Below are 72,089 nucleotides of genomic sequence, written 5' to 3' on the forward strand. Positions count from 1 at the left end.
TTCCCCGTACATGTACTTTTTATTATATTTTACTACACCCCTAGAAGATAATCCCCCAACTTATAGGGGGCGTCTCGAACCATTCCTTGTATCTAGCTCCCATATACAATATAACTCATTTATTTAATATTTTATCAGTTTTCGAAATTTTAAAAAAACATAGAATATATATCCTTTCTCTCTCAACATTGGGACGACGGGATGGAAATGGTTGAAGCTCTTGATCCGCCAAAGCACGCTTGATGTGAGGTGGGGGCGTCGTACATGGCACCGTTGGAAACAACTTACTGGATAGCGATATTCTAAAATTTGACTAGTCGAAAGGTTCGCGCGGAAGATGCATAAACTGAACCATGGAAATTTGACTAATGGACGATGACCGGAGTTGACTGACTCAGTTGGGCGACGACGAGCCGAGGACCAGTGAACACACAGGCAGATGATATAGATAGCAGCGAAGCTATTATATATTTTATCATGTGTGGATAGCAGCGACGAGCCGACGACGAGCCGAGGACCAGTGATCCGTCAGCTCATCGCACCTCCATCTCCATCTCGCGGATATATAGAGCCACAGCCACACAGGACCAATGTGGATCTCTGAACTCGGAGGAGTAAAGCGAGAGTGCGAGACAAGTGGCTTGGTGAATATGTCAGACAATGTTTTTTTACGGGCACCAATTTCAGAGGTATTTGATAAGTGCGAGGCAATGATATGAATCATAAATGGGGTGTTTAGTTTGAGTAATCACTCCATCCAAAATTAGGTGATGTATTGTGGGTACATTTTCTCAAATTTGGTGGGATGATTTTATTTTTCATATTAGTACTAATTAACTATGAGAAATGAGAAGGTGATGGATCAACTCTCCATTCCACAAACCAAACAAAAAAAAGTGAGGAGTGAGAAGATGACGGAATAGCCCATTCCTCAAACCAAATACCCTAAAAGTGTTTTATTTTGTCGGCCATGAGGTGTTGTATAAAAGATTTAAATAGTCGTATTTAAGATAGATATCCATATTATTATGAGGAAAAATGTGTTTGCATGTCTATTATCTAGTGCCACTTGTGAGGTCCTAATTATGTTGACTTTAAGGATAAGTGGTGATCCAAAATGAGTCAAAAAACTTCGCAAAAAAATATTAGAAAATGATCTAACCTATGCTCAAGGTAATGATTGTCTTGGTGATATAACACCTAGGGTTAGCGAAATTCACAAAGGTTTAAAATAGTCCTGAATGAATGATTTTGGATGTGTTTAGGTCGGTGAACATGCCCTAGTGGTTCAATCAGGCAGAACAGGGATGTGTCCACATGTATTGTAGTGGAGTAAACAATGTACATGCATGTCCGCTCTAATTCTATTAGGCCCTAGGTTCATGCTTGGTGATGGAACGACTATGTCAAGTCGACCGTTGGGCAGTAGCTGTCGGGCTGCTCCTGCACTGCGATGTGGGACCTAGTGGTGGAACCCTCAGGCACACAGAGAGCCCAACTAGTCCTCCAAACGGCTAGTTGGTTGTTCTGCTATATAAATTGATTAGTGTCCGATAGAGAGGATTATCTAGACACATTAGGAAGTTGTTCTACATCAAGAGACAATCACCTCAACTCTCCTTCTCATATACTTCATTTGAGACAAGTTCAATGAGTTGGAGAGTCATCCTAGTGCGAGGGGGCTATTGAGATCGTACCCACAAGAGGAAGGCGAAGAGAGTGTCTCTAGTAGAATCAAGGCTACCTTGAGGGTGTATAGTTGATTTGTCGTACTCAAGTTTAGTGCTTATGTTGGAGCTTACCTTGAGGGTGTAGTCTGAAGGTTGTGGGCTTTGAAGCTAACAAGAGGAACATCAATCCTAGAACTCACCTCAACATGAACTAATTGGTCGGCAAACCAGCGAACCAGGGGAAAAACATTGTGGGTCATCCTCTTCGCTATAGTTTGCACATCTCAACACAAATTTACTTTATTGTTATATTTTTATGCTTGGGTTGTTGAGGTTGTTCTTGGTATAGTTGCTCACTAATGTTGCTCTGATTTAGTTGTTACCATCTTTTGCACTAGTATATAGTAGTATATATAGGAGCTCCCTTGTGCTTGCTAGTGCTCTAGTGGTTTAGATTGTGTTTGATCCTTTCTGCTACAATTGTTTAGGCAAGCTCTAACTAGCTCGGTGCCCGCAAAATTAAGCCGACTTGTGGGTAAGATGATTATATTTATATCTATACTACTATATTAAGAACCTAATGTGGACATCTGGTGGTGCTACCACGGCTTCACCCTACGCTCTGACACTCTGGCCCGCCGCACGCCCAACGTCCGCGTGTAAAAAATAGTGTAGAGCGAGTATTCAAACCCACATAGCCTCCTTTAGAAATTTGGGGCTAACCATAAGACCAAACGTACCTTAGTATTTAGAAATAAGTAATAATTATATTTACAGTCTAGGCGCTGCTCCCCCGCGCCTAGGTATGTGCCCGTGACTGGATTAGGTCAATTTATATTTTACACCCAATCTAATTTACACCCGTGGCAACACACGAACACATACCTAGTATATGTTGCAAGGAAGTTTGATTCTTCTACTGTCTGTACGGCCTGTCCGCGGTGGCCCAGCGAAGTAGATTTCCAGGCCAGCACGTGGATCTGGCCATCCGACACAGGCACTTCTGTATGCATTGGTGGACATGAAAATTAAAATGCGGGAACACGGAATTCGCCGTTACATACGAATTAGTGTTCTTCAATACTTGAATGGAATTGATGGGCCAAAAGGGTGAGCTTTCTCAAAGATTACATGCGGATGAGACTTCACAGATAAAAGAAATCCAGTGGTTGCTAATTAAGAAGTTGTATTTTCATATGCCGCGGGCCCAGCCGAACAGGACCGGCGCGGCGTGGACTGATGACCCAAGCAGAGTCGGTCGCGAGTCGGCTAGCAGCGTGCTGGCCAATCCGTCGCAGGAGACTGCCGCCGGCACCGTCGTCGTCGTCGTATAGCAGCAATGTCGCCGTCGAGACAATGACGCTCGAGAGTGTCCCCGTATATAGGTCCCACCGGTACCGTTGCTGTCACTTGAATATCTAGATACCCATGTATGTCATGCTCCCGTTGGAAATTCGAACACAATGCAGGACGCAGGCGCGACGAAACAAATACTGCTCCATCCTATCTTAGTTGCGTGCTCTGAACCAGCACCCCTCGCCGTCGCCGTCGACGACGCAGCAGTAGAAACTTCAATTTCTATCTGCTGAACACTAAAAGTGATGGACGGTCTGGCTCTTGGACAGTCCGCGACTCTGTGATTAGATTAATTTAGGTGATTATCTTTATCTCATGCGTGCTTATCTATCTAATCACGTGAAAGTTGTTGGCTATCGCATAGGAACAGGTTCAGACCTCATCCACTAAATATAAAGGTGTACGACCGATTGAGAACCCCCGAACACATTCCAATTGAACTAATTACTTTATTTACTTTTCCTGCCCTATAGGTAGATGTAGCGTAGCTTTAATTGTAGCCTTTCGCATATTCACATATACCCCTATTCGACTCTACGTCGTCTAGATCTGTCTTAAGGTGACCTACCAACCCTAGGACGACCCCAGGATCTTACTCCTCCTGAGGGGCAAGATCTACTTCGTCTACTTCGCTCAAGATCTCTTCCTCGAATTATTCTCTTAATTTTTAGGCGACTCTACGTCGTCTGGAGACGTCCGTGTGACCTGCTGACCCGGAGTACCCTAAGGTCTCTCCCCCGAGGGGCAAGATCTAGGTACTACGAGGAGAAAAAGACGACCATGCGCCATTGCGGACTGTCCAGCCCAGAGCGTGGACCGTCCGGACAACACGCAGGGAAGGCGGCGCTCTTGTCGCCAGGTCACGGACCGTCCGGCCCAGAGCTGTGGACCATCCGCGCCGTCATAGCGAGCACCGACAGGCGACCCGATGACCCGTCGCGGACGATCGCCGCCATTCACCTCGTGGAGCCGAACCCAAGGTATTTTTCATCATGAGAAGTCCCTAGGGTTTGTTGTTGTTTGGTCTTAAATAGTTGGTGACCATCATAGAGGTGTTGCCCCACCTTCAGGATAACTATTTTAGATACATCAAGTAATCATCCCCTTAGCTCTAAGGTTTCCTTTCATGACCATATTCAAGATAGTATTATTTGTCTTGCATCTTATTTACTATCTCGCTTCCCATGGTCTTGAACCTCTATAGGCGAAACCTAGGGATCATCCTCAAGGTCTGAACTCACTACGAGGACGACCTAGGGATCATTAGTGCTTGGTCCAAAAAGGCGCCAACACACTTTTTGGCGACTCCGCTGGGGACGAAAATCGGATCTATCAAATCCGATCCATTAGATTAGATCTATTAAATTAGACCTATCAGATCAGTTGCAATGGCTAATCCCAAAGATCACAACAACATTGTCGTAGATATCAATACAAGGCTGACAACTCGCCGACCGCTGAGGATGAGAAATTAGAAGACCACATAAAAAGGTTGGACGAGTAATTCCAACGACAACAAGCTTAGATAAACAAGGTGGCGAAAAAGTGGTACCTCTCGGACTTCATGGTAGATCGCCACTAGAAGGTCGTCAATGAGAGGGAAGTAAAGTATGATTCACTCTCAGCCTGCTGCATGAGCTCCCCATTGTAAGTAACACCACGCCATTAGTCGATATTGAATTTGTTAAAATTTCTTTTGATATCAGATTAAAATTATAATGGAGGATATAGATAATATGACACATGTATTAGAAAATACTCATACACCTAATTTTTTATCACATAAATTGGGCACTAAAATAACTGCGTCAAAATCATCGGCAACAAATGGGGATTCTTAGTCCCAGCCATATTATGGTGTGTCGATGAACTCATATCCGGGGAAGATGGCGTCACCATCACCACTGCATGATAGATCGGCTCTGGGCACGACGGGACAGTCTGCACACGATCACGGACCGTCCGGCCCTCTAACGGACCATCCAGCACCTTACGCTAGATAGTCCGAAGTCTCATCGAGCCTGCCACAAGTCTCGCAGGCAAAGCCCTACACGACCGGACGATCCGGATATAATACTAGACCATCCGGTCCCTCTATGGGTCGTCCAATCACCAAGATCGGACTGCCCGGGTGTGCATACGCAGACCAGGGCAATACGCATCAGACACAATCTTCATGCTTCACCCCACCTACAGTGCACCATAGTCGTAGCATGCCATCACCCTCGCATGAGGCCAAATGCCTTTCGGACCCTGCAAAGCCGAAAGAAATACAAGTTGATGAGCTTGTTTGGCCTGCTAAGGCCAAATCTGCTACTCGCTCTCCCCTGCATTCTGCATAGAATGGGAAAGTTAAGGTCACATTTAATGTTGCTAATTGTGATAAAATATTTGATGACCTACTTAAGAATGGCAACATTAAATTGTCGCACACAATTCCTCCGATAGAGTAATTGAAAATGTGTGTATATTGTAAATGGCATGGTTACTTTCTTCATAACACCAATGATTGTAATATCTTCCGATGACAAATACAATCGGTTGTAGATGAAGGTCGATTGAGATTTCAAGAAATGAAGATTGACAAGCAACATATCCCTGTCGACACATTAGGACTGGTAGACAAGAAAGTCTTGGTTCAACCATGTTCGGCCGATAAATTCAAATGAAAAATATTATCATTGGTGACCCTCGTGTGCCAAATCTATCACGTGGGGTGGTTACTCAAAAGGCTCCGGACAGAAGGAAGGCTAATAAGACTGGAGGCATTAGGGGGCATGGTGCACCAGGTATGCCCGAATGTAAATGTTTTGGAGGTGAAGGTCGTTATAAACAAAAGGGTAAAAAGCCAAAGGTTACTTTTGAGCAACTTCTGCCTAAATATCACAAGAAAATCAAGGCAAAGGATGTTGATCAAACCGGCAATGCTAAGTCATCTAAAGCATATTTGAAGCCATTCAAATCACCTCTGAAGCGTAAATCTAGAGACCAGGATTGTCGAGGAGTAGAGTTTCATGCATCAACAACATATCCTCCTTTTGGGCCGCCAATACCAATGCAATACAGTTCAGCTCCTTTGTACTTTCATCCTTATCCATCTTGGGGCTGGTATGATTCAAATGCTTATTCTTTGTCATATTTTAGACCACGTAACATAGAATACTCATCTCATTTCAATTTTGATTTTGAGAAACGATCATATGACAAAGACCATTTTATTTATAAGAATCGGTCTAGAGCTCAAAATAAGAATCGAATGGTCAAGCAAATTTATGTATTGAAGAAGGATAATAGAAAAGCCAAAAGATCAGATCTGAATTCATGCATTACAGATCTAGAGGAAGTGTTAGATACTTCGGCTAGCAGTACCCAAACAATAGAGAAATTAACTAGCGATAGTCCAGGTACTAAATCTGAACTTAATAAACCTAATGTGCCCAAACAACCGAGAAGCCCACTCGGATTATCTATCTGGAACAAGAGGCTAGAAAAACTCAGTGCACAAGAGCTGAAGACGAGAGGCATGACATAAGCCCCTAATGGGAGTTCTCAAGATCCAGGTAAGGATGATGCTTTTGAAAGAAGTGGAGTAAAGGCAAACAAAAGGAAGAAAACAAGTACAAGTTGTTTGGGTGAAAGGTTTGCCCCACCTAAACAAAAAGCTATTGGTCATTGCATCATCCATACTTTTTAGCTACGCCATATACGTCGTCCTAAGGTATGTTCGGTTATGTTTTATGGCATCATTTTGCTCCATATGCGTCTTTATATTATGGAGGTGTGCAACCAAATTATTATGCATATGGATAGTTGCGATATGCTGCTGCTTACATAAAGCCGAAGTATTTCAGTTGTTGGTAGTAATGATTCTTGCTACAATTTGCTTCGGTCATGTTTATTCATGGGATGAACATGCTTATAATATTTTCTTATCACTATTCGGTTATTGTTTAATTGCAAACTACATAATCAATATTGTTGAATAGTTTCAAGTAAATGGTTCATTTATTAGTACAACCAAAACTCAAACTTATGCATCATTGAGTTCACTATTAATGTGTTCTTCCATGGGAGCAAGCTCTATAGTTAAATAGACATCTTCGCTCTTAGTGTCTGGTATGGCCAATGAATCCTTTCTAATCATCGTGCTAAGTTTGTGTCCCTATCCAAAGGGTAGGATGGATGCTTGGGGGCAAGCATGATCAGATACCCGATCATGGTCACCTATCCTGCGTACGAAAAGCATGGTCCGAGGCAGGCACGGATAGTCGGCTAGGAAGGCCGAACGGTCCGCGAACAACCATAAGTAGCAGCGGTCATAGACCGTCAGACCACATTGTCCTAAGATAAGTACTAGAGAGCAAAACACTTCCAGAACGTGAGAGCACCTAGAGGGGGGTGAATAGGTGATCCTGTAAAAACTTAAAACTTATAGCCACAAAACTTGGTTAAGTGTTAGTATAATGAAATCAAGTGGTTAGAGACCGAGCTCTTGTGAAACACAATAGTCACAGTGAGAACAAACACAAGAGACATGATGATTTATCCCGTGGTTCAGCCAAGTACAACACTTGCCTACTCCACGTTGTGGCGTCCCAATGGACGAGGGTTGCACTCAACCCCTTTCAAGTGATCCAAGGATCCACTTGAATACCACGATGTTTCTTTCTTTCACTATATCCTGTTTGCGAGGAATCTCCACAACTTGGAGCCTCTCGCCCTTACAAATGATGATCACAAAGAAGCACAGATGTAAGGGAGGGAAAAGCAACACACACAAGTCTCAAAAGCAACAGCTCAAACACGCACACTAGTCACAACTTGAGCTCTAAGTTCACATACGGAGTTCTCAACACAAGAGGAGCTCAAATTGCTATCACAAAGAATCAAATGCGCTAGAATGAAGACTTGGTGCTTAGAGATGATCAAAGAATGCTTGATGTACTCCTCCATGTGCCTAGGGGTCCCTTTTATAGCCCCAAGGCAGCTAGGAGCCGTTGGAGGCATTCTTGGCAGGCAATACTTGCCTTCTGTCGGGTGGTGCACTAGACAGTCAGGTGCACCACCGGACACTGTCCGGTGCTGATTGCTTTCCTATTCTAGCGCAGCCGACCGTTTAAGATTTGGAGCCGGTGGCGCACCGGACAGTCCGGTGCCCCCATCAGACCGTTGGCTCGGCCACGCGTCACGAGCGGATTGCGCGGCCGACCGTTGGCTCACCTGACAGTCCGGTGCACCACCGGACAGTCCGGTGATTTTTAGCCGTACGCCGCAGACGAAATCCCGAGAGCAGCCTTTCACCAGAGCCAGCCTGACGCACCGGACACTGTCCGGTGCACCACCGGACAGTCCAGTGCACCCAGACTGAGTAGCAGTTGGCTGTACACAGCCAACACTTTTTCCTTTTGTCTTTTCTCTGATTCTAGCACTTAGACAAATATGTTAGTACACAAAAACCAATGTACTAAGTCTAGAATCATACCTTTGTGTTGATTTGCACTTCTTCCACCATTTGGCATAGTTTCACACTTAAACCATTTGTGTTGGCACTTGATCACCAAAATACTTAGAAATGGCCCAAGGGCACATTTCCCTTTCAATCTCCCCCTTTTTGGTGATTTATGCCAACACAACAAAAAGCAACTAAAAGAAGTGCAACATCAATGCGAATGAGTACATAAATTTGTTTTGATTCAAATTTGGCATATTTGGATCATTCTTTGCCACCACTTGGTTTGTTTTTGTAAATCAAACTCAAATTCCTATCTCTAAGTCAAACACACTTGTTGAGACATAAAGAGAGGTATTCCAAGAGAAATTGATCAAAGATTCAAAAACTCCCCCTTTTTCCCATAATCAAACAATCTTCCCACAAGAGACCAACTTTTGAGAAAAAGAGACACTCAGAGTATTTTGACAAATCAAAACTTCGAACTCTGCTATTTTCAAAATTCTCAAGTGGTAGCTGATCCATTTGCTTGCTTTGGCCTTAATTTCTCCCCCTTTGGCATCAAGCACCAAAACGGGATCATTTTTGGCCCCTAAACCCCATTGCCTCACCAAAATCTTCAAATAAGAGTAAAAAGGCAAAAAGAGCATGGAGATGAACTTGGAGTAAATTACCCTCTCATCGGAGTGCGGTGGAAGTCTTTCATGGTCCAAGTCCACCTTTCCCTTTCAATCCACTTTTGAGACTAAAACAAGTAAACTCGAACACAAGATTATTCTCAAAGTGTCAAGTTGTAGCATGCCTCCCCCTAAATAAGTGCATCACTTGCAAAGGTCCGGGGATCATGTGTACAACTTGAGCACCACAAATAAACAATATGCATAGAGAACATGATCAAAGGCATAAACACATGTATGCTATAGATCAATCCAAGTTCCGCGAATCTAAGACATTTAGCTCACTACGCAGCCTGCAAAAGGTCTTCTCATCTAGAGGTTTGGTAAAGATATCGGCTAGCTGGTTCTCGGTGCTAACATAAAACACTTTGATATCTCCCTTTTGCTGGTGATCTCTCAGAAAGTGATGCCGGATGTCTATGTGCTTAGTGCGGCTGTGTTCAACAGGATTATCCGCCATGCGGATAGCACTCTCATTATCACATAGGAGTGGGACTTTGCTCAGATTGTAGCTAAAGTCCCTGAGGGTTTGCCTCATCCAAAGTAGTTGCGCGCAACACTATCCTGCGGCAACATACTCGGCCTCAGCGGTGGATAGGGCAACGGAAGTTTGTTTCTTAGAACTCCAAGACACCAGGGACCTTCCTAAGAATTGGCACGTCCCTGATGTACTCTTCCTATCAACCTTGCATCCAGCATAATCGGAGTCTGAGTATCCAATCAAGTCAAAGGTAGACCCCTTTGGATACCAGATCCCGAAGCAAGGCGTAGCAACTAAATATCTAAGGATTCGCTTAACGGCCACAAGGTGACACTCCCTTGGGTTGGATTGAAATCTAGCACACATGCATAAGCTTAGCATAATATCCGGTCTACTAGCACATAAATAAAGTAAAGACCCTATCATAGACCGGTATGCCTTTTGATCAACGGACTTACCTCCTTTGTTGAGGTCGACATGTCCGTCGGTTCCCATTGGAGTCTTTGCGAGCTTGGCGTCCTTCATCCCAAACCGCTTGATCAAATCTTGCGTGTACTTCGTTTGGGAGATGAAAGTGTCGTCCTTGAGTTGCTTCACTTGGAACCCAAGGAAGTAGTTCAACTCGCCCATCATTGACATCTCAAATTTTTGAGTCATCACCTTGCTAAACTCTTCACAAGACTTTTGGTTAGTAGAGCCAAATATTATGTCATCGACATAAATTTGGCACACAAATAAGTCACCATCACAAGTCTTAGTGAATAAAGTTGGATCGGCTTTAACAACCTTGAAGGCATTAGCAATTATAAAGTCTCTAAGGCATTCATACCATGCTCTTGGGGCTTGCTTAAGTCCATAGAGCGCCTTAGAGAGCTTACACACGTGGTCGGGGTACCGTTCATCCTCAAAGCCAGGGGGTTGCTCTACGTACACCTCCTCCTTGATTGGCCCATTGAGGAAAGAGCTCTTCACATCCATTTGGAACAACCTGAAAGAATGGTGAGCGGCATAGGCTAACAAAATGCGAATAGACTCTAGCCTAGCCACAGGAGCAAAAGTCTCCTCAAAGTCCAAAACTGCGACTTGGGCATAACCTTTTGCCACAAGTCTAGCCTTGTTCCTTGTCACCACTCCTTGTTCGTCTTGTTTGTTGCGGAACACCCACTTGGTTCCCACAACGTTTTGCTTTGGACGTGGCACCAGGGTCCAAACTTCATTTCGCTTGAAGTTATTGAGCTCTTCCTGCATGGCCAACACCCAGTCCGGATCTAGCAAGGCCTCTTCTACCCTGAGGGGTTCAATAGAAGAGACAAAAGAGTAGTGTTCACAAAAATTAACTAATCTAGAGCGAGTAGTTACTCCCTTGCTTATATCACCCAAAATCCGGTCGACGGGATGATTCCTTTGAATCGTCGCTCGGACTTGAGTTGGAGGGGCTTGAGGTGCTTCTTCCTCCACAACATGATCATCTTGTGCTCCCCCTTGATCACATGCCTATTCTTGATGAACCTGTTCATCGTCTTGAGTTGGGGGGTGCACCATTGTTAAGGAAGAAGGTTGATCTTGCTCTTGGTGTTCCTGTGGTCGCACATCTCCAATCGCCATGGTGCGAATTGCGTCCGTTGGAACATCATATTCATCTACATCATTAAGATCAACTTGCTCTCTTGGAGAGCCATTAGTCTCATCAAATACAACGTCGCTAGAGACTTCAACCAAACCCGATGATTTGTTGAAGACTCTATACGCCTTTGTATTTGAGTCATAACCTAACAAAAACCCTTCTACAGCTTTGGGAGCAAATTTGGAATTCCTACCGTTCTTCACTAGAATATAGCATTTACTCCCAAATACACGAAAATATGAACGTTGGGTTTGTTACCGGTTAGGAGTTTGTACGACGTTTTCTTGAGGAGGCGATGAAGGTAGACCCGGTTTATGGCGTGGCAAGCCGTGTTCACGGCTTCCAACCAAAACCACTCGGGCGTCTTGAACTCTCCAAGCATCGTCCTCGCCATGTCTATGAGCGTCCTGTTCTTCCTCTCTACCATACCATTTTGCTGAGGTGTGTAGGGAGCGGAGAACTCATGCTTGATTCCTTCCTCCTCAAGGTACTCCTCCACTTGAAGGTTCTTGAATTTGGACCTGTTGTCGCTCCTTATCTTCTTCACCTTGAGCTCAAATTCATTTTGAGCTCTCCTTAGGAAGCGCTTGAGGGTCCCTTGGGTTTCAGATTCATCCTGCAAAAAGAATACCCAAGTGAAGCGGGAAAAATCATCAACTATAACAAGACCATACTTACTTCCCCCGATGCTGAGGTAGGCGACGGGTCCGAAGAGGTCCATATGCAGCAGCTCCAGGGGTCTTGATGTGGTCATCACGTTCTTGCTGTGATGAGCATTTCCCACTTGTTTACCTGTTTGACAAGCTGCACAGGGTCTATCTTTTTCGAAAGTCACATTTGTTAGACCTAACACATGTTCTCCCTTTAGAAGTTTGTGAAGGTTCTTCATCCCCACATGTGCTAAACGACGATGCCACAGCCATCCCATGCTAGTCTTAGCAATTAAGCATGCATCTAGACCGGCCTCTTCCTTTGCAAAATCAACTAAATAGAGTTTGCCGTCTAGTACACCCTTAAAAGCTAATGAACCATCACTCCTTCTAAAGACAGACACATCTACATTAGTAAATAAGCAATTATAACCCATATTACAAAGTTGACTAACGGACAACAAGTTATACCCGAGCGATTCAACTAAAAACACATTAGAGATGGAATGCTCGGATGAAATAGCTATTTTTCCTAGTCCTTTAACCTTGCCTTGATTCCCATCACCGAATATGATTGAATCTTGGGAATCTTTGTTCTTGACGTAGGAGGTGAACATCTTCTTCTCCCCCGTCATGTGGTTTGTGCATCCGTTGTCGATAATCTAGCTTGAGCCCCCGGATGCATAAACCTACAAGGTAATTTAGGCTTGGGTTTTAGGTACCCAACTCTTGTTGGGTCCTACAAGGTTAGTAACAATAGCCTTAGGGACCCAAATGCAAGTTTTATCTCCTTTGCATTTTGCCCCTAATTTCTTAGCAATTACTTTCTTATTCTTCCTACAAATTGTAAAAGAAGCATTGCAAGCATGGTAAATTGTAGAAGGTTCATTACTTGCTTTCCTAGGTACATGAACAACATTTCTCCTAGGCATATCTCTACCATGCACAAAGGAAGAACTTGAAGCAAACATGGCATTTGAATCATAAGCATTACAACTCCTATCATGATGAACATTTCTAGAAAATTTCCTATCATAAATAAATGCATGATTCTTTTGAGCACTATTAACCATAGGGGCCTTCCCTTTCTCCTTTGTGAAAATGGGAGCCCTTTGGCTTGTTAAGTTCTTGGCTTCCCTCTTAAAGCCAAGCCCATCCTTAATTGAGGGGTGTCTACCAATAGTGTAGGCATCTGTGGGGGACAGATATCCCCCGGGTCCACTGGAAGGATAAAAGACCTCACGAAAGTCCCAAGGGCCCAATAAATCGTAAGGTCATCCCTTCGTGGGCCTGGGGAGGAACGACCAGTGAAGCAGATTGACATAAGGCCGGATCGGTGCAAGCCCAAATGGCCCAATGACGTCGAGCAAGTAATCATAACAGTGACCCGATCTTCCCGCGCTGGAACCCCATGCAACAGAGCCAAGCGAGGATGGGTCGGCGGAACTATAGGAAGATAGACTCAATTGGTTCACTATCATTTAGGCGCATACTGCTATCATATCTGCATGTAATGCCCCACGGTCGAATATATAAGGCCTAGGGGGCACCCCTTCAGAACGATCGATCTCACTACCCAGCCATCTACCCCAACTCTCTACGTCCCTGACACTAGAGAATTCCCTTGTAATCCGCCACATAAAACATTCCCGCCAGGACGTAGGGTGTTACGCATCTCTAAGTGGCCCGAACCTATACATCATTGTTCACAGTTTCTCGTGCGTCCTGCACGAACCATCGAGCTACAATCGGTAACACCGCCCTACTCCTAAAAAACACCTTGAGGGGCAACCCCAGGTGTGCGGTCGGACCCAAAACACCGATAGCTGGCGCGCCAGTAGGGGGTGTGTCGCCGATCTAAGCTAGCTCAATGGTCGTCACCTTCCATCACAAGATCATCCTCCGCCCCGGATCCGTGTTCTGCTTCGGAACTATCTCATCTGTAGCGGATGAGGAAGGAACTCTACATCGCATCGCAGATCCGCCAAGGAGGAAATCTCCTCAAACAACCTCCGAGAATATCAGGGTGAGGCAGGGAAAAGCGCAACCTCCAGCGCTCCGAAAAAAGATCGCCTTCAGCAAGCCAGGGGTCGAGGGCCCGCTAACCCGGAGAACTCCACTGTCTACCTCTCCGATGAAAGAATGGACACAAATCGCGAGGAAGAAGGAAACAAATAGGAAGCAAGTTGTTCTTTCTGTACCTCTGCCCTCAAAGGAGAACAGAAAGAAGATCGCCACGACAGCTGCGCCATTCTACCCCGATGTCCTCTTCATCGGGAGAGTGGAGTCGCCCCCCGTCTCCGACGACGAACCGACTGCACCTGGAGAGGAACATCCTCAGCGGGAATCCCGTCGACGAAGAAACCGACGCCGAAATGTCCGGAGACATCACGAGGACGGAGAGCGGGACCCGGAGCAGCCTGTCTCGCGAGACGAGGTCTCAGAGATAGGAGAAACTCCGGAGGAACGTGTCTTCAGGGAACGAAGGAATTCCCGACGGCGTGATCGCCGACGGGCTTAGGAACAAGCCGAGCAGGAGGCAAGGCAACGTCGGGAAAATCCACTCTTCGGGCGCAACCTGAACCCCGACTTCGCCCGAGCCATGAACACACCGAGTGAAGTCGGAGGGGTGCTGGCTCGGATAGCTGATGGGCTCCCTCGGACTCCCGACGCCGAGGGCTATCGGCGGCTGTTCACTCAAGCAGCCAATCACCTTCTACCTCTCGCACACCCGCCGAACGATCTACGACACGTCATCAACATTCGCCGGGACGCGCGAAGCTCCATCAACGCCTCGCGTGAACGACGACACGAGAATGAGATCCGCCGCCGGGAAGAGTACGACAGGGACCACGACATCCCAGCCCAGAGTCAGGCCACCAGGACTGAGTCGATAATGGCTTCGACTGGCGGTACCACCCGGGGACGGTCGAGGCTCCACGACAACCACTCCCCTCCCCGGGACAGACATCATCCCCGACGACAAGAAGACACGTGTGGAGTGTCAGCACTTACTTCACGCCTCAGGGCCATTCAATGGCCTCCTAACTTCAAGGTATCCAATGTCGACAAATATGAACCTAAGCAGGATCCAGGAGGCCGGCTAGCCGTCTACACCACCGCTGCTCGAGCTGCCGGGGCGACCGAGGACGTAATGACTGCATACTTACCCATTGTCCTCGGGCAAGACGCGCTGCAATGGCTAAGACATCTACCCCGACACTGCACCGACGACTGGGGCGACTTCAGTCGACGCTTCACCGCCAACTTTTAGTCCCTCTCTGACAAACCGGCGCAACCATGGGACCTCAAATCCATCAAGCGCCGGGGGACGAAACTCTCCGGTCGTACCTCAAAAGGTTCCAGACCATGAGAAATCGTATCCCCGAGGTCGCGGAGGCAGCAGTGATCGAGGATTTCTACAGAGGATCCAACGACTCAGCCTTCGTCCGCACCATACTACAGAAGGCGCCGACTACCTCCGAGCAACTGTTCCGGGAAGCCGACCTCTACATCACCGTCGACGAGCGAGCTCAGGACCTCATCGGAGGGGCGAAGCCTGCACCAGCAGCACCACGATGCGATACGAACCAGCAACCTGACAAACGCTGGGAGAAGAGGCCTCGCGAAGAAGTTCACGCCACCGGACCACCTGCCTCTCGCGCCCGGGGAGGACCTCGTGGAGGCGAACGCACGCTGGACGACATCCTCGGCGCCCAGTGCCCATACCACAAGGACATGCGCCACACCCTTCGGAACTGCAGAGACTTCAAGCACTCCGTCGGGCACGACCGACCCTTCCAACCTCTACCTCCTCCTCCGCCGCGGGGAGGACTAGGAGAACCGCGACAACCCCAGCAACAGGAGGAGGGAGGAGGTGGAGCCTTCCCGCGCGTCGACAGAGAGGTCAACATCATCTTCGGCGGACACGGATCGCAGGAGAACAGAAGACAACAAAAGCTCAACGATCGCCAAATACTGGTGGCGACCACCGGTCCTCCCGCTCCGTACCGATGGTCGGAGCACCAAATACCCGCTCCTCGTCGATCCGGTGATCCGAGAGAGCAGGGTGAAGAAGGTATTAGTGGACGGGGGGAGCAGCATCAATGTCACCTTCCCCCGGACACTCCAAGGCTTGGGAGTTCACCTCAAAGAGCTCCACGAGTAAGATACTCCCTTCTTCGGCATCGTGCCAACTGAAGAAGAATACCCGCTGGGCCACATCTACATGCCGGTCACCTTCGGAACCCCGGAGAACTACAGAACCAAATTCCTAAGGTTCGAAGTGGCAAACTTCGACTGCGGGTACAACGCCATCATCGGGAGGCCTGGATTGGCGAAGTTCATGGCCATTCCACATTACACATACATGATATTGAAGATGCCAGGACCGCAAGGGATCATAACTGTGCGCGCTGACTTCCAAGGCGCCGCAGAATGTTTCCGAGTGGCCATCCAGGCGGCCCTCACCACCAAACCATCGGTGACTTCTTCTGTGCAGGCAAACTCTAAGCCTGAGGAAGACCTCGCAGTGCCTGCGAATGAAGCTCAAGCTGTGAATTCTATGCGGCCGACTGAAGAAACTAAAAGGATCAACCTCGGGTTCGCTGATGAACGCAAGACCGCCATCATCAGCTCCAGCCTGGACGACAAATAGGAAAGCGCGCTCGTCCAGTTTCTGCAAGATAACCGAGACGTATTCGCATGGCAACCTGCGGATATGCCGGGAGTCCCGAGAGAACTGGCCGAGCACAAACTAAAGGTCTACCCCTAGGCGAGGCCTATTCGACAAAAGTTACGTCGTTTTACGCCCGATAAAAGAGAGGCCATTCGCGCTGAGCTGGCTCGCTTGGTCGCGGCTAGATTTATTAGAGAGGTGTTACATCCCGAGTGGTTGGCCAACCCTGTTCTTGTAGTCAAAAAGAATAAAGTGGATTGGCGCATGTGCGTCGACTATACGGATCTCAACAAACACTATCCAAAGGATCCCTTCGGGCTCCCTAGGATAGATCAGGTGGTAGATTCCACCGCTGGATGTTCTGTGATGTCCTTCTTGGATTGCTACTCTGGGTATCACCAGATTAGCTTGGCGAAAGAAGATGAGGAAAAACAGCGTTCATCACTCCATTCGGTGCTTTCTGCTATACCTCCATGCCGTTCGGCCTAAAAAAATGCTGGAGCGACTTATCAGAGAGCTATTCAAACATGCTTAGCCAATCACTGGGGCAAGCATGTGGAAGCTTATGTGGATGATGTGGTAATCAAAATAGAAAATTCAGAAAATTTCATTGAAGATTTACAGCTGGTTTTCAACAGTCTACGGCGATATCGATGGAAGCTTAATCCCGAAAAATGTGTCTTCAGGGTACCAGCAGGAAAGTTACTCGGGTTTATTGTCAGCCACCGGGGAATTGAAGCTAATCCAGAAAAGATCGAAGCTATCATGAAGATGGAGGCACCACGATCACAAAAGAAAGTTCAAAGACTTAACGGATGTATGGCAGCCCTGAGCAGATTCATATCCAGGCTGGGAGAAAAAGGCTTACCATTTTATAAGTTACTCAAGAAGGTGGACAAGTTTTAGTGGACTTCAGAAGCACAGGAAGCCCTAGACGCATTGAAAAAGTTCTTGACAACGCCACCAGTGCTGAAACTGCCACGACGGGCCACATCGACTCAACCAGCTGAAGATTTGTTGCTATATATCTCTTGCACGACTCACGTGGTGAGCACCGCGTTGGTAGTCGAGCGAGCAGAGGAAGAACATGCCTACCCAGTGCAACGTCCCGTTTATTTCATGAGTGAAGTTCTGGCCCCCTCGAAGAAAAAATATCCTCAAGTTCAGAAGCTATTATATACAGTACTTCTAACTGCACGCAAACTACGTCACTACTTCGACGACCACAAAGTCATAGTAGTCACTGGTTTTCCGATAGGGGATATTCTTCACAACAAAGAAGCCATTGGCAGAATAGCCAAGTGGGCTTGCGAGCTGGGATCTCATGACATTGAATTTTGACCTCGCACTGCCATCAAAACTCAAGCACTGGTTGATTTCGTATCAGAATGGACTGAACAACAAGTACCAGATAACCCAGAAACTGCAGAAGTATGGCGAATGTATTTTGATGGCTCGTTAAAGCTGCAGGGAGCAGGCGCGGGGATCCTCTTTACCGCACCTGGGGGCGAGCACCTCAGATATACCCTTCAGTTGTTATTCCCAGCCTCTAACAATGCAGCCAAATATGAAGCTCTGATTCATGGACTGAATATTGCTATATCACTGGGCATCAAGAGACTGATGGTATACGGATATTCTCTGGTAGTCATAAGCCAGATAAACAAAGAATGGGATTGTTTGAGCGATTCAATGGGAAAATACTGCGCTGCCGTCCGAAAACTAGAAGATAAATTTGAAGGTCTGGAATTTCACCATATAGAGAGAGATCGAAACACGGCAGCTGATGTATTGTCCAAGCTAGGATCCAGTCGAATTCAGGTCCCACCTAGAGTCTTCGTACAAGAAATACCACACCCAAGCATCTCACTGGATCAGGCAGAAGAATGTAATACCTTGAGCCAGCTACAGTCAGATTCCGATGACTGGAGGAAGCCGATCATCAGATATATAAAGAATGAAGAGGAACCAGACGACAAAAATGCAGCCGAGTGCATCGCTAGACAGTCAGCTCACTACACACTCATTGGGGAAACACTATACAGAAGGGGCGCATCGGGCGTCCTCATGAAATGCATTCTCTCATCTACTGGGAAGCAACTTCTGGATGAGGTCCATGCTGGGCAATGTGGAATACACGCAGCATCCAAGACACTAGTCGGGAAAGTCTTCAGGTCGGGATTCTATTGGCCAACAGCAAAAAGTGATGCAGCCGAGTTAGTTCAGAGGTGCGAAGTCTGCCAGTACTTGTCAAAGCAACAACATCTACCAGCGCAGCAACTGCAGACCATACCAGTAACTTGGTCGTTCGCATGCTGGGGACTGGATATGATTGGACCTTTCAAGAAAGCTCAAGGAGGATACACTCAAATACTGGTAGCAATCGACAAATTCACTAAATGGATAGAGTTCAAACCCATTGCTTCTTTAACTTCAGCTAAGGCCGTGGAATTCATACAAGACATAATATTCAGATTCGGAATACCAAATAGTATCATAACTGACCTAGGATCCAACTTCACAAGTTCAGAGTTCTTTGATTTCTGCGAGCAAAAGAGCATTCAGATCAAATATGCTTCGGTGGCACACCCAAGAGCCAACGGGCAGGTTGAACGAGCTAACGGGATGATATTAGAGGCACTCAGGAAAAAAGTCTTCGATAAAAATGAAAAATTCGCAGGAAAGTGGATAAGGGAGTTGCCCTACGTCGTTTGGAGCCTAAGAACTCAACCTAGTCGAGCTCTGCATGGAAATACTCCTTTCTTCATGGTCTACGGGTCAGAGGCAGTACTACCTGCTGATCTCAAGTTTGGGGCACCAAGGTTGATCTTTGAAAGCATAGCAGAAGCCGAGGCTACTAGGCTGGAGGATGTTGATGTACTCGAAGAAGAACGGCTGAACATGGTAATTCAATCAGCACGGTACCAACAAACTCTAAGGCGCTATCACGATAAGACCACGCGACGTCGATCCTTCGCAGTGGGAGACCTCGTCCTCCGCCGAATTCTAACGGGGGAGGGACGACACAAGTTGTCACCTCTATGGGAAGGACCATTCATAGTAGCAGAGGTCACTCGACCGGGATCATATCGTCTCACTCAGATGGACGACACGGAAATTGGGAACTCATGGAACATAGAACACCTCAGGAAGTTTTACCCCTAGCTGTATTTCAAAAGCTATCGGGACGACAATGTACTCTGTAAACTGGGAAATATATCATCAATAAAAAGACCTCAAGAATACTCAAATTGTTCATGGTCGACCTGCATTCTTACTTAACTCGGGGTGACCACTATGCCCTGCTAACGGAGCAATCGGCTTAAGTCGGCAACGACTTAAGACGGTGCAACATGCTCGCGCTTACTTAACTCGGGGTGACCACTATGCCCTGCTAACGGAGCAATCAGCTTAAGTCGGCAACGACTTAAGACAGTGCAACATGCTCGCGCTTACTTAACTCGGGGTGACCACTATGCCCTGCTAACGGAGCAATCAGCTTAAGTCGGCAACGACTTAAGACGGTGTAACATGCTCGCGCTTACTTAACTCGGGGTGACCACTATACCCTGCTAACGGAGCAATCGGATTAAGTCGGCAACGACTTAAGACGGTGCAACATGCTCGCGCTTACTTAACTCAGGGTGACCACTATGCCCCACTAACGGAGCAATCGGCTTAAGTCGGCGATGACTTAAGACGGTGCCACATGCTCGCGCTTGCTTAACTCGGGGTGGCCACTAAAAAGAGCGATCGGTTTGAGTTAATACTAACTTAAACTGGCGCAGCACACTCGGCGCGCATACAGTTACTCATCTAGGGGCGGCCTCTATGTCCCATGAAGAAGTCTCGAAATCATCACACAACATTTTACTTCTGCAAATTTAGATACTGCTGAATTCTAAACAATAGGAGAATAATAGTAGCATTCAATATTAAGCAGGTGTCCTCTAACAAAATATCCGAGCACGTTAACCGCGCGCTCAAAGCACGTAATGTTTTTCTATTTTGCAACATTCTTCTCAGGAGCAACCGACGAAGAAGGGCGACTTGAGGAATTAGGAGCAGCGTTCACATCAGCCCTTATGTCGTCGGGGACAATCACACCAGGTCTCCTCATCAAGATCCGCCCTGCGCGAATGGCTTTATCCATAGCTCTGTCGCGCTGGGCCCTCAGAGTAGCGGAAGTTTCTTCAGCAACCTTGACAGCCAACTGAGCGGTCTCTAGCTCCTGGGCGATGGACTTCTTGGAAGCACGCAGTTCCTTGATGACAGCATCTTTAGTCGATATCAACTGCCTGAGGCGAATCGCGTCGTCCAAGGATTCCTGCAGCTTATAACGATGATTGTCTAACTCCTCCATGGTGAAGCGATGACTCCTCTCCAAGATGGTCAACGAGTTGCTAGAGTCACGATATAACCTGTCGAGATTGTCACGAGAAGTAACAAGGGCACATTTTTCTTCCTGCAAACAAGAATCAGCTTCTTCAAACGTCAAGCAAGCAATAAGAACACAACAAAACAAAGCCCAGATTTTCAGGTCACCTTTTCAGAATCGAGCTGAGCGCGGAGAGTAGAGTTCAGCACATTAGCATCATTCAGAACAGCAGAAACCTGGGCTAGCTCAGTCTGACCTTGGGAATACTTTTCCTCAAGATCGGAACACCGCCGGACCAGTTCAGCATGACTTTGGGAATGCTTTTCTTCAAGAACAGAATACTGTCGGGCCATATCTGGCGAAGAAACAATCAAGCAAAAGGGTTAAAGTAAGAAGCAGTTTAATAAGGTAGCCAAAAGGAAGCAGAAAAGCACTAACCAGCATTCGTCGCCTCTAAGTCAGAAACACGCTGCTGAAGCAGCACCGGATTCCAACGCGCCAGAGACGAAGCTCCTTCTGGAATAGAAGCACCCTGCAACTTCAGCTGACTAGCCATTCCATCCACCAATGCCTGATATTAAGAACAGATGAGTATAATAACAGCAGTTTATCCGGTGTAAAAGTCAGACTAGGATAAACCATAATACCTGGAGGTTGGAGAAGAATGAGGAAACCCCCAAATCGTGAGAGATCAACTGATGGCTCGGCGAAGGATCACCACCCGGAGCAACTTGCAATGAATCAGCAGGAACCAATTCAGTTTCATCAGCAGAACCCAAAACTTTGTCGTCAGGTACGCTAGCCTCTAAAGCGACTCCTTGACCAAAGGCTTGGGCTACCACCATGCAACCAGAATGTGGAGGAGACCCTACGTGAACATCCATGGAAGTACAAGAGGGAGAACCCACTCGGACACCCTCGGGGGCTGGGTCATAGTTTGCGCCACCCATTCGAGCCGGATCGTCTCCGGCAACACCCTCGGGGGCTGGGTCGCAGTTTGCGTTACCCATCCGAGCCGAGTTACCCCCGGCAACACCCTCGGGGGCTGGGTGAGCGCCAACACCATCCTTGAGGGCCGAGTTCTCTGCAGCAGCCACCTCTAAGGCTGAAGGTCCCTCAGTCACTTCCATGGGAGCAGGACAATCCAAGTCAGCTTCCTGACCCTCAAGACCGCGCTCCAAGGTCGATGAGGTGCGGGACGCTGCCCGGGATGACCCCAACCCGGCGTCGAACACACCAGCACAAACATCCATCGCGTCACCATCCGCCGGTTCTGATAACAGATCCTCTGGAACCATATCTTCAAGAGTTTGATCAAAGTTCGCCAGAGATAATTCTTGTAGACCAATGAGGGCAGACAAAGCAGGAGAAAGAACTCCACTACTTTCCCCACTGGCTACGTAGCGCCGACTGTTCTTCCGAATCAGAGGGATTTCATCTTCTTCTTCCTCCTCATTTTCATCAGCAACGCGGACAGCACACCCATTGGGGTCAGCGTCAGATGGGTCGCACCCATTGGGGTCAGCGTCGGTAAACTCAGGCACATGCACTTCCTCAGCAGCAGGAGCCGAAGGACCAGCTTCTCGATTCAAGCTAGACACTCGCCGAAGACATCTCTTTTTCTTTTTCTGCCCATCGGCAGGAGAAGCAGGCTGATCGGCTCGACAAGGGTGTTTCGGGCGAACATTGACATGCCTCTGAATATCTAAGGCTTTACTAGCTTCTGGGAGAGGCGCCGCCGTCAATGTTCCTGTAGGAGCGGCATCAGAAGAATCCTCGGCTAACATGTCAAGCATAGCACTTATCTCTGCATCACTGGGATCCAAAGGCACCTCAAAGTGAACCTGCCACTCATCATCAAGAATTTCTCCAAGCAAAGCAACCAAAGCACTAACTTCTTCGGCAGAGGGTCGCACTCTAAGGCCCAAACCGCCATCACGAGCAGGAGGATTTGACACGAAATGGGTAAAGGCCTTGGAAGGAGGAATGTTCCAGGCCGAGTAGGCAACAGGGGCACCAACATTTGATACCTTGCCTCTGAGTATCATTTCGAGCCGGCTCACCAAGTCCGCAGCAGGAATTCTTCTATTGGTGACTCGGGTGGAGTCAGCTAGGCCTCGGTACAGATAGGCTGGGTATGCCCTGTCCTTCAATGGCTGAACATTCTTGAAGAAAAAGTCAGCAACCACAGCCTCTGCAGTCAGACCCCTCTCCTTCAACAGTCCAACTTCAGCTAGCAGAACTCTTGCCTCAGCCACACCCTGGTCTGTGGGGGACTCGGTCCAGCTCGGAGTGCGAACATCCGGCTGTCTCCCTGACCGTGGGGGGAGAGAATTTCCATGATTCTCAACAATAAACCACTCCAAGCGCCATTGTCGGGGACCATAATTAGGGGTACCCTCAAGACGCCTAATTCTCAGCTGGTAACCCCCATCAGCATAAAGCTGCAAAGGCCTGATGGGCATGATTAAGTCAGGGATCAGTCCACACGAGTGACTCGATCACGCTTCACCCGAGCCTAGCCTCGGCCGAAGGCAGCCGACCTCGAGAGACTTCCGTCTCGCCCGAGGCCCCCTTTTTATGGCGGACACATCACCGGCTCGCCCAAGGCCTTGGCTTCGCTCAGAAGCAACCTTGACTAAATCACCACACCGACTGACCAAATTGCAGGGGCATTTAACGCACAGGAGGCCTGACACCTCTATCCTGACACGCGCCTCCGGCAGAGCCGAGGTGACCGCCGTCACTCCACCGCTCCACTGGCCAGTCTGACAGAAGGACAGCGCCGCCTGCGCCACTCCGACTGCAGCGCCACTCGACAGAGTAAGTCTGACAGGCAGTCAGGCCTCGCCAAAGGCGCCACGGCGAACTCCGCCCCGCCCGACCCCAGGGCTCAGACTCGGGCTAAGACCCGGAAGACGGCGAACTCCGCTCCGCCCGACCCCAGGGCTCGGACTCGGGCTAAGACCCGGAAGACGGCGAACTCCGCTCCGCCCGACCCCAGGGCTCGGACTCGGGCTAGGACCCGGAAGACGGCGAACTCCGCTCCGCCCGACCCCAGGGCTCGGACTCGGGCTAAGACCCGGAAGACGGCGAACTCCGCTCCGCCCGACCCCAGGGCTCGGACTCGGGCTAGGACCCAGAAGACGGCGAACTCCGCTCCGCCCGACCCCAGGGCTCGGACTCGGGCTAAGACCCGGAAGACGGCGAACTCCGCTCCGCCCGACCCCAGGGCTCGGACTCGGGCTAAGACCCGGAAGACGACGAAACTCCGCCTCGCCCGACCCCAGGGCTCGGACTCCGCCCTGGCCTCGGCCGAACGACTTCCGCCTCGACCGACCCCTTGGCTCGGGCTCGGCCACGGCAACAGAAGGCAGACTCAACCTCGGCTTCGGAGGAAACCCCACGTCGCCCTGCCTAGGGCACAGACCGCCACGTCAACAGGAGGCGCCATCATCATCCCACCCCGAATCGACTCGGGTCACGGAGAACAAGACCGGCGTCTCATCCGGCCAGCTCCGCCAGAGGGGCAATGATGGCGCTCCACAAGCTCTATGACGACGGCGGCCCCTAGCTCTCTTACGGAAGCAGGACAACGTCAGCAGGGACTCGACCGCTCCAACAGCTGTCCCTCCATCAGGCTCCGCCGCACCTCCAACAGCCACGACATCACGCCAGCAGGGTGCCCAGATCTCTCCGGCTGCCACATTGGCATGTACCTAGGGCGCTAGCTCTCCCTCCGCTAGACACGTAGCACTCTGCTACATCCCCATTGTACACCTGGATCCTCTCCTTACGACTATAAAAGGAAGGACCAGGGCCTTCTCAAAGGAGGTTGGCCGCGCGGGACCGAGGACGGGACAGGCACTCTCTTGGGGCCGCTCGCTTCCCTCACCCGCGTGGACGCTTGTAACCCCCCTACTGCAAGCGCACCTGACCTGGGCGCGGGACGAACACGAAGGCCGCGGGACTTCCACCTCTCTCACGCTCGGCTCCGGCCGCCTCGCCTCTCCCCCCTTCGCGCTCGCCCACGCGCTCGACCCATCTGGGCTGGGGCACGCAGCACACTCACTCGTCGGCTTAGGGACCCCCCTGTCTCGAAACGCCGACAGTTGGCGCGCCAGGTAGGGGCCTGCTGCGTGCTGACGAACAGCTCCCCGTCAGGCTCCAGATGGGCAGTCTCCAGCAACCTCTCCGGCCCGGGACGGTGCTTCGTTTCGGGACTCTTGAGTTCATGTCCTTTGACGGCAGCTACGACATGACACTTCTTCCACCGCCGCGCGACTACGACAATGGCGGCCGACAACCCGCCCGCCGGCGGCGGAATCGACGACGTCTACCCCGCGTGGTGGAAGAGCAACATTCAGGCTCGCTCCGTTCTCTCCCCCGCCAACGGAGGAGGAGGCGGGGCCGTCAAGGCCAGACGGGAGGCCACGCTTCGCCGGCCATCGAGCGAATCGACGCCCCCGACGCCCCGACGGAAGGCACGCCGGACGTCGACCTCGCGTTCGAGACGGAGGCAAGCGCCGTCCCCCCGCGGCACGCTGACCCCGAGCAAGAAGACGACGCCGGCGCGCTCGCGGAAAGCCTGCAGGACGTCGCCCTCGAACCAGAGATGACGGCGCAACCAGTCCCCGATGTGACTACGTCGCTCCACGTCGACCAAAAGGTAACGACTAACTCCCATCTTGCGTCATTTCGACTCGGCCTCAACCCGCCAAACGACCTCGTTTTGGCGGGCGCTCTCATTGAGGCGAGTGCAACCCCACTGAGGTTCTGTATGCGGTCGCCTTGGGACCGACTGACGGACGTCTCGACCTACGGGCCCTCCGGGTCCGAGGAAGATGACGATCCCAGCATCGGTTGGGATCTCTCCGGACATGGCAACCCCAGTGCCATGCGGGACTTCATGACCGCATGTGACTACTGTCTATCCGACCGTTCCGACGGAAGCCGCAGCCTCGGTGATGAGAGCTGCGGCCCAAGCCGCGAATGTTTCCACATCGAGCTAGGGGATCCCACCGAAGGCAACCATCTTGGCATGCCGGAGGATGGTGATCTCCCTAGGCCGGTGCCTCGCGCCGACATCCCACGGGAGCTAGCTGTGGTCCCCGCTCCGGCGGGGGGTTACGACCCACAACTCGAGCAAGTCCGCGAGGCGCAGGCCAGGCTCAACGAGGGAACAGGGGCGCTTGAGCCGATCCGTCGGGACGCCGGACAGGCATGGGTGGGCCAACCCCTGGCCGGAGAAATACGTCATCTGCCCCAAGGTCTCCAGCACCGCGTCGCCAACGACGTCAGGATCAGGCCGCCGCCCGCATCCAGCGGGGTCGGTCAGAACCTGGCGACCGCAGCGATGCTCATCCGCGCGATGCCGGAGCCGTCAACCACCGAGGGGCGGCGAATCCAGGGAGAACTCAAGAATCTCCTGGAAGGCGCTGCGGCCCGGCGGGCCGAGAGCACTGCATCCCGGAGGCAAGGATATCCCTCGGAACCTCATGCCGCGACTTCCCGATTCATGCGGGAGGCCTCGGTCTACACCGGGCGCACGCGCAACACCGCGCCTGCGGCCCCGGGCCACCTCGGCAACGAACACCATCGACGCGACCGTCGGGCTCACCTCGACGAAAGGGTGCACCGAGGCTACCACCCCAGGCGTGGGGGGCGCTACGACAGCGGGGAGGATCAGAGTCCTTCGCCCGAACCACCCGGTCCGCAGGCCTTCAGTCGGGCCATCCGACGGGCGCCATTCCCGACCCGGTTCCGACCCCCGACTACTATCACAAAGTACTCGGGGGAAACGAGACCGGAACTGTGGCTCGCGGACTACCGCCTTGCCTGCCAACTGGGCGGAACGGACGACGACAACCTCGTCATCCGCAACCTCCCCCTGTTCCTCTCCGACACTGCTCGCGCCTGGTTGGAGCACCTGCCTCCGGGGCAGATTTCCAACTGGGACGACTTGGTCCAAGCCTTCGCTGGCAATTTCCAGGGCACATACGTGCGCCCCGGGAACTCCTGGGACCTTCGAAGCTGCCGGCAACAGCCGGGGGAGTCGCTCCGGGACTACATCCGGCGATTCTCGAAGCAGCGCACCGAGCTGCCCAACATCACCGACTCGGATGTCATCGGCGCGTTCCTCGCCGGCACCACTTGCCGCGACCTGGTGAGCAAGCTGGGTCGCAAAACCCCCACCAGGGCGAGCGAGCTGATGGACATCGCCACCAAGTTCGCCTCCGGCCAGGAGGCGGTCGAGGCTATCTTCCGAAAGGACAAGCAGCCCCAGGGCCGCCCGTCGGAAGAAGCTCCCGAGGCGTCTGCTCCGCGCGGCGCCAAGAAGAAAGGCAAGAAGAAGTCGCAATCGAAACGCGACGCCGCAGACGCGGACCTTGTCGCCGCCGCCGAGTATAAGAACCCTCGGAAGCCCCCCGGAGGTGCAAACCTCTTCGACAAGATGCTCAAGGAGCCGTGCCCCTACCATCAGGGGCCCGTCAAGCACACCCTCGAGGAGTGCGTTATGCTTCGGCGTCATTTCCACAGGGCCGGGCCACCCGCCGAGGGTGGCAGGGCCCACGACGACGACAAGAACGAAGAACACCCAGCAGGGGGGTTCCCCGAGGTCCGCGACTGCTTCATGATCTATGGAGGGCATGCGGCGAATACCTCGGCTCGGCACCGCAAGCAAGAGCGCCGGGAGGTCTGCTCGGTGAAGGTGGCGGCGCTAGTCTACCTAGACTGGTCCAACAAGCCCATCACTTTCGACCGGGACGACCACCCCGACCATGTGCCGAGCCCGGGGAAATACCCGCTCGTCGTCGACCCCGTTGTCGGCGATGTCAGGCTCACCAAGGTCCTGATGGACGGGGGCAGCTGCCTCAACATCATCTACGCCGAGACCCTCAAGCTTCTGCGCGTCGATCCGTCCTCCGTCCGAGCAGGCGCTGCGCCCTTCCACGGGATCATCCCTGGGAAGCGCGTCCAGCCCCTCGGGCGACTCGACCTCCCAGTCTGCTTCGGGACACCCTCCAACTTCCGAAGGGAGACCCTGACGTTCGAAGTGGTCGGGTTCCGAGGAACCTACCACGCCGTGCTAGGGAGGCCATGCTACGCGAAGTTCATGGTCGTCCCCAACTACACCTACCTGAAGCTCAAGATGCCGGGCCCCAACGGGGTCATCACCGTCGGCCCCACGTACAAACACGCGTTCGAATGCGACGTGGAGTGCGTGGAGTACGCCGAGGCCCTCGCCGAGTCCGAGGCCCTCATCGCCGACCTGGAGAACCTCTCCAAGGAGGTCCCAGACGTGAAGCGCCATGCCGGCAACTTCGAGCCAGCGGAGACGGTCAAGGCCGTCCCCCTCGACCCCAGCGGCGACACCACCAAGCAGATCCGGATCGGTTCCGGGCTCGACCCCAAATAGGAAGCAGTGCTCGTCGACTTTCTCCGCGCAAACGCCGACGTCTTTGCGTGGAGTCCCTCGGACATGCCCGGCATACCGAGGGATGTCGCCGAGCACTCGCTGGATATTCGGGCCGGAGCCCGACCCGTCAGGCAGCCTCTGCGCCGATTCGACGAGGAGAAGCGCAGAGCGATTGGCGAAGAGATCCACAAGCTAATGGCGGTAGGGTTCATCAAAGAGGTATTCCATCCCGAATGGCTTGCCAACCCTGTGCTTGTGAGGAAGAAAGGGGGGAAATGGCGGATGTGTGTAGACTACACTGGTCTCAACAAAGCATGTCCGAAGGTTCCCTACCCTCTGCCTCGCATCGACCAAATCGTGGATTCCACTGCTGGGTGCGAAACCCTGTCCTTCCTCGATGCCTACTCGGGGTATCACCAGATCCGGATGAAAGAGTCCGACCAGCTCGCGACTTCTTTCATCACGCCGTTCGGCATGTACTGCTACGTCACCATGCCGTTCGGCCTGAGGAATGCAGGCGCGACGTACCAGCGGTGCATGAACCATGTGTTCGGCGAACACATCGGTCGCACAGTCGAGGCCTACGTCGATGACATCGTGGTCAAGACACGGAAGGCTCCCAACCTCCTCTCCGACCTTGAAGTGACATTCCGGTGTCTCAAGGCGAAAGGAGTCAAGCTTAATCCTGAGAAGTGTGTTTTCGGGGTGCCCCGAGGCATGCTCCTAGGGTTCATCGTCTCTGAGCGAGGCATCGAGGCCAACCCGGAGAAGATTGCGGCCATCACCAGCATGGGACCCATCAAGGACTTAAAAGGGGTATAGAGGGTCATGGGATGCCTCGCGGCCCTGAGCCGCTTCATCTCACGCCTCGGCGAAAGAGGTCTGCCTCTGTACCGCCTCTTAAGGAAGGCCGAGTGTTTCGTTTGGACCCCTGAGGCCGAGGAAGCCCTCGGCAACCTGAAGGCGCTCCTTACAAAGGCGCCAGTCTTGGTGCCGCCGGCGGACGGAGAAACCCTCTTGGTCTACGTCGCCGCGACCACTCAGGTGGTTAGCGCCGCGATTGTGGTTGAAAGGCAGGAGGAAGGGCATACATTGCCCGTTCAGAGGCCGGTCTACTTCATCAGCGAAGTGCTGTCCGAGACTAAGATCCGCTACCCACAAGTTCAAAAGCTGTTGTATGCTGTGATCCTGACGAGGCGGAAGCTACGACACTACTTCGAGTCCCATCCGGTAACTATGGTGTCATCCTTCCCCCCTGGGGGAGATCATCCAGTGCCGAGAGGCCTCGGGCAGGATCGCAAAGTGGGCAGTGGAGATCATGGGCGAAACGATCTCGTTCGCCCCTCGGAAGGCCATCAAGTCCCAAGTGTTGGCGGATTTCGTGGCTGAATGGGTCGACACCCAACTACCAACGACTCCGATCCAACCGGAGCTCTGGACCATGTTTTTCGACGGGTCGCTGATGAAGACGGGGGCCGGTGCGGGCCTTCTCTTCATCTCGCCCCTCGGAAAGCACTTGCGCTACGTGCTGCGCCTCCACTTCCCGGCGTCCAACAATGTGGCCGAGTACGAAGCTCTGGTCAACGGATTGCGGATCGCCATCGAGCTAGGGGTCAGACGCCTCGACGCCCGCGGTGATTCGCGGCTCATCATCGACCAAGTCATGAAGAACTCCCACTACCGCGACCCGAAGATGGAGGCCTACTGCGACGAGGTTCGGCGCCTGGAAGACAAGTTCTTCGGGCTCGAGCTCAACCACATCGCTCGGCGCTACAACGAAACCGCAGACGAGCTGGCCAAGATAGCCTCGGGGCGAACGACAGTCCCCCCGGACGTCTTCTCCCGGGATCTGCATCAACCCTCCGTCAAGCTCGACGACGCGCCCGAGCCTGAGGTACCCTCGGCTCAGCCCGAGGTACCCTCGGCTCAGCCCGAGGTACCCTCGGCTCAGCCCGAGGTACCCTCGGCTCAGCCCAAGGTACCCTCGGCTCAGCCCGAGGTACCCTCGGCCCCCGAGGGCGGGGCGTTGAACGTCGAGGAAGGGCAGAGCGGGGCCACGCCAGACCAAGATTGGCAGGCCCCATACCTGCAATATCTCCGTCGAGGAGAGCTACCCCTCGACCAAGTCGAGGCTCGGTGGGTAGCGCGACGCGCCAAGTCATTCGTCTTGCTGGGCGACGAAGAGGAACTCTACCATCGCAGCCCCTCGGGCATCCTCCAGCGATGCATCCCCATCGCCGAAGGTCGGGAACTGCTGCAAGAAGTACACTCGGGGGCTTGCGGCCACCACGCAGCACCCCGAGCCCTTGTTGGAAATGCCTTCCGGCAAGGCTTCTACTGGCCAACGGCGGTGGCTGACGCCACTAGAATTGTCCGCACCTGCGAAGGGTGCCAATTCTATGCGAAGCGGACACACCTGCCCGCTCAGGCTCTGCAGACAATACCCATCACCTGGCCCTTCGCTGTATGGGGTCTGGACCTCGTCGGTCCCTTGCAGAAGGCGCCCGGGGGCTACACGCACCTGCTGGTCGCCATCGACAAATTCTCCAAGTGGATCGAGGTCCGACCCCTGAACAGCATCAGGTCCGAGCAGGCGGTGGCATTCTTCACCAACATCATCCATCGCTTCGGGGTCCTGAACTCCATCATCACCGACAACGGCACCCAGTTCACCGGCAAAAAATTCTTGGATTTTTGCGAAGATCACCATATCCGGGTGGACTGGGCCGCCGTGGCTCATCCCATGTCGAATGGGCAGGTAGAGCGTGCCAACGGCATGATTCTACAAGGGCTCAAGCCTCGGATCTACAACGACCTCAACAAGTTCGGCAGGCGATGGATGAAGGAACTCCCCTCGGTGGTCTGGAGCCTAAGGACGACGCCGAGTCGTGCCACGGGCTTCACGCCGTTTTTCCTGGTCTACGGGGCTGAAGCTATCTTGCCCACTGACCTGGAATACGGCTCCCCAAGGGCGAGGGCCTACACCGAACAAAGCAACCAAGCCAGCCGAGAGGAATCGCTGGACCAGTTGGAGGAAGCTCGGGACAGGGCCTTACTACACTCGGCGCGGTACCAACAGTCCCTGCGACGCTACCACGCCCGAGGGGTCCGGTCCCGAGAACTCCAGGTGGGCGACCTGGTGCTTCGGCTGCGACAAGACGCCCGAGGGAGGCACAAGCTCACGCCCCCCTGGGAAGGGCCATTCGTCATCGCCAAAGTTCTGAAGCCCGGAACATACAAGCTGGCCAGCAATCAAGGCGAGATCTACGGCAACGCTTGGAACATCAAACAGCTACGTCGCTTCTATCCTTAAGATGTTTTCAAGTTGTTCATATACCTCGCACCTACGCAAAGTTTAGTTGTCAAGGAAGGGTCGGCCTAGCCTCGGCAAAACCCGACCCTCCCTCGGGGGCTAAAAGGGGGGAGACCCCCTCTGCGTCGAATTTTTCCTCGAAAAAGGATCTCTTTTTAGCAGGATTTCTTTCGTGCTTCTTGACTACTTCGGAAAGCGGATCCTGGAAACGACGAGGTACACGTAAGCAGCCAAGGCTGACCGAGCCGAGGGACTCCTACGCCTCCGGGATACGGATACCTCACTCGTCCCCTTCTGCGATAAGTAACTTGCGCTCGGATAAAGCGACTCCGTGGACCGAACGAGTCATCACGTTCGGAAGCTCTCCTGCCGAAGCAGTCCTTCAAGCTTTCTCGACTAAGTCGGGGACAGGGCCTCATGGACGGGTGAAAGTACGCGTAAGCGGCAAGGCCGACCGAGCCGAGGGATTCCCACGCCTCTGGGATACGGATACCTCACTCGTCCCTTCCGCGAAAAGCAGCTCTTGCTCACACAAACATCCCTGTTACCGACGAAGTCCAGATGCTCGAAACAGGAGGAAAAAAGGCGCAGCTTCGCAAGTGCAGCGAGGGTGTTTTCTTCTGGCCTCGGCGGCCGCAGGAAGCACACGCTACAAGATGATCGGATCCTGCAGGCTCGGGTCTTCACGCCGAAGGGAGCTGTAGCACCCTCGGCATCGACGACGTCTTCAGCAAAGCCCGACCCAGCCTCGGGCGGCGCCGCGGTCCAGGGGCTCCTCCGGGAATCCGGCCCGAGCAGGCGGCTCAACCGGTTACCCCTGGGGCCTCGGTCAACCGGCTCCCAAGGGCGCCAGCCCGATCCGAGGCCTCGACTGATCGACTTTGGCGTCGGCCCCGCTGACGGACAACACGGCTAGGCTCCGGCCAACCAGGTTCCCATTCTCGAGCCAACTCCGCCTCTGTTCATACTGATATCGCTACCCCCGGCCTCGATCCACCGAAGGGCGACCGAGGGGTCTCTTCAACTAAGCTAGAGGAGCCTCACATAACAAGGCCGAACGGGCCGAGGGATTCCTACGCCTCCGGGATACGGATACCTCACCCGTCACCTTGACACGGGGCAACTCATGCTTGGTAAAGCGGTTCAGATAATCAAACAGGCGAGACCTAGTGCTCGAAAATGAGGAAAAAACACGGCTCAGTGCCAAAATTACATACACGTTCAGGCCTCGACAGCCACAATGAACGAACTCACTGGCATTCGAAGTGCCATTACAAACGAACTCCGGTTCCCCCTCCGCAGGTACGAACAACCCCACTCCGAGGGGGAAGGCCTGCGGAGCAACGGAAGGCCAACGAACGGCGCGCCGTCACCTACTCCAGCAGTGGCGACGACGGCGACTTCTGCTCCGGGGGGCCGAACAGCGGCAACGCTGACCTCAGGGTGGATGCCGCTGCCAGGAGGCCCCCGCCCGTGCCAAAACTCGTGAGGCAAGGACGGGCAGAAGGCCGTAGAAGTTGGAGGTCAGCCCGTGGCCGGTCCCGGCCGCCGCGCCGGCGGAAGAACCTCTTCCGGCTGCCGTGGCAGACGCCGACGCCGCAAGTGGCCCCGAAGCCACTCGCGGCTGAAGACCAGGCACGCTGCAGCTGCCGGACGCCACGGGCAATGCCCGCTTCTCCCCCCATCACTGAGTGAAGGAGCGGGCCACCGCCCACGCAGGGGCCGACCCCAACTCGGCACTCTCCCCTCCCCGGCCTTGGTGATGAAAATCCTTGAGGCTGAGGAAGGGGCAGAGGCCGCAGCCCGGCTCGCTTTCCCCCACCATCAAGCTGGAGGTCGCCATCTCGGGTGACCGCCGGTGAAGGGGTGCGACCGGGCTGCGTGATGAAAATCCTTGAAGCCGAACGATGGCTGAGAGGTACCAGCTCCCATGGAGTTGCGTTCCTCCAACGAGGAGGCGGAAAGGCGGCGGATACCCCCCATCCGGGGGCTTGGAAGACGGGAAGACCCGACGCTTAAGGGAGGAAGAAGACATGGTTGCCTTACGAAGGGAGCCTCCCTCCTTTTAAAGGCAACTCCCCCTACGTGCGCCCCCAAGCGCCGCGGACCGAGTCTTCTCCAACACGCTCCAAGGCCCTCCCCTGCGACTCGGGGCTGGGTCCCGCATGTCATGCAAGCCGGCTCAGGGCAGAAGAAGCCAAACCGCCGCGCATGGTGCGCACGACCGTCCAGCGGTTACAGGCGACCCCCCATTTTCGCCCAGACCAACAGGCAGAAGGGGCGGGCAGCCATGCAGGCGGCATGCAACCGCGCCAGATGGACGCGCTTCTCCGACTCCTGACACGCCAGCCTGGAACCCAGGCCCACGCGTCGAGCAACCGGCACGCCAGTTGCTGCATGCAAGCAACCGCGCCGCCACTTGTGCCACCATCGCGCCTCTTCGGTTGCGAAGCCTGTGCCACGACTCGAGGCGACCCAACAGCGCCAGACTGGCGCGTCGGTCAAAGCGACCGAAAGTGGGCCGGCAGTAATAGCGGTGGCAGGCGGGCGGGCACAGCAGTCACGTCGTCAGCCAGGCTCACGTCCCATCCTGAGACAGCAAGGGAGCCTCCTCTCACGGCGTGAAGACGGTGCACCCGTGACCCATTCCTCGAACGGATCGCACGCGCACAACGGCCGCCCCGCCAACCACTCACCCCGTCGCATTAACTCCGCGGCGAGACACGCGGCGCTTCTGGCAGGAGGAGCGCGCGACGCTTCACCTTCGCCGTAATAACCGCGTCAGAAAAGGTACGCCACGTCGTCCGATTTCGTATCCTTTTCCGTTTTCCTCTTTCTCTATCTCTTGCAACAGGGACCGGGAAAGGGGGATACCCCGAAAGGGATCCTTCTCCGCGAAGGAACCGGGCTCCGAGCCCCCCATTACTGATCAGGGGTTCGAAGGCTGGCCCCCCGAGGGTTCAACAGTCGCCTCAGATCGCGTGGGCCCGACACCCACTACTGGTCAGGGGTTCGAAGGCCAGCCCCCCGAAGGGCTTCATGGCCGCCTCAGGCTACTCGGGCTCCGCGCCCATTACTGATCAGGGGTTCGAAGGCTGGCCCCCGAAGGGTTCACAGTCGCCTCAGACACCGAGCGAGGGATGACCAGGGGTACGTTCGATACATAACCGAGGCTTGGGCTGCGCTCCCGAGGTACCCTAGGACATTTCCGAGACCAGTGGGAACGATCTTGTAACGGAATCCCATCGGAGGGAGGCATCGAGCCCTCGGACCCCGTCGCCAGGGGACCGGGTCCGGCAAATCACCCGCAGGTACTTTTGGGCGTGCCTCTGGGCCCCTAGCCGACCCCCAACGAACGGGGCACGGACGTCCACTCGGATTACCCGCTTGCAGCTCACCGGAGACACCATGTTCGGTGCCCATCGAGGGTAACATGGCGCACTCCCCCCCCTCCTCCTTGCGGAAAGGCGACGTAGGGGCGTATGTAAAAAGCCGAGTCTGTCCCTGATCGTCCTCTCGCCCTGTGCAGAGGCTCGGGGGCTGCTCTCGCAAAAACCGGCTCCGGCCAAATCGTTGACAGCGTCAACATACCAGCCCGAGAGCTTGGGCCCCGACCGTGCACCCGGGCTACGGCCAGTTCGCATGAGGGAACGACCAGACCAGCCAAAGTATTAAGACCTCGAAGGAGTGTAACCACTCCTCCGAGGCCTCGGGGGCTACACCCGGCGGGTGCGCTCGCGCGCACCCACCGGAACGAAATGCAACCGAGAAAGGCTGGTCCCCTTGCGAAAAAGTGCGACAAAAGCCTCCAAGCGAGTGCTAACACTCCCTTCGAGGCTCGGGGGCTACTGTCGGGGACCATAATTAGGGGTACCCTCAAGACGCCTAATTCTCAGCTGGTAACCCCCATCAGCATAAAGCTGCAAAGGCCTGATGGGCATGATTAAGTCAGGGATCAGTCCACACGAGTGACTCGATCACGCTTCACCCGAGCCTAGCCTCGGCCGAAGGCAGCCGACCTCGAGAGACTTCCGTCTCGCCCGAGGCCCCCTTTTTATGGCGGACACATCACCGGCTCGCCCAAGGCCTTGGCTTCGCTCAGAAGCAACCTTGACTAAATCACCACACCGACTGACCAAATTGCAGGGGCATTTAACGCACAGGAGGCCTGACACCTCTATCCTGACACGCGCCTCCGGCAGAGCCGAGGTGACCGCCGTCACTCCACCGCTCCACTAGCCAGTCTGACAGAAGGACAGCGCCGCCTGCGCCACTCCGACTGCAGCGCCACTCGACAGAGTAAGTCTGACAGGCAGTCAGGCCTCGCCAAAGGCGCCACGGCGAACTCCGCCCCGCCCGACCCCAGGGCTCGGACTCGGGCTAAGACCCGGAAGACGGCGAACTCCGCTCCGCCCGACCCCAGGGCTCGGACTCGGGCTAAGACCCGGAAGACGGCGAACTCCGCTCCGCCCGACCCCAGGGCTCGGACTCGGGCTAGGACCCGGAAGACGGCGAACTCCGCTCCGCCCGACCCCAGGGCTCGGACTCGGGCTAAGACCCGGAAGACGGCGAACTCCGCTCCGCCCGACCCCAGGGCTCGGACTCGGGCTAGGACCCGGAAGACGGCGAACTCCGCTCCGCCCGACCCCAGGGCTCGGACTCGGGCTAAGACCCGGAAGACGGCGAACTCCGCTCCGCCCGACCCCAGGGCTCGGACTCGGGCTAAGACCCGGAAGACGACGAAACTCCGCCTCGCCCGACCCCAGGGCTCGGACTCCGCCCTGGCCTCGGCCGAACGACTTCCGCCTCGACCGACCCCTTGGCTCGGGCTCGGCCACGGCAACAGAAGGCAGACTCAACCTCGGCTTCGGAGGAAACCCCACGTCGCCCTGCCTAGGGCACAGACCGCCACGTCAACAGGAGGCGCCATCATCATCCCACCCCGAATCGACTCGGGTCACGGAGAACAAGACCGGCGTCTCATCCGGCCAGCTCCGCCAGAGGGGCAATGATGGCGCTCCACAAGCTCTATGACGACGGCGGCCCCTAGCTCTCTTACGGAAGCAGGACAACGTCAGCAGGGACTCGACCGCTCCAACAGCTGTCCCTCCATCAGGCTCCGCCGCACCTCCAACAGCCACGACATCACGCCAGCAGGGTGCCCAGATCTCTCCGGCTGCCACATTGGCATGTACCTAGGGCGCTAGCTCTCCCTCCGCTAGACACGTAGCACTCTGCTACATCCCCATTGTACACCTGGATCCTCTCCTTACGACTATAAAAGGAAGGACCAGGGCCTTCTCAAAGAAGGTTGGCCGCGCGGGACCGAGGACGGGACAGGCGCTCTCTTGGGGCCGCTCGCTTCCCTCACCCGCGTGGACGCTTGTAACCCCCCTACTGCAAGCGCACCTGACCTGGGCGCGGGACGAACACGAAGGCCGCGGGACTTCCACCTCTCTCACGCTCGGCTCCGGCCGCCTCGCCTCTCCCCCCTTCGCGCTCGCCCACGCGCTCGACCCATCTGGGCTGGGGCACGCAGCACACTCACTCGTCGGCTTAGGGACCCCCCTGTCTCGAAACGCCGACAGCCATCCTTTAATGCTGTCTTTGAGGGGGATGTCGAGATAATCAGTTTTCCTTCCGCGGCGCATCTCCAAGCTCGCGCCCCCACCAGCTGATGCTGTCCTCCGGCCATCCCAGGCCGACAGTGATACAAATATTTCCACAGTCCAAAGTGTGGCAGGATGCCAAGAAAAGCTTCACATAAATGAACAAAGATGGAGATTTGCATAATGGAATTAGGGTTCAGATGGGTCAGATTCAAGTGATAGAAATCATGGAGACCACGAAAAAAGGGGGAAATAGGAAGAGCAAGACCGCGGAGAAGAAAAGGAACATATACAACGGATTCGTGGGTGTCCTCTGTTGGAACAGTGACCCCATGGCAAATCCGCCAAGAACAGAGCTCCTTCGGAGGAAGAACCCCGATGGACACTAGATGGAGAAGATCAGACTCAGAAACAATAGACATATGGTTACCCGCGAAAGACAACTGGCTGGTGGGATCGATGGGGGGAATGACAGCAACGGATGAACTCGATGCTTTCCGCTTGGGCGCCATCTCAATCTTGCTGGCGAGCGGAACAGAGGCAGTATCACACGAGCGCAAGGAAGGCTTGGAAGCAGAAAAGCAAGAACTAGGGCACAAAAAGCAGAGGCGCGCAACAATGCAGTACATATGGGGTTTTCCCAGGCCAGATATCATTTCCAAAAAGTGACCAGTCATCACCCGGCGGTTATTTCTAAAAATGCTGGCGTGCCATGTCATCACTCAGCTGCTATTCTTAAAAAAGTTGGTGTGCCATGTCATCACTCAGCCGTTATTTCCAAAACGGCCGACGCGACCCGTTCTAAACTCGGCTGTTACCTCTAAAACGCTGACGCCACAATCAATCACTCAGCCGTTACCTCTAAAACGCCGACGTTGCCATCAGTCACTCAGTCGTTACCTCTAAAACGCCGACGTTGCCATCAGTCACTCGGTGATTACCTCTATAACGCTGATATCGCCAGTAACCACTCGGTTGTTAATTCTAAAAACACCGATGTGGCCTTGCCATCATTCGGACACTACTTCAGAAGCGCTGATGTTGTCAATAATAACCCGACCGTTACCCCAAAAAGCGATAAGGCGATCCCGAATGACTCGGCCACCACCTCCGAGGCACCAACATCCATGGAATCGTCAACTGACCGGGAGGCAAAGTAATTAACACAGGAGGAGTCGAAATCATTCTTCATAAAAGGGAAGCTACAGAATTTACAAATCAACTCATTATGAGTTGATGACCTCCCTACTACTGCATTACACTTCACTACTCTTTACTACTAACTACTACTACGTTATTTCATTATACTACTTCTAATCTATACTAACATCTAAAAAACAAGTGGCATCTAGCCACTAGCCTTGTTGCTGCCCTTGCTGCCGCTGCCATTGCAGCCCTTGCTGCTGCCGTCGCCGCCCTTGCCGCCGTCGCCGCCCCTGCCGCTGTCGCCTCCATCGTCGCCGTCATCACCGCCGTCGCCGCCGCTGCTCTCCTCGGACGAGTCCGAGGAGTCCTCCTCGTCCGAGGAGTACTCTGACTCATCCGAGCCCTCGAGCCCGGAGCGCTCGACGGCCCGGATGTAGGTCCAGACCTCCACGGCAATCCCCTGGGAGTCGTCTGAATCATCAGACGACGCCGGGGGAGAGACGGGAGCCGGAGATCCCTCGGACTCGGAGGAGAACTCCTCCTCCGAGTACTCCGAGTCGCCGAAGTCCTCCGAAGGAGGAGTCGGCTCACGTTTGCGCTTGTCACCAGAGCGAGGAGAACAACTGCTACCTTTCTTACTCTTGCCATGGTGGCAGTGGAGGGAAGAAGAGGAGAGTAAACAGCAACAAGAGATGTGAAAAAACCGGAGAAGCAAAGGCACTATTTATAGAAGAAGAAGGCAACCGCTCACCTCCTACCACGACCACTGAACAGTCGCAAAAATTCAATATGCATTTCAAACCGTCTAAAGACACGTCAGGCGGCTGACGCCGCTTCACGCAACACAACACCCATTGGGACTCCAGTCAACTGCGCGGGCGATATGATTACACCCGTGGTCACATCAAATTACTACTCATAAGCAGTTTGCTAAAACACTCAGCGTACCAAGCCGTCCCTTGCCTACACCCATTGGGGGGGACGCCCAAGAATTATCAGTATATTTTTCAAAACTGTCACATCCGTGCAGTGCATGCAATGAATACCTCAAGACAAAAGTGAGATATCAGTAAGGATCAAAGGAAAGCCAAATATAGCCAGTGAAGTACAAGTCTGATCGACAGAAGCGACATGAAGACTAGCCAGGGGACGTCTATCGAACGTCCAATCAGTCGCAGATCAAATAAATTGCACTACCTAGCAAGATATGGGCAGATCATGAACTCGGCCTCAAAAGACAAAATACATGCTGACCTCTAAAGCATAATATCAATAATATAATGCTGACTTCTAAGGCATTCGGCAAGAAAAGAGGGTGATCCTCAGAAAAAGGGCACGAAATGAAGACCTTCGAGTGGATTATTTTAAAAAATCCACTCGAAGCTCGGGGGCTACACCCATTGGGTGCACCGGTGCACCCAATGAATCGTCATCTCAGATCAAGACAATGCTGACCTCTAAAGCATAGGGCAAGATCAAAACAAAGCTGACCTCCAACGAAGTACAAGTGGAAAATAAAAGTGGTTTCTGATGATACTCGAAGTGAAGACCTTCGAGTGGATTGTCTACAAAAATCCGCTCGAAGCTCGGGGGCTACACCCATTGGGTGCACCTTTGTTGCACCCAATGAAGTTCGACAGCAAGAAATCATTTTTACCAGATTACCTAGAAAGCACTTCCTGTTACAAACAAAGACTGCAAGCTGGACCTAGGATCTTTGGGCCGATTATTTCAAAATCAACCCAAAGATCGGGGGCTTGTGGGGGACAGATATCCTCCGGGTCCACTGGAAGGATAAAAGACCTCACGAAAGGCCCAAGGGCCCAATAAATAGTAAGGTCATCCCTTCGTGGGCCTGGGGAGGAACGACCAGTGAAGCAGATTGACATAAGGCTGGATCGATGCAAGCCCAGACGGCCCAATGACGTCGAGCAAGTAATCACAACAGTGACTCGATCTTCCCGCGCTGGAACCCCGTGCAATGGAGCCAAGCGAGGATGGGTCGGCGGAACTATAGGAAGATAGACTCAATAGGTTCACTATCATTTAGGCGCATACTGCTATCATATCTGCATGTAATGCCCCACGGTCGAATATATAAGGCCTAGGGGGCACCCCTTCAGAACGATCGATCTCACTACCCAGCCATCTACCCCAACTCTCTACGTCCTTGGCACTAGAGAATTCCCTTGTAATCCGCCACATAAAACATTCCCGCCAGGACGTAGGGTGTTACGCATCTCTAAGCGGCCCGAACCTGTACATCATTGTTCACAGTTTCTCGTGCGTCCTGCACGAACCATCGAGCTACAGTCGGTAACACCGTCCTACTCCTAAAAAAACACCTTGAGGGGCAACCCCAGGTGTGCGGTCGGACCCAAAACACCGACATCATCCCTTGCAAATTTTAGTTTGTCAAATTCATTCTTGCTAGTCTTAAGTTGGGCATTAAGACTAGCCACTTCATCATTTAATTTTGAAATGGAAATTAAGTGTTCACTACAAGCATCAACATTAAAATCCTTACACCTATTCCAAATCACAACATGTTCTACACAAGAGCTTGATTTATTAGCTATTTCTACCTTAGTATTTAAATCATCATTAATACTCTTTAAGCTAGAAATAGATTCATGGCATGTAGATAATTCACATGAAAGCATTTCATTTCTTTTAACTTCTAAAGCAAGAGAATTTTGCGCACTAACAAATTTATCATGCTCTTCATATAAAAGATCCTCTTGCTTCTCTAACAATCTATTCTTCTCATTCAAAGCATCAATTAATTCATTGATCGTATCAATTTTAGTTCTATCTAAACCTTTGAATAAGCTTGCGTAGTCTACTTCATCATCACTAGACTCATCATCACTTGAAGAAGCATATGTAATAGTACTTCGAGTACTTACCTTCTTCTCCTTAGCCATGAGGCAGGTGTGATGCTCGTTGGGGAAGAGAGACGATTTGTTGAAGGCTGTGGCGGCGAGTCCTTCGTCGTCGGAGTCGGACGAAGAACAATCTGAGTCCCATTCTTTTCCAAGGTGTGCCTCGCCCTTAGCCTTCTTGTAAACCTTCTTGTTCTCTCTCTTCCCATTCTTTCCTTGTTCCTGGTCACTATCATTGTCGGGACAGTTAGCAATAAAGTGACCAATCTTACCACACTTGAAGCAGGAGCGCTTTCCCTTCGTCTTGTTTTTGTTGGGATGCTCCTTGCGACCTTTGAGCACCGTCTTGAAGCGCTTGATGATGAGGGCCATTTCATTCTCATTTAGCCCGGCCACCTCAACTTGCGCCACCTTGCTAGGTAGCGTCTCCCTGCTACTTGTTTCTTTGAGAGCAACAATTTGAGGCTCGTGGATCGGCATTGGGCCATTCAACGCCTCATCAACATATCTTGCCTCCTTGATCATCATTTGCCCGCTTATGAACTTTCCGCGTATTTCCTCGGGCGTCATCTTGATGTACCTAGGATTCTCACGAATAGAGTTTACAAGATGAGGATCAAGGACAGTGAAGGACCTTAGCATAAGTCGGACGACGTCGTGGTCCGTCCATCTCGTGCTCCCATAGCTCCTTATCTTGTTGACCAGGGTCTTGAGCCTATTGTACGTTTGAGTTGGCTCCTCTCCCCTGATCATCGCGAACCTTCCTAGTTCGCCTTCCACCAACTCCATCTTGGTGAGCATGGTGGCGTCGTTCCCCTCATGCGAGATCTTGAGGGTGTCCCAAATCTGTTTGGCGTTGTCCAAGCCGCTCACTTTATTGTACTCTTCCCTGCACAAGGATGCTAAAAGAACAGTAGTAGCTTATGCATTTTTATGGATTTGTTCATTGATAAACATGGAGATATCCGAACTATCAAATTGCATTCCATTTTCTACTATCTCCCATATACTTGGATGAAGAGAGAACAAGTGGCTACGCATTTTGTGACTCCAAAATCCGTAGTCCTCTCCATCAAAGTGTGGAGGTTTACCAAGTGGAATGGAAAGCAAATGAGCATTGAAATTGTGCGGAATACGAGAATAATCGAAAGAAAAGTTTGAGTTAACCGTTTTCTTTTTCTCCTCGTATTCGTCGTCCTTTTGAGAAGAGGAAGATTCGTCGCTGTCGTAGTAGATAATCTTCTTGATGCGCCTCTTCTTCTTTCCATCCTTCTTCTTTTGACTTGAGCCTGAGTCAGTGGGCTTGTCGTCTTTTGGCTCATTGATGAAGGACTCCTCCTTGTCGTTGATCACCATACTCTTTCCCTTAGGATCCATCTCTTCGGGCGATTAGTCCCTTTCGTGAAGAGAACGGCTCTGATACCAATTGAGAGCACCTAGAGGGGGGGGGGGGTGAATAGGCGATCCTGTAAAAACTTAAAACTTATAGCCACAAAACTTGGTTAAGTGTTAGTATAATGAAATCAAGTGGCTAGAGACCGAGCTCTTGTGAAACACAATAGTCACAGTGAGAACAAACACAAGAGACACGATGATTTATCCCGTGGTACGGCCAAGTACAACACTTGACTACTCCACGTTGTGCCGTCCCAATGGACGAGGGTTGCACTCAACCCCTTTCAACTGATCCAAGGATCCACTTGAATACCACGGTGTTTCTTTCTTTCACTATATCCCGTTTGCGAGGAATCTCCACAACTTGGAGCCTCTCGCCATTATAAATGATGATCACAAAGAAGCACAGATGTAAGGGAGGGAAAAGCAACACACATAAGTCTCAAAAACAACAGCTCAAACACGCACACTAGTCACAACTTGAGCTCTAAGTTCACACACGGAGTTCTCAACACAAGAGGAGCTCAAATTGCTATCACAAAGAATCAAATGCGCTAGAATGAAGACTTGGTGCTTAGAGATGATCAAAAAATGCTTGATGTACTCCTCCATGTGCCTAGGGGTCCCTTTTATAGCCCAAGGCAGCTAGGAGCCGTTGGAGGCATTCTTGGCAGGCAATACTTGCATTCTGTCGGGTGGTGCACCGGACAGTCCGGTGCACCACCGAACACTGTCCGGTGCTAATTGCTTTCCTATTCTGGCGCAGCCGACCGTTGAAGATTTGGAGCCGTTAGCGCACCGGACACTGTCCGGTGCACACCGGACAGTCCGGTGCCCCCATCAGACCGTTGGCTCGGCCACGCGTCACGCGCGGATTGCGCGGCCGACCGCTGGCTCACCGGACAGTCCGGTGCACCACCGGACAGTCCGGTGATTTTTAGCCGTACGCCGCCGACGAAATCCCGAGAGCAGCCTTTTCACCAGAGCCAGCCTGACGCACCGGACACTGTCTGGTGCACCACCGGACAGTCCGGTGCACCCAGACTGAGCAGCAGTTGGCTGTACACAACCAACTCTTTTTCCTTTTGTCTTCTCTCTGATTCTAGGACTTAGACAAATATGTTAGTACACAAAAACCAATGTACTACGTCTAGAATCATACCTTTGTGTTGATTTGCACTTCTTCCACCATTTGGCATAGTTTCACACTTAAACCATTTGTGTTGGCACTTGATCACCAAAATACTTAGAAATGGCCTAAGGGCACATTTCCCTTTCAGAACGTTTGGCTGGCTCAGCAGAGTCGGCCCTACTTTAATCAGTTGCTTGCTAAATATATGAAGAAGGACGTTCCACACGATCAGCCACTAAAACGAAAAAGTCAAAAGGGCGATCTATACGAAAGCAAAAGCCGATTAAACCGGCCCAAAAAGCGGTACAACCAAGATCGCCTAGCCATCCTCCTCTAGGCATGTCACAATGCTTTCCAATTTATTCATCGCCAATATGTAGTCCTACTCAAGTGTGAGTTGGTACATCGATGAATCCGTATTACTGGCACAATCTGTTTGCTTATGCGGGTTGGGGGCCACCACAAGTTTTGCCTATTGGCATGTTGATCAGGCAGACATGGCCGAAGAAGACGCAATCCAAAACGGCCTCTGTACATCAAATATTTATATTGTCTGATCACAAGAGCCGATGACTTGCATCGATCTGAGTCCTTACTTTGGGAACAAAATAACTCATGAGATCTATTGTTTCCAAAGTGCGCTGGTGCTTTTGGTTCGCCAAGCTCCACCAAAAGGTAGGAGGCATATGTGAGCATTAAAAAAGGCAGACGGTCCAGCCCTTGGGCCCGAACAGTCCGCGGCCCCGTGATTAGATTAACTCGGGTGATTATCCTTATCTCGTGCGTGGTTATCTATCTAATCACGTGGGAGTTGTTGGCTATCGCCTAGGAACAGGTCCAGACATCCTCCCCTATAAATATAAAGGGGTACAACCGATTGAGAATCTCCGAACACATTCCAATCGAACCAATTACTTTATTTACTTTTCCTGCCCTTGGAGTAGATGTAACATAACTTTAGTTGTAGCCTTCTGCATATCCACTCCCACCACTATTCGACTCTACATCGTCTAAATCCGTCCTAGGGTGGCCTGCCGACCCCAGGACGACCCTAGGATCTTACCCCTCTTGAGGGGCAAGATCTACTTCGCTCAAAATCTCTTCCTCGAATTGATTTCTTAATTTTTAGGCAACTCTATGTCGTCTGGAGACGCCTCGGGTGACCTGCTGACCCGGAGCACCCTAAGGTCTCTCCCCCGAGGGGCAGGATCTAGGTTCTACGAGAAGAAGAAGACGACCATGCGCCATCGCGGACCGTCTGGACAACGCGCGGGAAAGGCGTCGCTCCTATCGTTAGGTCATGGACTGTCCGGTCTAGAGCCGCGGACCGTCCGCGCCGCCACCGCGAGCACCGCCAGGCGACTCGACGACCCGTCGCGGACCACCGCCACCGTTCACCTCGCGGAGCCAAACCCCAGGTATTGCTTATCATGAAGTATTGCTTATCATGAGAAGACCCTAAGGTTCGTTGTTGTTTGGTCCCAAATAGGTGGTGACTATCATATAGGTGTTGTCCCAACTTCACTATAACCATTTTAGGTACATCAAGTAATCATTCTCTTAGCTCTAAGGTTTCTTTTCAAGACCACATTCATGATAGTGTTATTTGTCTTGCATCTTATTTACTTCGCTCCCAAGGTTTTGGCCCTCCGTGGGCGAAACCTAGGGATCATCTCAAGGTCCAAACTCATTACAAGGACGATCTAGGAATCATTAGTGTTTGGTTCAAAAAGGTGCCAACACTCCATGCCCAGCCCGCACTATCTGTCTGTATTGTACACACATGAGAAATACGGAGGACATGGATGTGAACAAGAAGGGGAAAAAAGTTGTATGTATCTTCGTTTCGCAAAACCATGCGTGATGAATTGGAGAAATGCATGATCTCTGCCTCACCAATCTCGGCGCGCCTAAGCTACTACGTACTAGACTGCATACACAGACGCCAAGCTCGCGGCACATTATATACAAACAAACCCCCCGATACACGGCTCCGACCGTACGTCCAGCCCTGTTCGACGATCGATCAACGATTCAAGCCAGCTTGGACGACGAGCTCCTCCGCCGCGACGCTGCGCCGGCGCCCTTGACCTCGGCACGAACGACCTTGGCGCTCCGGTTGCCGGCGCCAGTCGCGGTGGCGGCGCCGGCGGGCCAGAGGCCGACGGCGACGGCCATGTCCTTGAGCCCCTGCAGCTTCTCGAGCGCCTCGACGACGGCCGCCATGCGCGGCCTGTCCCGCGGCTGCTGCGCCGTGCACTGCACCGCCAGCTGCGCCACGGCGCGCGCGCCCTTGACGGAGTAGTGGCCCGCCAGCCTCTGGTCCACGATGCAGCGCAGCCTGCGGCTGCCGCCGCTGAGGTAGGGCCGGGTCCAGTCCACCAGCTTCACCTGCTGCTCCGCGTGCGCGCTGCGGGCCCGGACGTGCTCCATGGCGCGCCGCCCCGTCAGGAGCTCCAGCAGCACCACGCCGAAGCTGTACACGTCGCTCTTCACGTTCAGGTGGCCCGTCTGCACGTACTCCGGCGCCGCGTACCCGTGGGTGCCCATCACGCGCGTCGTCACGTGCGTGTCCTCGCCCTCGGGGCCCATCTTGGCCAGCCCGAAGTCCGACAGCTTCGCAGTGAAGTCCTGCAGCGGGGAGATATGATGCCATTGCCAATTTGCCATGCATAAATGGTGGAAGTGGAATGGATTTTTCAGTCATTCAGTCAGAGCGCAGGTGCACCCGATCAATGAATCAACCCACCGAGTCGAGCAAGATGTTGGAGGCCTTGAAGTCCCGGTAGATGACGGGCGTGTTGGCGGCGTGGAGGAAAGCCAGCCCCTTGGCGGCGCCGATGGCCACCTTCAGCCGGGTGCCCCACGGCAGCGTCGTCGTCGAGATCCCTGCAGGCACGCACGAACGATCCATCGAGGTGTGAGGAGCAAGCAGTCGATCGGTTGCTGATACGTACGTACTCCCCTTGCTCCCAAGAGCAAGAGCAAGAGCTAGCTAGGACACCTACTACTCCTGAAGAGGTGGTTCTCGAGGCTGCCGCGCGGCATGAACTCGTAGACGAGCAGGCGCTCCTCGTCCTCGCAGCAGTAGCCCAGCAGCCTGACCAGGTGCGGGTGGCGGAACTGGCCCAATAAGATGACCTCGGCGAGCCACTCCCGGTGGCCCTGGAACCCCGCGGCGTTGAGCTGCTTCACGGCGACGGGCTGGGCGTCGAGGCCCGGGCGCATGCCGGCGTCCACGAAGCCCTTGTACACGGCGCCGAAGCCGCCCTCCCCGAGCAGGAAGTTGCTGGAGAAGTCGTGCGTGACGCCGCGGAGCTCGCCCAGGCCGAACGAGTGCAGCTGCAGCGGGCCCGCCATCTCCCCGCAGGCGGCCTGCTTCACGCTACCGCCGTCCTTGTCCGCCACCGTGGTGGCGGTGGCGGACACCGGGCTGTTGGCCAGCGACGAGAGGCGCCTGAAGGACGCCAGCCGCCGCGACAGCTCCGACTGCTGCGGCCGGCACCGCGCCAGACCGTCGGGCGCCACCGCCGCGTCCTCCGCCGCGCAGCACTTGGTGGCCGACGCCAGCACCGGCCTCCACGGCTTCGGCATCGTACGTGTGTGTGAGTGAGCTCAGTCAGGTAAGTACGGGACGGGGACGAGAGTGGATGGATGCCCGAGCTAGGTGCGGTGGTTAGAGTGGCACACCACCGGAGGCGTGGGGATCATATAGGAAGGAGTGGAAACCAAGACCAAGGCCAACCGTTCCAACGCAGCACAGCACCCAACTGCTCCGAACTACTCCCCGTACCAGGCAATGCTGGTGCGCTTATGGGAGCATGCATGGGCGTCGCCTTTTGCGTGCCCTGCCCAGAACTATTGCTTGTCTTCTTGCTGATGAATAGTACTCCGGCCGCTCCAATTGATGTAAGCATCGTCGAGCAAGAGATGCCAGCTTGGGGATATTTTCGATGAAGCGTATACATGCCGTCGCACTTTTCTTTTCTTTTCTTTTTCTTTTACATTGACAGTTACCCTTTTCCCGTAAAAGAAATTACAACTTACGATGACCCCATATATGATACTCCATATCCCAATCAGTAGGGATAATGAAAACGAAAAAGCGGAAAACGTAACCCCGTGTTTACTGGCTCTCATTCTTTTTACATTTCCTCGCATTTTTTGGGTGGAGCAGAAAATGTAAACGATGACAGATATTTCAGTAAAAAAGGAAACAATTTTAGACTCTTTTTGAAATTCTAAGTTGGTGGTGGATAAGTCAATTTGACAGCACGAAACACACACGGCCCGACTTCTAATCGACATCAGAACGCAATCGTAAAACCACGCGTCCTCTGGTTATCAACCGCTACAGCTCGGCTTACCTCGCCACGAAGGCTAATCTGTATAAGTGAAATTGAGAACAAGAGCAAGAACAAACAAGATGCGACTTAATTTGATGAAGATCACAAGTTGGAGCCTAAAATAGCATATGAGTTATGGACTAGGAGAAAGCCCTCACTAAAACATTTGCATGTGTGGGTCTGTCCAGCGAAAGTTAAGATATTTAACCTAAATATCAAAAAAAGTTACACTCTAAGACAATAAGTTCTCGTTTCATTAGTTGTCCCAAAAAATGAAGGGGTGTCATTTCTATTATCCTTACGCACATACTAAGTTTGTGAAAACAAGATAGACTGAGCATGGTACCCCAAAAGATTGGCGTTGACGAGAAATGGGTTGGCACCCCCAACTCCAATGATAGTTTATCCATTCTTCTTTATACCTATCATACTCACAACACTCATTACTACGACATGTATTGTTGCTCTTTCATATATAGACGTTAGTGTCCCTGAGTCTCCAGTCCTGGCGCCCCAGATCACTGCCCTTGTAGATGAGGAGCCGGTCAGCCATAACAACCTCATATAGAAAGCACTAAACATGTTCAACAAATTCTTAGAAGGTCGTAGAAATATAAAATCAGTTATTCTTGGTGATTATGAGGTTTGTAAAAGTGAAGATGTGATTTATATGAGTGAGGATATATATACACAAAGGGTGATTATACCTCTTTTGAGGAAGCCGTGAGAAGTCCTAACTCACCCAAGTGGCTCAAGGCCATAGAGGATGAAATGAAGTCAATGAGTATCAACCAGATTTAGGACTTAATTGAAATTCTTAAAGGAGCCAAAATATTAGGATGCAAATGGATCTACATGATGAAAGGTGTCTCTAAAGGGGACGTGAAAGATTTAAAGCAAGGTTTGTAGCTATAGGATTCACTTAGATAGAAGGAATCACTCATAATGAGACCTTCTTGCATATTTCAATAAAAGACTCCTTTAGAATAATTTTGGTGCTTGTCACTCATTATGACTTAGAGTCGTTGAAAGTGAAATGTGTTATATGCCATTTCTAACTTGGTTTTGGTGATTAATGACCAACAGAACCTCGAGTACTAACTAGTTTGCTAAGTGTGTACTTGCAGGTTCATAAGTGCCAATTTATGGATTCCAACTCAACTTGTAGCTCAAACAAAAGCAAAATAGGGTAAACCTTGGAGGATGTGAGCTATAACTAGTTCACAAGTTTAGATCAGTTCTAAATGCCCTTAGGAATGTCTTTGAGAAACTTAGATGCTTTGGATTGAGAGATTTCAGAAAAGGTGCATTTGGAGCTAGGTTTGAGCCTAGAACATGAATCTGAGTTGGAGACTTATAAAAGTTGAGAATCTATGACTTACACCAGTTGTACATACTCAAAATAAGTTTATCTAAGTCATACGAAGGTCCTCAAGATCAGTCAAATTGATTGGAAGAAGATACAAAGAAAAGTGTCAAACTTCAGCTGTTCTGGGGCGCAGTGGACAAGTCCGGTGGCGCACCAAACCCTCTTTCTAGAGGAGACTGCGAAAGGCTTGAGTGACCTAGTGCACTGGACCACTTTTCTAAAAAGCACTGTAGAGACATAGCTGAGGCTTGACGCACCGGTTGTACGCCAAATCTCTTTTCTAGAGAAGTCTGCAAATGAAGCACAAAGTTCCTTGGCACGCTAGACCAGTCTGGTGTGTACATCGAACAAATCGAGTCCAACGAAAAGTTTTAGCTCTCCTTGACTAGCTTCAACGGTTAGCTGACGTGGAAGGACACGTGGCGAGGTCTAATGGTGCACCAGACCGATCCGGTGAGTCCGCGGAAGGCAGGGTTAGAGTGGATCCCATTGATTGAGGTTATCGTTGGATTGGAGATTTTTAGCAACAACTATTTGGGGGGGGGTTGGGAGCTATAAATACCCTCCAACCAGCTTACTCGAGTTACCAATCACCTCTAGCGTTGAACAACATTCCTATACACTTGTGAAACACATCCACACCATTTTGAGATATCGAAGCACCCATTCTAAGCTATGATAGTGATTTTAGAGAGAGTTGAGAGTGTGCTTGAGCGATTTGCTTTCTTGGTGGTGTTTTGTCTCTTTTGCTCTTATTTTGGTGATACTTTGTTGTAAAAGCTAGCAAGAGGCTTTGAATCTTGTGGAGTGCCTTGCAAAGAATCTACCTCTATTCTTAGTGGATCTGAGATCTCAAGGTTGATCGAATCGAGGTAGTCGAGAGAGACTCTGTGGATCTGAGAGCTCAAGGTTGATCGACTCGAGGTAGTCGAGAGAGACTCCGTTTGGGACACCTCAATGGGGATGTAGGTTCTTTGGAACTGAAACTCTATAAAACAAATCATGTGTCTCTTATGTTCTTTATTTTTATTATGATTTGTTCTTCTCTCTCTCCCTCTCTAAATTCTCTTGTTTAGACTTTGATTTATTTCACTTGAGTTGCTCTCTAAGTCAAATTCTATATCCATAAGAGCAACAAGTCCAAGAGAATTTCCATAAGAGCAACAGGTCCAAGAGAATTTTCCTCTCGTTTCTCCTCTCCATATTGGTTATATTGATCTAACCTCTAATTTTGGATTTAGTTTGGTCTAAGTATTGAATTTCTAGGTGTTGTCTGTTCACCCCTTCTAAGCAACTATCCGTTGTATTAGACGGATGTAAATACAACATTCCTTAATGAAGATTTGGTTTAAAATATCTTCATGGCTCAACCCAAAGGTTTTGACATCCGAAGAAATCCATTTATGGATAGAACAAGCTTTGAGATAGTGGTATCTTAGGTTTAATAATACTATTAGCAATTTTGGATTTAAGAAAAAACATAGAGGATAATTGCATTTATGCAAAGTTTAAGAATTGGTGATTCATCTTTCTTGTGGTATATGTGGATGATATCTTATTAGCAAGTAATGATAAGAATCTAATGTTAGAAACCAAAAGATTTATGCCCTCATATTTTTGATATAAAAAATCTCAAGGAGACATCTTATGTCTTAGGAATTGAGATTTACCGAGATAGAAAGAAAGATGTATCAGTTCTATCGCAAAGGTCACACATACAAAATATTCTAAACCAATACAGTATGCATGCGTGTAACCGCGCACTTGCTCTAGTAGTCAAGGGCAATAAGTTGGGGAGTGATCATGGCCCCATGAACCAATATGAGATCGATTGAATGAAGTTAGTTCCATATACTTTAGCTATTAGAAGCATAATATATGCTAAAATGTGTACTCACCTTGACTTGACATTCGTAACTTATATGTTTGGTAGATTTCAAACAAAATATAGGGATAGAACACTAGAAAGTTGTGAAGAAAGTTTTGCAATATTTGCAAGGTACAAAGACCTCAGGTTAACATATGCCAAATAGAGTAGCCTTGAGATTTTAGGAAACTCAGACTCAGATTATACGGAGTGTGAAGAACATAGAAAGTCAATGTTAACTTACATATCCACGCTCGTAGGAAGAGCATCATGGAAAAGCTCAAAACAAACTATCATCGTATCGTCAGAAATGCATGATGATTTTTTGCATGTTACAAGGTAACAACATAGGTGTCGGCGTTTCGAGACCGGGGGGTCCCTAAGCCGACGAGTGAGATGTCGTCGCGTGCCCCAGCCCAGATGGGTCGGCGCGAGGCCGAGCGCGAAGGGGGGAAGTGAGGTGGTCGGAGATGGGCGTGAGAGAGGTGGAAATCCCGCGGCCTTCGTGTTCGTCCCGCGCCCAGGTCGGGTGCGCTTGCAGTAGGGGGTTACAAGCGTCCACACGGGAGAGGGAGCGAGTGGCCTCACGCGAGCGCCTGTCTCGTCCTCGTCCCCGCGCGGCCCACCCTCTCTAAGAGGGCCCTGGTCCTTCCTTTTATAGGCGTAAGGAGAGGATCTAGGTGTACAATGGGGGTGTAGCGGAGTGCTACGTGTCTAGCGGAGGAGAGCTAGCGCCCTAAGTACATGCCGTTGTGGCAGCCGGAGAGATTTTGGCACCCAGCTGGTGTGATGTCGTGGCCGTCGAAGGAGCGCTGGAGCCTGGCGGAGGGACAGCTGTCGGAGCTGTTGAGTCCTTGCTGACGTCCTCTTGCTTCTGTAAGGGGGCTGAGAGTCGCCGTTGTCACAGAGTATGCGGGGAGCCATCATTGCCTATCTGGTGGAGCGAGCCAGATGGGACGCCGGTCTTGTTCCCCGTGGCCCGAGTCAGCTTGGGGTAGGGTGATGATGGCGCCTCCTGTTGACGCGGAAGGTCTGCGCCCTAGGTTGGGCGATGTGGAAGCTCCTCCGAAGCCGAGGTCGAGTCCATCTTCCATGGCCGAGGTCGAGTCCGAGCCCCTGGGTCGGGCGAGGCGGAGACCGTTGGCTGAGGCCAGGGCGGAGTCCGAGCCCTGGGGTCGGGTGAAGCGGAGTTCGTCGTCTTCTGGGGCTGAGCCCAAGTCCGAGCCCTGGGTCAGGCGGAGCGGAGTTCGCCGTCTTCCGGGACTTAGCCCGAGTCCGAGACCTGGGTCGGGCGGAGCGGAGTTCGCCGTCTTCTGGGACTTAGCCCGAGTCCGAGCCCTGGGTCGGGCGGAGCGGAGTTCGTCGTCTTCTGGGGCTGAGCCCAAGTCCGAGCCCTGGGTCGGGTGAAGCGGAGCTTCCTATGGTGCCTGTGGCCGGGCCTGACTGCCTGTCAGCCTCACTCTGTCAAGTGGCACCGCAGTCGGAGCGGCGCAGGCGGCGCTATCTTTCTGTCAGGCCGGTCAGTGGAGCGGCGAAGTGACGGCGGTCACTTCGGCTCTGTCGGCTGAAGGGCGCGCGTCAGGATAAAGGCGTCAGGCTGCCTTTGCATTAAATGCTCCTGTGATTTGGTCGGTCGGCGCGGCGATTTGGTCAGGGTTGCTTCTTGGCGAAGACAGGGCCTCGGGCGAGCCGAAAACACGTTAGCCGCTGGAGGGGGGCCTCGGGCGAGGCGGAGATCCTCCGGGGTCGGCTGCCCTTGTCCGAGGCTAGGCTCGGGCGAGGCGTGATCGCGTCCTTCGAATGGACCGATCCCTGACTTAACCGCACCCATCAGGCCTTTGTAGCTTTATGCTGATGGGGGTTACCAGCTGAGAATTAGGAGCCTTGAGGGTACCCCTAATTATGGTCCCCGACAGTAGCCCCCGAGCCTTGAAGGGAGTGTTAGCACTCGCTTGGAGGCTTTCGTCGCACTTTTTTGCAAGGGGACCAGCCTTTCTCGGTTGCGTTTTGTTCCGGTGGGTGCGCGCGAGCGCACCCGCCGGGTGTAGCCCCCGAGGCCTCGGAGGAGTGGTTTGACCCCTCCGAGGTCTTAATGCCTCGCGTAATGCTTCGGCTGGTCTGGTCGTTCCCTCATGCGAGCTGGCCGTAGCCCGGGTGTACGGTCGGGTCCCAAGTTCTCGGGCTGGTATGTTGACGCTGTCAACAGTTCGGCCGGAGCCGGGTTTGCGAGAGCAGCCCCCGAGCCTCTGCACAGGGCGAGAGGGCGATCAGGGACAGACTCGACTTTTTTACATACGCCCCTGCGTCGCCTTTCCGCAAGGAGGAGGGGGAAAGCGCCATGTTGCCCTCGATGGGCGCCGAACATGGTGTCTCCGGTGAGCTGCAGGCGGGTAATCCGAGTGGACGTCCATGCCCCATTCGTTAGGGGTCGGCTAGAGGCCCAGAGGCGCGCCCAAAAGTACCTGCGGGTGATCTGCCGGACCCGGTCCCCTGGCGACGGGGTCCGAGGGCTCGATGCCTCCCTCTGATGGGATTCCGTTACAAGATCGTTCCCGCTGGTCTCGGAAATGTCCTAGGGTACCTCGGGAGCGCAGCCCGAGCCTTGGTTATGTATCGAACGTACCCATGGTCATCCCTCGCTTTGTGTCTGAGGCGGCTGTGAACCCTTCGGGGGCCAGCCTTCGAACCCCTGATCAGTAGTGGGCGCGGAGCCCGAGTAGCCTGAGGCGGTCGTTGAACCCTTCCGAGGGGCCGGCCTTCGAACCTCTGACCAGTAGTGGGTGTAGAGCCCACGCGATCTGAGGCGGCTGTCGAACCCTTCCGAGGGGCCAGCCTTCGAACCTCTGACCAGTAGGGAGGCTCGGAGCCTGGTTCCTTCACGGGGAAGGATCCTTTTTGGGGTATCCCCCTTTCCCGGTCCCTGTTGCAAGAGAGAGAAAGAGGAAAAAAGGAAAAGGATACGAAATCGAACGACGCGGCGTACCTTTTTTGGCGCGGCCATTATGGCGAAGGCGAAGCGTCGCTCGCTTCTCCTGCCAGAGGCGCCGCCTGTCCCGCTGCGGAGTTAATGTGACGGGGCGCGCGGTTCGCGGGGCGGCCGTTGCGCGTGCGAGAGCCGTTCGAGGAACGGCTGTTTCGCTTCGTGTTTTTGAATCCCGCGGCCGGTCCGGGCGGAACATTGAACGGGTCTCGCTTTGGTCTTTATATACTCGAGGGAGGGCCTGGCGATGGTTCTTTGCTCCGCTTCCTGCCTCCCTCTTAGGTTTTCGTAACCTGAGAGATTTAGCAAGAGAAAAGGAAACCGCCCACCCTGTCCTTCGCGCCGCCACCCCTTCTGCTAGGTGATGGCCGACCGGGTGACCATCATCTTGCCGCGCGACCCATGGCCTTTCTCCACAGTGACGGCGGGTGATCTGGAGGATCTTGTTGCTGAGGGTTTACTTCGCCCTCTCTCTGATGAGAGGCGGCCGAAATGGATTCCCCCTGTGAGCGGAGCCGCTCCGTCCCCACCGCCGGGGTACGTCGTGAGCTTCGTCTCCTTCCACGAGCGGGGATTTGGTGTGCCAGCGAGCCGCTTTATGCGGGCGATCCTACACCACTACAGGGTGGAGTTGCACAACCTTAGCCCCAACTCCATCTCGCAGGCCGCCATCTTCGTAGCGGTGTGTGAGGGGTACTTGGGGATCGCCCCCCACTGGGACTTGTGGACCCATCTCTTTTTCGCGGAGCTTTTCGCTTCGCCGACAGGGGAGAGAAAGGTCCACGCGGCAGTGCGGGCCGGCGGCTGCATCCTCCAGCTGAGGCAGTCACGGGCGTCGCTGTATATTCCCGCCATCCTCGCATCCTCGAACAAGGGGTGGCAGCGCCGGTGGTTCTACCTCCGGAATGACGGCGAGTTGCTCCCGCCGTTCTCCCAGCGAGTAGTCACCGTCGCCGCCGATGCTTGGCGCCATGGGACCCCGCATGAAAGACAGAAGAACCTCTAACCCCTTCTCAAGGCCTTGGAGGCGTTGCGGAAAGGGGGACTCACCGCCGCGGGAGTGATTGCCGCCATCCACCGCCGGAGGGTGCTTCCCTTGGCGGAGCGACGGTTGCCGCTTTGGGAGATGACACCGGAGGCTGACTTGGAGGGCTCGTGGATGTCCTCGGATCCTCTTCCCTTCGACGTCCTCCACGGGCGGGTGGCCGTCGCGTTGGGGAAACCGGACCCCAGCGCCTTCTCCCAGCCTTTGATGCGCCCTGACCAAGGGTGCGTGACTCTGGTGAGTGTCCACTCCTTCCTTCCTCTTGCATCGGGTTGCCCCTGGTTTTTACGGTCGGGATTTCCATCCGTCTTCAGGAGGTAGGGTGGCACAAGCCTTCTCTGCCATGGGTCCCGCAGGATGCGGTGGACCGAGCAGCGCGGCGGGTTGCCGCGGAGGAGAAGAAGAAAAAGAAGGACGCGGAGAAGGCCCGAGCCCGCGAGCGGATGCGGGCTCGAGACGCCTTGGAAAAGCTCTGTCGTCGGCAGGAGAGGGAGGGGCTCCCGAGGGAGCCGTCGCCGGAAACGCCTGACGACGACGACAATGATGAAGATGATGACGAGGAAGACGACATGGCTGCCCGCCTTGGCCTCAGCCCTGGCTTGAGGTTAGGCCAGGAGCTGTCAAGCCAGCCCCCGAGCGGGCTGATGCCGTCAGTCCCCGGAGTCGGGACGCCGGGGTCCCGGCCCGAAGAGCGGGGGCAGTCCGAGAGGGTACCTGACCCCTCGGCTGGGGGAGTTGAGGCGACCCCGGGGAGCCAGGCCGAGGCGTCTGTTCCCCGAGAGCCGTCGCCCACGCCGGCAGCACAAGAGAGCGACCCTCAGGTCGCCGTGGCAGTGCCTGGGCAGTCCGCCCCCCGGGCGTCCAAAGCGCCCAAAGCAAGGGCGGTGCCGAAGCTGCCGGCGAAGCGGACCTTGGCGGCGCTTTCGGGGGTCGAGATCCGAGAGACCTCCCCTCAGGCACGGTTGATCATGGCCCGGAGCGGGTAAGTATCTTGGAACGTCTTCGTCCTGGCTTTTCATTCGTATGTCCCGACCCTGATTTTTCTTTCCCCCTCAGCAAGCGAAGCCATGGCCTGACCGATCTGGCTCCCCGAAAGGGCCTTAAGACGGCGTCGGCTTGAGCAACCGGCGCCGCTCCGGGCCTTGCCGTTCAGCTGACCTTCTCGCAAGGCGCTCCACAGCAGGGGGCTCAGGCGGCACCAGTCGCCGTGGAGCGAGTTCCCGAGGTCGGCTCTTCTGCCGAGGCGGCCATCGTGCTAGGGGAGGCGGCTGACGCGGACGTGGCCCCGGCCCCACCGGACGTGCCGGCGGTGCTGGCACCTGTTGCTACTGAAGTCGCCGCCATCCCAGTCGGGGAGCGACCGGTCGCTGCCGACGCTGAGACGGCCGAGGCGTCGGCGCTTGGTGCCTCGGAGGAGGGGGGCGTGGAGACGCGATCCGTCCCGCCGGGCGGCAGCCTTGTCGCTGTGCGGCGGGGCTCCGAGGGTCGGCGCCAGTTGCTCCGGTTCCAGACCCGTGAGGCCTCGGATCCCGTCTTCGTTCTCGACGATGAACGGGAGGAACAGTCCTGGGACGAGCTCCGCGAGTGTGCCGAAGCAACGGTGGGGTCGCTCCGGTCGTCGCTGGAGGTTTTCTGCAGGGACGTCCCCAAAATCCTCCAGGTAACGGTTTCAGGCATACCTTTTCTCCTTTGTGACCAAGGCGTCTTTTCGTGACGTCCCACTTCCTTCCCTCAGGATCTGACGGATCTGAGCGCCGCCAAGTCGTCGTTCATCCGCCGCGAGGTCGACGTCTGGGGCTCGCTGCGATCCCTGAGGACCTCGCTCGCCGGGGCTCCTGCGCGCCTCTCTCAGCAGGGCGCCGAGGCGGCGGACCTTCGGTCGCTCTGCACCGATCTGAGAGCCGAGGCGGCAGCGGCACGCGCGGAGGCGGCCGCGGCGCGCGCAGAAGTGCAACGACAGCAGTCGGAGTTCGACCGGATCGTCAATGAGTGGGACCAATCTCGGGACCGGGCTGCCGAGGTCGAAAGCCGGGCTGGAGCCCTTGCAGCCGACCTAGCCGTAGCCCAGGTCGCAGCCTCGGAGCAGCGTGCCCGAGCCGGAGGTATGCCTTGGCCATCTTCGGTTTTCGTTTCTGCTTGTTTCCTCCGCTTGTGTTTGAGATCTTTCTTCTGGCTGTTCGCAGAGCTCGAGTCCGCCCTTGATGAGTCCGCCAAGGCGCTTGCCGAGACGCTTGCCGGGGCGGCCGAGCAGAGGGAGGCCGACCACGCGGCCATGTCCGAGGCTGTCTCGAACTTCTGCCGGGTCCTTGGCTCCGGCGACGTCCCCTCAGGAAGCTCCCCTCAAAGTCGCCTGCAGGTCTTGGGTGATCATGTGCGCAGTAGACTCCACGAGGCGCTACACCACGGCGTCAGGCGGGCCTTCGCCGTGCTCGCTTCCCACTACGTTGTGGACCTGGAGCGGGTCAGCGAGGGGTATTGCCTTCCTGACGAAGATGAAGCCGCCCTGGCAGAAGTCCAGAGGCTCGATGCGGCCGCCGCGGGTCCGAGCGCAGTGCTGGCGACCACCTTCGAGGCAGAGATCCTCCCGCCTGCGCCGTCGTTCGAAGCCGGGATGGACTTTGCCGAGGGCGGGGACGAAGCCGAAGGCGCGACTCCTTCCCGGGGCGACGCCTAACTCTATCGGAGCAGTTTCTATTGGATGCACGTGTGTCTTTCTACGACCGCTGAGGCCTGAACACTTTATTACCGTTGCATGAAGTCGTGCTCCTTTCCCTTTCATTTTGCGTGTCCGGCCCCGCCTGTTAGTAGCAGGGTGGCTTCCCCAAGTAGGGGTCACTTTTCGTGGCGGGTGATGAGTGAGGTGTCCGTAACCCGGAGGCGTAGGAGTCCCTCGGCTCAGTCGGCCTTGCCACTTACATGCACCCGCGTTCGCTCCTTGGGGTCCTGCTTCCGACATAGCCGGGGGAACGCAAAAGCCTTTTCAATTGAAAATTTTGACGCAGAGGGGTTCCCCCCTTTTTAGCCCCCGAGGGAGGGTCGGGTTCTGTCGAGGCAAGGCTGACCCTTCCTTGACGACTAAAACTTGCGTGGGGGCAAGGTAAGCGAACAACTTGAAAGCATCTTAAGGGTAGAAGCAACGTAGTTGTTAGACGTTCGGAGTGTTGGTGCAGACCTCGCCTTGACTGTCGGCCAGTTCGTTTGTTCCGGGCTTCCGAACTTTGGCGATGACAAGCGGCCCTTCCGAGGGGTGCGTGTAGCCCCCGGGTGTCTCCAACAAGGGCTCGGGTGCTGCGCGATGGCCGCGATCTTCTCCGGGTTGGCTTCGATGCCCCGCTTGGAGACGATGAACCCCAAGAGCATGCCTCGGGGCACCCCGAAGACACACTTTTCGGGATTGAGCTTGACGCCTTTCGCCTTTTTGATGAACCCTGCCGCCATTAGCTTGTGGATCTCCTCTCCTATGGCTCTGCGCTTTTCTTCGTCGAATCGGCGCAGAGGCTGCTTGATGGGTCGGGCTCCGGCTCGGATGTCCAGCGAGTGCTCGGCGACATCCCTCGGTATGCCGGGCATGTCCGAGGGACTCCACGCGAAGACGTCGGCGTTCGCGCGAAGAAAGTCGACGAGCACTGCTTCCTATTTGGGACCGAGCTCGGAGCCGATCCGGATCTGCTTGGAGGCGTCGCCGCTGGGGTCGAGGGGGACGGACTTAACCATCTCCGCGGGCTCGAAGTTGCCGGCATGACGCTTTACGTCTAGCACCTCCTTAGAGAGGCTCTCCAGGTCGGCGACGAGGGCCTCGGCGTACTCCACGCACTCCACGTCGCATTCGAACGCGTGTTTGTACGTGGGGCCGACGGTGATGACCCCGTTGGGGCCCGACATCTTGAGCTTCAGGTAGGTGTAGTTGGGGACGGCCATGAACTTCGCGTAACATGGCCTCCCCAGTACCGCGTGGTAGGTTCCTCGGAACCCGACCACCTCGAACGTCAGGGTCTCCCTTCGGAAGTTGGAGGGTGTTCCGAAGCAGACGGGAAGGTCGAGTTGTCCGAGGGGCTGGACGCGCTTCCCGGGGATGATCCCATGGAAAGGCGCAGCGCCTGCCCGGACCGAGGATAGATCGACACGCAGGAGCCCGAGGGTCTCGGCGTAGATGATGTTGAGGCTGCTGCCTCCGTCCATGAGGACCTTGGTGAGCCTGACGTCGCCGATGATGGGGTCGACGACGAGCGGGTATTTCCCCGGGCTCGGCACATGGTCGGGGTGGTCGGTTTGGTCGAAGGTGATGGGCTTGTCGGACCAGTCTAGGTAGACTGGCGCCGCCACCTTCACCGAACAGACCTCCCGGCGCTCTTGCTTGCGGTGCCGAGCTGAGGCGTTTGCCGCTTGCCCACCGTAGATCATGAAGCAGTCGCGGACCTCGGGGAACTCTCCTGCCTGGTGATCTTCCTTCTTGTTGTCGTCGCGGGCCCTGCCACCCTCCGCGGGTGGCCTGGCCCTGTGGAAGTGGCGCCGAAGCATGACGCACTCCTCAAGGGTTTGCTTGACGGGCCCCTGGTGATAGGGGCATGGCTCCTTGAGCATCTTGTCGAAGAGGTTGGCACCTCCGGGGGGTTTCCGAGGGTTCTTGTACTCGGCGGCGGCGACAAGGTCCGCGTCGGCGGCGTCGCGTTTCGCTTGCGACTTCTTCTTGCCCTTCTTCTTGGCCGCCTCCTGGCCGGAGGCGAACTTGGTGGCGATGTCCATCAGCTCGCTCGCCCTGGTGGGGGTCTTGCGACCCAGCTTGCTCACTAGGTCGCGGCAGGTGGTGCCAGCGAGGAACGCGCCGATGACATCCGAGTTGGTGATGTTGGGCAGCTCGGTGCGCTGCTTCGAGAATCGCCGGATGTAATCCCAGAGAGACTCTCCCGGCTACTGTCGGCAGCTTCGGAGGTCCTAGGAATTTCCGGGGCGCACGTACGTGCCCTGGAAATTGCCAGCGAAAGCTTCGACTAGGTCGTCCCAGTTGGAGATCAGCCCCGGAGGCAGGTGCTCCAACCAGGCGCGGGCGGTGTCGGAGAGAAACAGGGGGAGGTTGCGGATGATGAGGTTGTCATCGTCCGTTCCACCCAGTTGGCAGGCCAGACGGTAGTCCGCGAGCCACAGTTCCGGTCTCGTCTCCCCCGAGTACTTTGTGATAGTAGTCGGGGGTCGGAACCGGGTCGGGAACGGCGCCCGTCGTATGGCCCGGCTGAAGGCCTGCGAACCGGGTGGTTCGGGCGAAGGACTCCGATCCTCCCCGCTGTCGTAGCGTCCCCCACGCCTGGGGTGGTAGCCTCGGCGCACCCTCTCGTCGAGGTGGGCCCGACGGTCGCGGTGATGGTGCTCGTTGCCGAGGCGACCCGGGGCCGCAGGCGCTGTGTTGCGCGTGCGCCCGGTGCAGACCGAGGCTTCCCGCATGAATCAGGGAGTTGCGGCATGAGGTTCCGAGGGGTACCCCTGCCTTCGGGAGGCGGAGCTCTCAGCCTGTCGGACCGCGGCGCCTTCCAGGAGATTCTTGAGCTCTCCCTGGATTCGCCGCCCCTCGGTGGTTGATGGCTCCGGCATCGCGCGGAGGAGCATTGCTGCTGTAGTCAGGTTCTGGCCAACCCCACTGGATGCGGGTGGCGGCCTGACCCTGACATCGTCGGCGATGCGGTGCTAGAAGCCCTGGGGTAGATGACGTATTTCTCTGGCCGGAGGCCGGCCCGCCCATTCCTGCCCGACGTCCCGGCGGATCGGCTCAAGCGCTCCTGCTCCCTCGTCGAGCCTGGCCTGCACCCCGCGGATTTGCTCGAGCTGTGTGTCATGGCCACCCGCCTGAACGGGGACCACAGCTAGCTCCCGTGGGATGTCAACGCGAGGCACCGGCCTAGGGAGGTCACCATCCTCCGGCATGCCGAGATGGTTGCCTTCGGAGGGACCCCCTAGATCGATGTGGAAACATTCGTGGCTTGGGCCGCAGTCCTCGTCGCCGAGGCTGCGGCTGCCGTCGGAACAGTCGAAAAGGCAGTAGTCGCATGCGGTCATGAAGTCCCGCATGGCACTGGGGTTGCCAAGTCCGGAGAAATCCCAACAGAAGCTGGGCTCATCATCTTCCTCGGACCCAAAGGGCCCGTAGGTCGAGACGTCCGTCAGCCGGTCCCAAGGTGACCGCATACGAAACCCCAGAGGGTTCGGACTCGCCTCTATGAGAGCGTCCGCCAAAGCGAGGCCGCTTGGCGGGTCGAGGCTGAATCCGAAAGGCGCGAGATGGGAATCGATCGGTACCTCTCGGTCGACGGGCGGTGATGAAGTCACGTCGGGGACTGACTGCACCGTCGTCTCAGGTACGAGGGTGACGTCTTACAAGCCTTTCGCGAGCGTGCCGGCGTCGTCCGTTTGCTCGGAGTTGGCGTGTCGCGGGGAGACGGCGCTCGCCTTCGTCTCAAACGCGAGGTCAATGCCCGACGCGCCCCCCGTTGGGGCGCTAAGGCCGTCGACTCGCTCGACAGTCGACGAGGCGCTGCCTCCCGCTTGGCCTTGGTTGCCCCGCCTCCTCCTCCGTTGGCGGGGGAGAGGACGGGGCGAGCTCGAATGTTGTTCTTCCACCACGCGGGGAAGACGTCGTCGATTCTGCCGCCGGCGGGCGAGCTGCCGGCTGCCATTGTCGCTGTCGTCCGGCGGTGGAAGGAGTATCATGTCGTAGCCATCGTCGAGGGACATGAACTCAAGGCTCCTGAAATGGAGCACCGTCCCGGGTCGGAGAGGTTGCTGGAGACTGCCCATCTGGAGCTTGACGGGAAGCTGTTCGTCAACACGTAGCAGGCCCCTACCTGGCGCGCCAACTGTCGGCGTTTCGAGACCGGGGGGTCCCTAAGCCGACGAGTGAGATGTCGCCGCGTGCCCCAGCCCAGATGGGTCGGCGCGAGGCCGAGCGCGAAGGGGGGAAGTGAGGTGGCCGGAGATGGGCGTGAGAGAGGTGGAAATCCCGCGGCCTTCGTGTTCGTCCCGCGCCCAGGTCGGGTGCGCTTGCAGTAGGGGGTTACAAGCGTCCACACGGGAGAGGGAGCGAGCGGCCTCACGCGAGCGCCTGTCTCGTCCTCGTCCCCGCGCGGCCCACCCTCTCTAAGAGGGCCCTGGTCCTTCCGTTTATAGGCGTAAGGAGAGGATCCAGGTGTACAATGGGGGTGTAGCGGAGTGCTACGTGTCTAGCGGAGGAGAGCTAGCGCCCTAAGTACATGCTGTTGTGGCAGCCGGAGAGATTTTGGCACCCAGCTGGTGTGATGTTGTGGCCGTCGGAGGAGCGCTGGAGCCTGGCGGAGGGACAGCTGTCGGAGCTGTTGAGTCCTTGCTGACGTCCTCTTGCTTCCGTAAGGGGGCTGAGAGCCGCCGTCGTCACAGAGTATGCGGGGCGCCATCATTGCCTATCTGGCGGAGCGAGCCAGATGGGACGCCGGTCTTGTTCCTCGTGGCCCGAGTCAGCTTGGGGTAGGGTGATGATGGCGCCTCCTGTTGACACGGCAGGTCTGCGCCCTAGGTTGGGCGATGTGGAAGCTCCTCCGAAGTCGAGGTCGAGTCCATCTTCCGTGGCCGAGGTCGAGTCCGAGCCCCTGGGTCGGGCGAGGCGGAGACCGTTGGCTGAGGCCAGGGCGGAGTCCGAGCCCTGGGGCCGGGCGAAGCGGAGTTCGTCGTCTTCTGGGGCTGAGCCCAAGTCCGAGCCCTGGTGTAGGATCTAGGACACCGGCTAGAGGGGGGGTGAATAGACGGTTTTGACTAAAAACAACAATACTAAGTAAATTTAATCAATACAACAAGGGGAATAAATTTACTAGTGTCAATAAGTAAACAATGTATGAAAGACAACTACGGAGATTGAATACTTGAAGAACAATAAGCAAAACACTAATCAATTGCAAGGCAATAAGTAATGCTAGAAGGAATAGACACCGAAATTTATCCCGTGGTATCGGTGATTTGCCGATCACCCCTAATCCACGTTGAGGTGGACTTCAAGCTCTCACTTGCTCCTCTATCAAGACACGACTTGATCTTTGAGCCAAGTGGACAAGAAATCACTCAATACCTCGATTCCACTAATGTCACCTTTGCCGCTCCGGCGAGGTAGGCGCAAACCCCTCACAATCAACACCGCGGCTTCTCCACAATCTTCTTGGAGAGCTCGACGGAGACAATCACCCGAGCCGTCTAGGAGGCGGCAACCTCCAAGAGTAACAAGCCAACGACGCTTGCTCGGTGTACCACCTAGTGCCTCAAGAATCACCAAATGATGCAAATGCACTAGGAACCCTCAATCTCTCACTAGAATGCAACCTCAAGCAAAGAGTGTGAGAGAGTGAGTTGGAGGATCACAAATGAGCTCAATGTGTGCAAGGAATGGCCAAGAGAGGTCTCACACACGAGCTACCCTTCTATTTATAGTCCCCCATCTAAAACCAACCGTTATGTGCAAAAGGGGGCAGTTCTGCGCACGCGCGGACCGTCCGCGCCCTAGGGCCGGACGGTCCGCCGTACACCATAACGGTTATAATGACCGTTGAAACATGTCAGAGCAGACTCGAAAGGTGGGTCCGGACAGTCCGCCCTTCAAGGTCGGACCGTCCGCGACCTGGCAATTTCAAACACCCGAGCCTCGGATCAAACAGAGTTAGCACACGCGGACCGTCCGGCTATAAATCCCGGACCGTCCGCGACCTGAGACAGTACTGTCCGGACTGGTCCCCCGGACCGTCCGTAGTACAAATCTATAAAAACACACAGTCCCTGTCCAAAACCGAGTTAGTTACATGCGGACCGTCCGCGCCTCACAGGCGGACCGTCCGCCTATAATTCAGGGACTGACCCGAAGCCACCTTCCTCTGGTCAGGACTGCGGACGGTCCGGCCCTAAGGCTCGGACGGTCCGCAGTGCAAAAGAACACAGAGTCAATACAAATGGTCAAACCTCGGACCCTCTGGAGGATCGCGGACGGTCCGCCCCCAAGGGCCGGACAGTCCGCGCGACCAAGACTTCTCAAGTTTCAAACAAGCTTTTGAATGAACTTTTAACTCACGAAATGAGAAGCGCTGTTAGTCCTTATGCAAATGCAACTACTTGATGCTCTATGAGGCACTAAGTCTTACACAGATCTAAGTCATTGACCCCTCTTAATAGTACGGCTATCTAGCCTACTAATCCGGTCAGGTATCTTCTCTAAACTCCTCAAGACCGGCAAAAGTAAAACCTATATTATACCTTTGCCTTCATCTGATCCACAACCAATGCGTATGACTCTTCAACATTCTTATTTCTATGTGGTCCAACCCTGCATTCTTATTTCTCCAAGAATTGTTAGTCCACAAGTAGTTGTCATTAATTACCAAAACATTACCAAAAGGGGCCTAGATGATTCACAATCTCCCCCTTTTTGGTAATTGATGACAACACCACATAGTATATTAAAGAGAAGTTTTAGTTTCTCCAAATCTCTCTCATACCAAAGGTATAAAATAGATTTTGGAGATGAGTTTCATAGGACTTATCTTGATTTGAAGTTCTGTCCAAAAGATAGATAAATCCCAATAAAAACTCAGTATGCAAGAAAGGCTCCCCCTAAGTGTGTGCAGGATTGTTTGATGTTGAAGATATAATACACATAATATATTGGAGCTTGATGGAGACTTTCCTACAAACATGGTTATCGAGGCATACAAGAGATGATTCGTAGAGTGAGCGCAGCAATTATAATCACATCTCGATTAACCATACACAGAGTAATTTGAACTAAAACAGAATATTACAGATAATAGTCCACAGACATATGACATAGAGGTACAGATAATAGTCCACAGACATACGACATAGAGTTAATAGATCACAAAGTTCCAAATGCATAAGACATAAACTAAAACGACATGAAAAAGGTAAAATGCATATGCATGGTCTTAGTGTCCACATAGAACCACCATCTCCCCCTGAAGGAGACGCCTGACAACTTCTCACTTCTCTCCCCCTTTGGCATCAATTGCCACAAAGGAGAGGCCTTACTGATCACTCGGTGGAGGATGCATGTTGTAATAATGAGTGCTGAAGGTGTCAAACAGGGAGGAGAACTGGCCAAAGTCCTGCTGGAGCTGCTGCTGCCTCTGACTGATATCATGCATGTTGTCAGTTGTAGAAAGATTATCAAACTGACTGGAGAGAGCACCCATGTTATCTTGAAAGCTTTGTTGCATATTATTCAGCCTTGACATGATGGGATCAGTGACATTAGTGTGAATTTGATCACGAAAGTCAGAGAATTCAGAGTTGAGCGCATCCCAGTTGCTGTCAAAGCGAGACTGCATGTCATCGAGGCGGTGATCCACATGTGACATCAACCCCTCAAAGCGAGTATCAATATGAGTCTCCAGCCCTTGCTGCATGTTGTGAAAATAAGGATCAAAATATCCTGGAGCAGGCTCCCAATAGTGCTGAGGCTGAGGAGGAGGTGGAGGAGGAGGCATCTGCTGTTCCTCAACATGAGGCGCTGCTCCTCCCTCATAGCCAGGGTCTTCCTCATCATCTGGGAATGGAGTGAGTGGCCTGGTGAGAAACCCTATCTCATTCTTAAAAGGCCTGAATGGAGTGTGAACAATCTCGCATGGGCCCTCAAATCTTGTCTTGGATTTGATGAGAGCCATAATGTATGGAGCATAGGCCAAGTTTTGATTCTTGTCCATCTTTAAATCATTAAGCTGCCTCATCATGAAAAGAACAATGTTCATGACGTCACCATTCATGATGTGCTGGATTATGTTCCAGAACTTATCTCGAATTTTACTCTTATCACCACTCTTGGGAAGAATGGTGACTCTGGCAATCTTGTTGATGACAGCAGGATGATGTCTGAGTCCTGCTGTTTCTCCAAACCTCCTGGGTATACCGAGCCTGGCTGGCTCATAAAACTGCACAAAATCCTCAAAATTATCTTCAGTGTAAAGATCCACCCCAGCAGAAATGGTGCCATAGTCCAGACTGTTGGCAGCGGCAAAGTCAGCAAATGAAGCAGAATACCGCTTGAAGCCAGTCATCCAGGTGATAGATTCTTCTGCAATATCAATCTCTGAGGTAGCCAAGAATTGCTTAACTGCCATTTCATTGAAATCGGTGCGCTGGCCCATAAACTGATATAACCCACATGTTTCAAATTTGGGGATGAGACCCTCCATGACTGATTGACTGAGCAAGAAGGACCAATCAATCACCTGATGCTTATGAAAGTTGGTATCCACCAGGGTGCCCCAAAAGACATCAAATTGCAGCTGAGCGTGGAAAAACTGAATATTGGTATCTGATGGCAGAGCATACTGGTTCACAGTCCGTCTAGAGCAGTACTCAGCCATAGAAAATCTCCGCTTGGGATAAGTCCATCCTTGGATATCAATGGGATAATCTGGATGAACATGAAGAAAATCTTCAGCATCCATGGATTCAGTGCCCCCAGCTGAGGATTGGGCCTCTGAATCAGTGGTCGGTGTATAATCATCATCATTGCCACGAGGGCGCTTTGATTTAAAGCGACCTGCAAGTTTCTTGCGGAGACCACCAAAACCACTGCAACAAGGTGACAGACATCCAGAGATAAATAATTGATACCAATCGCCACTTATAAAAAGGAATGGAATGGTAATGCTCTGCCAGGGTCCGGACGGTCCGCGCTAGGGGGCCGGACGGTCCGCGCCAGAGGCCCGGACGGTCCGCGTCCACCAGGAGGACGGTCCGCGACCGACCAGGGGCGACTCCAAGAACCCTAGCCGCCACAAGTGTTCAATTTGATGTTTTTGCAGATAATACCCAGCCAAATAAGTTCAAAATTTTGCATAGCATTGATATTGAGAAGAACTAACAATCCCACCAATCAGATTTTGAAACCCACTGCTCAATTTCAGATCAGAGAAGAAACCCAAATAATCTCAAAGTTGATGAAATTTGATTAAATCCACAAGATTTGAAGATACCGTGATGAAGACATGTTGAGGGAATGTTGCTGCAAGCTGTCGGACTGTCCGCACGCAACTTCACTTCACGGTCCGCGCACACTCGACACAAGAGAGTATATTGCGAGTGGAGAGCAAAAGAGAACAACCGAATGGGCACAACTGGCAAGTCTGCGGGCTATGTCCCTTTTTCTGCCCTGTCGCGGACGGTCCGCGCGGGGGCGGCGGACGGTCCGCGCCCTGATGATCTCAGACGGTCTGCGAGGCTGCTCGGACTGTCCATTTCCTGATGCTGCGGACGGTCCGCGGTCCATGGGCGGACGGTCCGCAGCCTGATACTCATTTTTCCAATTTCTGTCCACTTTCTGATTTTGAATTCCGAATCCGAATTGGTGCTCATATATGGACATTTTGACCAATCCAAAAGTTGGTATGCATGCATATACTTATGATGTAATTGAGTAATGCAAGATTTTTGAATTAAACTATCTAGAGCAATTAGAAATGAAAAATGCACAAATAATACCAAATAAATAGCATAAAAAGCATACTTAGACCCAAGATGCAAGGCGACACATGTGTGATCAACTTCAAGTCACATTAGAGATATCGATCACATTCATTTCACTTCTTAGAGAACAAAATCTTGTTTCATCCAAAGGTTTTGTAAAAATGTCTGCTAATTGATCATCGGTGCCAATGGAATAAATAGAGATATCTCCCTTGCCAACATGATCTCTTAAGAAGTGATGCCGTATATCAATATGCTTGGTTCTTGAGTGTTGGACCGGATTGGTAGCCAATTTCACCGCACTCTCATTATCACACATGAGAGGCACATTCTTGAAAATAATTCCATAGTCCAATAAGGTTTGTTTCATCCATAATAGTTGAGCACAACAATTTCCGGCCGATATATATTCCGCCTCGGCGGTTGATAGAGCAACCGAATTTTGTTTCTTAGAAGACCATGAAACAAGAGATCTACCAAGAAATTGACAACAACCGGAGGTGCTTTTTCTATCAACTTTGCACCCCGCATAGTCCGAATCCGAATATCCAATTAATTCAAATTGAGCACCTTTGGGATACCATAGACCAATATTGGGAGTATACTTCAAATATCTTAGAATTCTTTTAGCGGCCTTCAAGTGAATCTCTCTAGGAGAAGCTTGAAATCGAGCACACATGCATACACTAAACATAACATCGGGCCTAGATGCGGTAATATAAAGCAAACTACCAATTATTGAACGATAAAGTTTTTGATCAACTATAGTACCTCCTTCATCTAAGTCTAGATGACCATTTGTTGCCATTGGAGTCTTGATAGGCTTAGCATTTTCTAAACCAAACTTCTTGAGCATGTCCCTCAAATATTTTGATTGACTTATAAAAATTCCATCTTTCAATTGTTTGATTTGAAGGCCAAGAAAGAAGCTCAATTCTCCTATCATAGACATTTCAAATTCCTTTGACATCATTTTTCCGAACTCCTCACAAAATAATTCATTAGTAGATCCAAAAATAATATCATCAACATAGATTTGACAAACAAATAAATCTTTGCCAATTCTTTTAGTGAATAGAGTAGTGTCAACCTTCCCAATTTTGAAGTCTTTGGAAAGCAAGAAATCCCTAAGCCTTTCATACCAAGCGCGTGGAGCTTGCTTAAGCCCATAGAGAGCTTTAGAAAGCTTGAACACATGGTTAGGTCTTTTGGGGTCCTCAAAACCGGGAGGTTGTTCAACATACACTAGTTCACTAATCTTACCATTTAGAAAGGCACTCTTTACATCCATTTGGTAGAGCTTGATATTGTGTGCACAAGCATAAGCAAGTAGAATCCGGATTGCTTCTAATCTTGCTACGGGAGCAAATGTCTCCCCAAAATCCAATCCTTCAATTTGAGTATATCCTTGTGCAACTAATCTTGCCTTGTTTCTTACTACCACACCATCTTCATTGTGCTTGTTGCGAAACACCCATTTTGTACCAATAACATTGTGGTTCTTTGGTCTCTCAACAAGCTCCCAAACTTCATTTCGAGCGAAGTTATTTAATTCTTCATGCATTGCATTCACCCAATCAACATCAAGTAGAGCTTCATCTACACGGTTAGGTTCCATACAAGATACAAAAGAGAAATGTTCACAAAATGAAGCTATGCGAGAGCGAGTTTGAACACCCTTACTAATATCACCCACAATTTGATCAACCGGGTGATCCTTCACAATGGAATGATGAATTCTTGATACCGTTTGATAGTTGCTTGTTGAAGCATTAGGAGGAACCGTAGGTCTTGAAGTACCTTGATCATGAGTATCCAAGGTTTCATCGAGTTGTTGGCTTTGGTGATCTTCCTCATTTATAGTTGAGGATGAAGGAATAACAACTACACTATCTTCATCATCATCTTCCTTAGGTTTTATTTCACCAATGGCCATTGTTTTCATTGCATTTATCAATTGAGTTCCCCCAACATCATCGAGATTATCACTCTCATCTTGAGACCCATTTGTTTCATCAAATTCAACATCATATGCTTCCTCAATAATACCATGAGATTTGTTGAAGACTCTATAAGCCTTACTATTTGATGAATATCCAAGAAGAAAACCCTCATCACATTTCTTCTCAAATTTAGAAAGCCGGCTTCCCTTTCTCAAAATATAACATTTGCAACCAAATACCCTAAAATATGAGATATTTGGCTTTCTACCAATGAGCAATTCATATGGAGTTTTCTTCAAGAGTTTGTGACAATATAGTCTATTTGATGAATGACAAGCGGTATTTATTGCCTCGGCCCAATAAGAATCCGATATATTATATTCCGCTAACATAGACCTTGCCATATCAATAAGAGTTCTATTCTTTCTTTCAACAATACCGTTTTGTTCCGGGGTATATTTGGAAGAGAATTCATGTTTGATACCCTTGTCATCACAATATTGATCAATCCTTGCATTTTTGAATTCCGACCCATTATCACTTCTAACCTTTTTGATGTCGAAATCAAATTGATTTTGAGCCAATATAGCAAATGACTTGAATGTTTCAAACACATTGGATTTGTCTCGTAGAAAATAAACCCAAGTAAATCTTGAATAGTCATCCACAATCACAAGACAATAAGAATTACCACCAATACTTACAAAAGATGTGGGCCCAAATAAATCCATGTGAAGTAATTCCAAAGGTCGATGAGTGGACATTTGACTTTTATTTGGATGAGTATTTGCCACTTGCTTACCGGCTTGACAAGAGCTACACAATTTGTTCTTTTCAAACTTCACATCTTTTAAGCCTCGAACTAAGTCATGCTTGGTTAACCGATTGAGTTGCTTCATCCCAATATGACCAAGTCTTCTATGCCATAACCAACCTAGTGAAGCTTTTGAAAATAAGCAAGTTGTGAGCTTTGCTTCATTAGATGAGAAATCAACAAGATAAAGATTTTCATGTCTAAAACCTTTAAATTTAAGATTGCTACCATCAACACTAGAGATAATAACATCTTCAACTGTGAAATTGCAACAAAATCCTAAATCACATAATTGAGCTACGGAAAGTAAATTAAAATTCAAAGACTCAACCAATAGCACATTTGATATAGAATGATCATTTGAAATAGCAATTTTACCCAAACCTTTAACCTTTCCTTTACGATTATCTCCAAATGTGATACTATCATAATTTGAGCAATCTTCCTCACTCATTTGGGTAAACATCTTCATATCCCCGGTCATGTGTTGAGTACATCCACTATCCAACACCCAATGATTCCCTCCCGCCTTGTAGTTTACCTATAAAAGGAAATCAATCTCTTTTAGGTACCCAAACTTGCTTGGGTCCTTGGATGTTAGTGACCAAGGTCTTTGGCACCCAAATAGCTTTCTTTTTGTTTCCAACAATTGAAGTACCAACAAATTTAGCATGAACACCTTTTGCATTATGAGAAAGAACATAACAATGCTCAAAACAAGTAGAGGATACATGTTTGAACTTGGGACAATTTTTCTTAACATGTCCCTTTTTGTGACACTTGTGACACACTTTGTCACATTCTTTCACAAACAATATCTTTTGCTTTACAAAAGCATTCTTTCCTTTCTTGGGAACATATCCAAGACCTTCACGGTTAAGAGAACATCATTGACTTCCCAATATGAAATCCAATTTCTTCTTACCACCATATGCCTTTTCTAGGTCATGAGTTAGAGTATTTATTCTATCCACTAACCCTTCATTCTCAACAATAGTTTTTGATTCATCAAGAGCAATATTATCATTGAGAGAAATTTTGCATTTATCACAAATAGAGTTAGTAGGTAGTGGTTCACTTGTAAGACTATCAAGTAAGTCACAAGTGACTCCAACATCCTTAGTGACCACCTCAACTTCATGCACAATAGATGATTTTTGAGCATCCGCAAGCTTCTCACAATTTTCTTTGAGATCATTGTGAGAGGTCTTGAGCTCCTCAAAAGACACTTGGAGGTTTTTATACAATTCCTTCAAGGCCTTAAATTTTTCTTTTTCTTTGTGCATGTAGTCATCGGCCTCACCTAACATTCTAACAAGATCATCATATGAATAGCCATCATCATCAACATCATCGATATCATCATCATCATTTATATC

General features: G+C 52.5%; 1 protein-coding gene across 1 annotated transcript; it reads right to left on the reverse strand.

Annotated features, from left to right (window-relative positions):
* Nucleotides 1-45,682: 45,682 nt before the first annotated feature.
* Nucleotides 45,683-47,565, reverse strand: LOC100273437 (uncharacterized). Its single transcript, NM_001367782.1, has 3 exons — nucleotides 46,872-47,565; nucleotides 46,613-46,752; nucleotides 45,683-46,494 (listed from the first exon to the last, which is right to left on the reverse strand). The coding sequence occupies exons 1-3, from the start codon at nucleotides 47,455-47,457 to the stop codon at nucleotides 45,898-45,900; spliced, it is 1,323 nt and encodes a 440-aa protein (NP_001354711.1). The 5' UTR covers nucleotides 47,458-47,565; the 3' UTR covers nucleotides 45,683-45,897.
* Between the last annotated feature and the right edge of the window lie 24,524 nt (nucleotides 47,566-72,089).

Source organism: Zea mays, chromosome 9 (genome assembly GCF_902167145.1).
Source record: "Zea mays cultivar B73 chromosome 9, Zm-B73-REFERENCE-NAM-5.0, whole genome shotgun sequence".
Taxonomy (NCBI): domain Eukaryota; kingdom Viridiplantae; phylum Streptophyta; class Magnoliopsida; order Poales; family Poaceae; genus Zea; species Zea mays.

Bases quoted from the DNA above. Each gene is read 5' to 3' on its own strand.
- LOC100273437 (NM_001367782.1), bottom strand. From the start codon at position 47,457: ATGCCGAAGCCGTGGAGGCCGGTGCTGGCGTCGGCCACCAAGTGCTGC. The intron at 46,753-46,871 runs GTAGGTGTCCTA...GCGTGCCTGCAG, and splicing joins GAACCACCTCTTCAGGAGTA to GGATCTCGACGACGACGCTG. The intron at 46,495-46,612 runs GTGGGTTGATTC...TCCCCGCTGCAG, and splicing joins CCAACATCTTGCTCGACTCG to GACTTCACTGCGAAGCTGTC.